This window comes from Hirundo rustica, chromosome 27 (genome assembly GCF_015227805.2).
Source record: "Hirundo rustica isolate bHirRus1 chromosome 27, bHirRus1.pri.v3, whole genome shotgun sequence".
NCBI lineage: Eukaryota > Metazoa > Chordata > Aves > Passeriformes > Hirundinidae > Hirundo > Hirundo rustica.
In genome coordinates, this window is record NC_053476.1 from 859,317 (window position 1) to 917,390 (window position 58,074).

General features: G+C 55.3%; 1 protein-coding gene across 3 annotated transcripts; it reads left to right on the top strand.

Moving 5' to 3' along the window:
* Positions 1-36,704: 36,704 nt before the first annotated feature.
* On the top strand, positions 36,705-57,645 carry PLEKHM1 (pleckstrin homology and RUN domain containing M1). Of its 3 annotated transcripts, none has more exons than XM_040087197.2 (13): positions 36,705-36,739; positions 37,395-37,826; positions 40,967-41,048; positions 42,469-42,716; positions 44,055-44,690; positions 45,872-46,223; positions 48,272-48,506; positions 48,954-49,859; positions 51,406-51,551; positions 51,723-51,916; positions 52,356-52,419; positions 52,856-53,013; positions 56,866-57,645. In XM_040087197.2, the coding sequence occupies exons 3-13, from the start codon at positions 41,007-41,009 to the stop codon at positions 56,987-56,989; spliced, it is 3,105 nt and encodes a 1,034-aa protein (XP_039943131.1). In that variant the 5' UTR covers positions 36,705-36,739; positions 37,395-37,826; positions 40,967-41,006; the 3' UTR covers positions 56,990-57,645. The 3 variants fall into 3 exon arrangements, with proteins under 3 accessions (XP_039943131.1, XP_039943133.1, XP_039943132.1); XM_040087199.2 differs by having other exon boundaries at positions 48,275-48,506; XM_040087198.2 differs by lacking the exons at positions 36,705-36,739; positions 37,395-37,826 and adding an exon at positions 38,375-38,490.
* Positions 57,646-58,074: the final 429 nt, after the last annotated feature.

Here is a 58,074-nt window from a genome sequence, read left to right on the forward strand (position 1 = left end):
ACGGGGGGGCTCCTGCCTGCCCCTCCCTGGGGCCCTGCTGCTCAGCCCAGCCTCCTGCCTGGGATCCAGGCTGCAGAGGCAAGTAAAAGCCACAGGGCAAATGGAAGTGACCTTTGGTGCTCTGACTGGAACAGGGATTTGTCCTGCAACGGGATCCTGTCCATTGAGGAACAGGCTTTTGAGCCACTGCCTTTCCTGAAGTTTCTGTGAGTGATCAAGTTTCTTTCTGGTGTTTTTAGCGCAGTCTTTGCATTGGGCACCCTGCCTGGGTGGGAAAATGCTCCTCTTCTTGTCCCAGCAGTCCCTAAATCTGCCCTGCTCAGAGCCCAGCTGAGCTGCAGAGCTCAATGCCGAGGGCTGGACAGCCATGCCAGGGGGACAGAGCCCGGTGGGGTTGTCCACACGCGGACATCAGGGCAGGCAGTTCTTGCAGCCTTGGCTGCATCCTGGAACAGAAGTAGAGCCAGCGCTTGTGCCCTTCACTTCCCCTCCTGGGCAGTTTACAAACACGCAGAAAGGCAGCACTTTCCTCCCTCTTCCACCTTGCATTTGCGCCTTTCCAACAAAGGGATCCCGCTTTGCCCCCGCTTCCTGTAGGACAGGCCCGATTCCTTTGTGTGACCCACTCTTTCCCCAGAAACCTCTCCGGGAATGGCCTCACGCAGATCCGCAGCGGCACTTTCCAGGCCTGGCATGGGATGCAGTTTCTCCAGGAGCTGTAAGTGGCACCAGGGCTAAAGTCAGGGCAGAGTCTCTGCAGGGTCTCTGCAGGGTCAGTGCCTAGAGCAGATCTGCCCCCTGCAAAGTCCTGATTCCACCTGTGGACGTCAGCCAGGGAGCACCAGGAGCGTGCAGCTGGAAAGGCCCTTTGCCCTGCCCTGCTTGTCTCGTGCAAGGCTTCCTGCAAACTGGCCAGGCCATCCCCACGTGCCCGGCACAGCCAGCTCACGCCCTTGCCATCGGCCCTGACAGAGCTCTGTTGTTTCTCAGGATCCTCAGCCATAACCCGCTGGCTGTCATTGCTGACGCTGCCTTCTTCAAGCTGCCCTCAGTGAGCTCTCTGTAAGTATTGGCTCCTGTGGAGCAGGGCAACAGAGATCTGTGTCTCTCTCGAGTGCCCTGTTCTCAGAAAAGCAGCAGAGGTGCAGGAGCAAATCTCCCTCTTGCCCAGCCTGCCTCTGCTGGAGACACAACTACCCCCGGCTCCCGCAGAGCAAGGCAGAGGCCAAGCAGTGCTGGTGTGTCCCCAGCTGCAAAGCAACCCAGGAACTGGGACACAAACCTGCAGGGACAAGAGCCCATCCAGGCCTGGGGCCGTGCAGTGGCTCTGGGAATAAACTGCACTCCTGCTGGAGCACTCCTGCCAGCAGCTCGAGCCTCCTGCCTCCTTCAGGGACTGCAGCTGCCCTTAGGGGAGAGCAGCAGGCCATTGGGAGAGGGGCACTCCTTCCTGGTGGCATCTGTCTGCCACCAGCGCTGCCGGATGGCGCTCCAGATTCCAACGGCCTGGTCTAGAGCAGGGCGAGGCAGAGAGAAGCTGGGCTCCAGCATGGCTTCTCTTTGCTCAGGCAGAAGTGGATGCCTCTGCCAACAGCACCACCATGAGCAGGGCCCTGGGCTTGCTCTCAGAGCAGAATTCTGGCAGTGTCACCAGAGAACGTCATGAGGTCTTTCCAATGCTTGCAGAGACCTGAGTGCCACCCAAGTGACTCCGCAGACGCTGCTGCTGCTCCTGCAGACCACGCTGAGCTTGGAAACCCTGTGAGTGTGTGGGACTGAGCCCCAGGCGCCAGCAGGCCCTGAGGGCTGGGACAAGGGCTCTGCTTGGGAAACAAATCTGTGTGCCACAAAACCAGAGCAAGCCCAGTGAGCTCAAGGGTTGCCCTTTCCTTCTGGGAAGCTGCCAAAGCTCTCCAGCACAGAGGCAGAATTTCACCTTTCAGGTGACTTGCTGCAGGTTTCTCAGAGGGGAGTTTGAACTCCAGGCGGAGGCATTTCTGTGTCAGCCTGTATTTTGAGAGCAGTTCCCCTTTCCACAATAAAATCTCCTTTGGAATGTTTGGCATTGGGAGTGAGGGGACTTTGCCAGAGCTGTGGCACACAGTGAAGCACAACGCCCATGCGGGGGTATCCGTGTGCTCCCTGAGTTGGGCCTGCAGCCATGGCTTGGGTGGCCGGGCGCTCCTCCAATAATGCCCTCTTGTCTCTAGCCGAGTGCCCAAGGAGGTGGCCTGCTGCCTGTGCCAGGAGCGTCCCGGCCCCGAGAGCCCATGCAGGACCATCCAGTTCCTCTGCCAGAAGCTGTGCAGCACCAGCGCCCCGCAGTGCGGTTGGTGTCCCGAGGGGCCGGGGGGGAGCTCAAATCTGCCACTTCTCCTGAGCCTGGGGGGATGCTGCAGCCCTGCCCCATGCTGGGGGATCCTGATCTCCCCTTGGAGTACAGGACTTGGACAAAACACCTTGGGGTGAAAAATTCCTGGGGATTGTACGTGTCTTGTGTGCCCCATACTGTCTGGAGGCAGAACAGCTCCTGCATTCCCCAGGGATGTTTCCCTCCTATCCAAAGGGAGCCCCAGGAGACACCAGGAAAGAACCAGCTCTCTGCTCTGCCCCCAGGGGACAATGGGATGGATCGAAGGGGGCTTCTCCTCTCCGCAACACATCCCGCACTCTGCTCTCGCGCTCCCTGGCCTTGAGACGAGCTCCTGCTGCTCGGGGTAATCTCGGAGCCTGTGTTTGTGTCGAGCCTGTGTTGATCTGCTCTCTTGCTGTTCTCCAGCTCACACAGCTCTGGTACAGACACGGGGAGAAGTAATGGATATGGACCAACTCAGAAGGCGGAACAGCAGCCCAGTGCTGAGCCTCGAGCCCAAGGAGCCTTCCCTGGGAGATCGTGGAACTGTAACGCTTGTGGTTGCCCTGACCCCGAGAACTGAGGGTGATCTCAGCAGCCTGGACAATCCCAGAACAAATTCATATCGCCCTCAGCGCCTCTTGGGGCACAAAGGCAGAACAAGTGTTGAGAACGTGAGGGCGAAGCTCAAGAAGAAGCTGCACAAGTCGAAAAGCGTCAAGACCGCAAAGAGCATGGTCCCACACCAGCCCCAGCCTGCCGGGCTGAAGGATGTGGTGGCAAAGACACCCTCAAGCTGGGATCAAACGGAGATGCACTCACGTTTGAACAGGCAACCGTTGAACCCCTGGGATGTAGATGGTAGATTAAAGCCTTATGATGATGCCTCCATCACTGGACACCAGAGAGAGAAGGCCATTCCAGCTCCCAGGAAGAAACACGTCAGGACACACAAATGGCACAAGAAGGAGGACAGCCAGAACTGGGCTGGACAGAATCAGCTTTTCTACCAGCTTTGGAGACCTAAGAAAGTGAAGCGAAAGCCCAGAGCTGACCAGGGTCTAAACAGGAACCTGGATTTTCTCTCTGACCCACTGGTTCAGAGCCACCCTGCTGTGAGCAGCAGAGGAAGGGCCATGGAGGAAGAGGAGCATTCCTCTCTCGGCTGGCACATCCCTATCGTCCCTTACAAGACAGAGCAGGAAGCCTCCATGCTCCTCACTGAGCCTGGGATCCCCCAAAGTCCAGACCTTGCTCCGCTTCCAAGAGAACTCTTGGAAAGCACGGCTGACCATCACTGGCCCTTGCAGGAGCCAGACAAAGGCCTGCGGGCATTCATGGCCCACGTGGAGCAAGCCCTGACGACGGACTGCAGCCTGCCCCAGCTCAAGCGGGCCTGTGCCAAGCTGGTCTCGAAGACCAGGCTGCTTCTAGAGTTGCTCCGGGAGAGGGGAGAGAACCAGGCAGCCTCTGATCCCATGGACCAGTGTGCCCTGCAAGAGACCATGATCATTCACATGGCCTTGGGGAAGGGCAAGAAACTCCGAGGGAAGGTAGGAGAGCTGCTGCATGTGTCCTTCTGGGCAAATGAGAAGAGAAGGATCGATCCTCTTACCCCCACCCTGTGACCTTCCTTCCTTTTATCACAGCAGAAACTAGAGGCTGTGGTGTACGTGATCACGTTCCTGGTTTTGCTGTCTTTCTTCGTCTTCGTTTTGCTGATACTGAAGTGTATCTTCCACGTAAGCCAACATCTTGTTTGATGCGCTGCCCCACGTGCCACTGCAGAGGCCCTGCGTGTGCCGGGTACCACAGGAGTTTTCCCAAGCCTGGAGCTTGTGGCAGCTTCCACAGCCCCCAGCTCAGCAGGGATCAGCCTGCCTGGGGGAAGCTTGTCCTGCCTTCTGTCCCAGTTCTCCCAGCTTCGCTTTGCTCTCCTGCCTTCAGCCACACAGCAATGAGAGCTTTAGCCCTCTCCTGTTTGGCAGAATATTACAGGAAAACGGAACTTACAAATCTCCCATTTTCCCTCCCCAGAAGCGTTCCCGACCTCGTGAACTTGATTCCCAACCCTGCCATCCCGAGAAATCGTGCCTGCAAAGGTAACTGCTCCCTGCCTGTGCCGCTGCTGGGCCACCCAGAGCCTTTCCTGTGAAGAGAAACTCCTCCCCAATCCCCAAAGCTGTGCAGGTGCCTCTGCCCAGGACTCCCCTTGCTGTGTTTCTAACACGAGGCGTTATGGGAGCCTTGGGAAAAGGGGCTCCCGAGCGACAGCGCTGGGCACGGCCAGGAGCTCCCAGCCCAACCAGCCCTTCCCATGCTGGAGCTGGGATGGATGTCTTGGGCTCCAGTGCGGTCCCAGATTTCTGTGAGCACGAGCAACACTTCTCTGTTCCCAGAACAGTCTCCTCTGCTGATGGCTCTGCCCTATTTTTCCCCGCTCCCTCCCAGAGCAGCTGGTGAAGAACTCACTCCCATCCTCTCCAGTTGCCTTCTGCAGCCAGGGCTCATTCCCAGCTGCTCCAGCCATTGCCATCCCTGCTGGGGCTCCCCATCTTCCCTGGGCTCTGCTGACACAGCCGCCCCAGCAGGGAGAGGTGCTGGCACCTGCTGCAGCTCTCCCTGGCCAAACCTCACTGCTTAGGGACCAGGAGCAGGGACCTCTGGGCATGTGATGCCCACGAGCCGCCTTCTGCCCGTTTATCTTGCACGCTCCATTGGTTTGCAGCACTGGAAATGCCACTTGCTGACTCCTCCAGCAGCTGCTTCCCAGACAGGGCAGAGCACAGGCAGCCCTGCTACCCACAGCCTCCATCACCAGCTGCCTTCTCTTTGTCTCCCTATTTTCCCTTTCTGGTTTTTTTCAGGTTCTTTGCAAAACTGCCACAGAGAGGGAGCAAGGATAATAAGGAGGCACAGGATGTGGAGCAGAAAGGGGCAGGGAGCTCCATCCAGTGTTGCCTCTGTCCCGGCATCATGCACGGTGCTTCCCAGTGCTGTTCCCTGTTCAGAAATTCTGAGTTGCCGTGGCTTCAACGCATCAGGAATGCCTATGAAGCTCCGAGATAAGCATCCCAGGAAGAGACACTGTGCAAAGAACTCAGGTGGAAGACTTTCAAGAAGAAGTTAATGGCATGCCACCAGTTCTTCACCTCCCATTGTAGTAAAGGAACTGCTGAGGCTCTATTTGGAAGCTCTTTCATTGGCTTCAAATGAAGCATTTGTTATTATTTAGTAGAACCGCTTAGTATTTAAATAAACTGTTGTTATTTCCTTGCATGCTTTTTCCTTGAACGTTATTTTCTTTCTGTCACTGCTGAGGGAAGGCTGGAGGGTGCTGCGGGCAGCCACGAGCTTGGGACACCCAGACAAGGCATCAGTACCTCGGCGTTCTCCTCATCCCTTGTGGCAGTGTTTCTCCCTGCCTTCAGTCAGAACCAAGATTGTCCTCGTTCCTCCTGGTGTTGCTGATGTAGTTGTAAAAGCAGATTCTGTTTGCCCTTATGGCGCTGGCCAAATTCAGTTCCTGCTGGGCCTTTGCTATTCTGCCTTTCCCCCTGCACGGCCCAACCACATCTTCACCATCCTCCTGTAGTGCTGCCCTTCTTCAAAATTTGTAAGTTCTGTGTTTTCCCTGAGTCCAGCCAAAGTTTCCAGCTCAAGCACTCTGCTTCCTCCCCAGCTCGTCTTTGGGCACACGGGCATGGCCAAAGACGAGCTGGGGAGGAAGCAGAGTGCCTGAGCTGTGCCTTCAAGGAGTTCTCCCTGCAGAAGGTCCAGCCTCCCTGGACTCCTCTGCCTCCAAGGACAGCGTCCCCAGGGAGCCTCTCAACCAGCGGCGCTGCACTGACTCACCCTGGGCAGCCCCTCCACCCTGCATGGACCTTTGTGCACATTGTGATTGTCCTGGTCCCAGAGGCCCAGAGCCTCCACCGTGCGGTGTAGAGGGAGCCAGGAAGGTGAGATGGGCCAGGAGGGGATTCCCCTGGGGCCCCGAGCAGGGACCTGATTCCATTTCCCCGTTACCTCTGCCAGCCCCGGTGCCCCTGCCTGGCTCTGGCGCTGCCAGCAGCCCAGGAACTGCATGAGCTCCCTCTGGGCCACCACGTGCCATCTTCTGGCTATGGCTCACTCAACAGTGGAAACCACAGCTGGATTCTCGTCTGGGAGACTGATGAGGACAAAGCCAAAGTCTTGAAGGAGGAAACGATCTGCCTTCTTGCCTGTTTCCAGCTTGGATGTTTCTTCCCAATCCACTTCTCTCATGCATCAATTCTTTGGGGTCTTTCTCAGATCCAGAGGTGCATTCCCACAACTGCTGCTGCCCTTGGCATTGTCTGTGCCCTTCTGTCTGCCTGTGCCCAGCAGCTGGCCCTGCACTGGTGCTGCAGGTACAACGAGCATCACCCAGCGCCGTCAGTCACCTCCTTGCTGCTAAGCACTCAGGTTTCCCTTCCAGGCAATGCAGTTTCTCATTTCAAAGAGGCCTTCCTAGTGGTCTCTTTGGATATCTCTGTGGATATCAAAGTAAGAGGCTTTGCAGCAGTGCTTCTAAAATGTCCCAAGGCCCCTGGAGCTTTCCAGGGTCAACACTTTGTCTAATATGGTTCAGACTAGCCTCAAAATAGCGTCAAGAGGTGTGAGACGGGCAACACAGGCATCAGGGAGGAACTTCTTCATGGAAAGGGTGGTCAGCCTTGGCAAGAGGCTGCCCAAGGAGGTGGTGGAGTCCCCATGCCTGGAGGTGTCCAACGAAGGGCTGCAGGTGGCACTGAGGGCTCTGGCGCGGCTGCCGAGGTGGGCATGGGGCACAGGATGGACTCGCTGAAGCCGGAGGTGTTTTCCATGGGCAGTGACCGAGACTCCGTGACTCCGCGCCCACGGCTGGAGCCCGCCCTGCCCCAAGCGCTGCCGGAGCCGCTGCCCGGAGCCGGAGCTGCCTCTGCGGAGGAGCGGCCGCGCTTCCCGCCCGGGCCCGGGCCGCCTCTCTGGGCGCCGCTTGCGGGGCTGTGCCGCGCTTCCCACAGCTGCCCGCGCCTGCCTCTGCACGGGGGTCGCTGCCGGTGCCGCCGCGCTGAGGCCGAGCCGGCCCTCGCTCTCTGCCGGCGCTAATGTGGCGCTCCGGCCGCGTCGGGAGCTCTGCCGTCGCTCTCCCGGCGCTGCCGCCTCCAGAGCCCGGGGGCCGGAGCGCTTCGCCTCAGGCCTCAGGGGCTCGGCTGCAGCGGCGCTTGCAGCGCGCCGGGCCCGGCCGCCGCCGCCGCTGTTCCCGGGCCGCTGAGGCGGAGCTGCCGCCCCTCAGGCTCCCGGCGCTTCCCGCCATCGGCGCTGCGGCTCCCTCACGCTCTCCCGGCGGACGTTCCCAGCTTTGCCCGCCTCTCGGGAAGCTGCCCTCGCTCTCCCAGCGCTAGTGCGGGCGATCGGGCCTGCCTGGATGCCGCCTGCCCGCCAACGGCGCTCTCACCGCCTGCGCAAGCGGAGAGGCGAGGCAAAAGCCAGCCAAAGCCTCACGTCACGAGTTTACAGAAAGAGAGGCAGAGATCCCTCACCCCGATCACCGTCACCGTCCCGATCACCCTCACGGACACAACCGATGCAACTCGGGCAGATTCATTACCTTTCTTGCCAACAAAATCGCAGCAGGATTGGGAGAAGTAAAAGAAATTTCAACAGCACTTGTTGAAATTTCAACAGCCCCAGACCAATACCAAAACCTGGCCACACAAATCCAACACAAATGAATGGGAATGGCTTCACAGTGACAGACAGCAGCGTGAGATCGTGTGTTTGCGAAGAGATTCGTCCCTGTGAGGGTGGGGAAGGCCCTGGCACAAGATGCCCAGAGCAGCTGTGGCTGCCCCTGGATCCCTGGCAGTGTCCCAGCCAGGTTGGACAGGGCTTGGAGCAGCCTGGGACAGTGGAAGGTGTCCCTGCCATGGCAGGGGGCTGCAACTGGCTCATCCTTCCAAGCCAGTGCATTCCGTGATTGGGCACATTGATGGCTCTGAGACAGAGACATTTGGTGACGGCATCACCTGAACTCTGGTTTGCTGCGAGCCCTGATGTCAGTCACGAACCACGGTGACATCAGCACTGCTACAGTGAGTGACACGAGAAGGAGCACTGTGACATTGGCAGCACCACTGTGACACAGGAACTGCATCAGCCACAGCTCAGGTCTGCGTCCCAGGTGACCGCAGCCAGTCCTGCCTCGCCATGGACCTGGTGCCACGTCTCGTGCGCGCTCTGCTCCTGCTGGCCCTGCTGCTGGCGGTGGCCCCCTGGCCAGGAGTGGCCAAGGAGCTCTGCCCACAGCCCTGTCGCTGCCCAAGGCGTGGGCGGCTGGACTGCCGCCACGCCGGCCTGGCCACCGTGCCCCCGGCCAGCCGCCGCTCGGCCCTCGCCGTCCTGTGAGTCCCACTGCCCCACAGAGCCCTGCAGCTCCCCCTCCTCGGCTCCCTGTTGCTGCAAACCCCAGGTGGAAAACCTGGCGGACTCCCTGGCCGGAGACAGGGGCGGTTTGGGGGCCAGAGCTCAGCACCAGGGGGAAGCCAGGCTGCGCACGCTGGGCCTTCTCCGGGCAAAGCCCGCTTCCAGCTCAGCAGCCGAGTGGCAGGGAAATGGGTTTTTCCTGAGAGGGGACGGGGTCTTTTGTTTCTTTGCAGAGATTTCACTGGCAACTCCATTGCTGCTGTTGGAAAACAGGCCTGGAAGGACTACCCATGGACTGAGACCTTGTAAGTGCCCTGCAGCAGCTCAAAAGCCAGGAGTTTGGGGATTTTCCATCCTTTGGTCCTGGGCTTGGAGCAGCAGCCCCCACACCACCCGTTTGCACTGGAATTCAAAGCTGGGTTGCTCTGCAAGGAGGGGTGTGAATCACCACGGCTTCCCAGCAAGAAATGGCAAGAAATGCCGTGAGCCGCGCCTCTTGCAGCCCAGGCCACCGTCCCTGGGTCTGCTTGCCCAGGGATCAAGCTGTGGCCCGCTTCAGCCGGCCAGGAGCGAGTGTGTGCTCTGGGCAGGATTGGGGACGATGCCTGCAGTGAGCCAAAGAGATGCTCCGGTCAAGCTGCTGCAGGAGATTTTCCCATGACAATCCCATTTGCTGCTGGCCAGCGGCCTGCTGTCACAATGTCCCCGTGTCCCCTTGCAGAGTGCTCAGGGACAATGAGCTGCAGGCAGTGAAGAGCCATTCCCTGGAGGGGCTGTTCCTGCTCAAGCACCTGTAAGCACCGTGCCCTGCCCACACTGGGGGGCTCCTGCCTGCCCCTCCCTGGGGCCCTGCTGCTCAGCCCAGCCTCCTGCCTGGGATCCAGGCTGCAGAGGCAAGTAAAAGCCACAGGGCAAATGGAAGTGACCTTTGGTGCTCTGACTGGAACAGGGATTTGTCCTGCAACGGGATCCTGTCCATTGAGGAACAGGCTTTTGAGCCACTGCCTTTCCTGAAGTTTCTGTGAGTGATCAAGTTTCTTTCTGGTGTTTTTAGCGCAGTCTTTGCATTGGGCACCCTGCCTGGGTGGGAAAATGCTCCTCTTCTTGTCCCAGCAGTCCCTAAATCTGCCCTGCTCAGAGCCCAGCTGAGCTGCAGAGCTCAATGCCGAGGGCTGGACAGCCATGCCAGGGGGACAGAGCCCGGTGGGGTTGTCCACACGCAGACATCAGGGCAGGCAGTTCTTGCAGCCTTGGCTGCATCCTGGAACAGAAGTAGAGCCAGCGCTTGTGCCCTTCACTTCCCCTCCTGGGCAGTTTACAAACACGCAGAAAGGCAGCACTTTCCTCCCTCTTCCACCTTGCATTTGCGCCTTTCCAACAAAGGGATCCCGCTTTGCCCCCGCTTCCTGTAGGACAGGCCCGATTCCTTTGTGTGACCCACTCTTTCCCCAGAAACCTCTCCGGGAATGGCCTCACGCAGATCCGCAGCGGCGCTTTCCAGGCCTGGCATGGGATGCAGTTTCTCCAGGAGCTGTAAGTGGCACCAGGGCTAAAGTCAGGGCAGGGTCTCTGCAGGGTCTCTGCAGGGTCAGTGCCTAGAGCAGATCTGCCCCCTGCAAAGTCCTGATTCCACCTGTGGACGTCAGCCAGGGAGCACCAGGAGCGTGCAGCTGGAAAGGCCCTTTGCCCTGCCCTGCTTGTCTCGTGCAAGGCTTCCTGCAAACTGGCCAGGCCATCCCCACGTGCCCGGCACAGCCAGCTCACGCCCTTGCCATCGGCCCTGACAGAGCTCTGTTGTTTCTCAGGATCCTCAGCCATAACCCGCTGGCTGTCATTGCTGACGCTGCCTTCTTCAAGCTGCCCTCAGTGAGCTCTCTGTAAGTATTGGCTCCTGTGGAGCAGGGCAACAGAGATCTGTGTCTCTCTCGAGTGCCCTGTTCTCAGGAAAGCAGCAGAGGTGCAGGAGCAAATCTCCCTCTTGCCCAGCCTGCCTCTGCTGGAGACACAACTACCCCCGGCTCCCGCAGAGCAAGGCAGAGGCCAAGCAGTGCTGGTGTGTCCCCAGCTGCAAAGCAACCCAGGAACTGGGACACAAACCTGCAGGGACAAGAGCCCATCCAGGCCTGGGGCCGTGCAGTGGCTCTGGGAATAAACTGCACTCCTGCTGGAGCACTCCTGCCAGCAGCTCGAGCCTCCTGCCTCCTTCAGGGACTGCAGCTGCCCTTAGGGGAGAGCAGCAGGCCATTGGGAGAGGGGCACTCCTTCCTGGTGGCATCTGTCTGCCACCAGCGCTGCCGGATGGCGCTCCAGATTCCAACGGCCTGGTCTAGAGCAGGGCGAGGCAGAGAGAAGCTGGGCTCCGGCATGGCTTCTCTTTGCTCAGGCAGAAGTGGATGCCTCTGCCAACAGCACCACCATGAGCAGGGCCCTGGGCTTGCTCTCAGAGCAGAATTCTGGCAGTGTCACCAGAGAACGTCATGAGGTCTTTCCAATGCTTGCAGAGACCTGAGTGCCACCCAAGTGACTCCGCAGACGCTGCTGCTGCTCCTGCAGACCACGCTGAGCTTGGAAACCCTGTGAGTGTGTGGGACTGAGCCCCAGGTGCCAGCAGGCCCTGAGGGCTGGGACAAGGGCTCTGCTTGGGAAACAAATCTGTGTGCCACAAAACCAGAGCAAGCCCAGTGAGCTCAAGGGTTGCCCTTTCCTTCTGGGAAGCTGCCAAAGCTCTCCAGCACAGAGGCAGAATTTCACCTTTCAGGTGACTTGCTGCAGGTTTCTCAGAGGGGAGTTTGAACTCCAGGCGGAGGCATTTCTGTGTCAGCCTGTATTTTGAGAGCAGTTCCCCTTTCCACAATAAAATCTCCTTTGGAATGTTTGGCATTGGGAGTGAGGGGACTTTGCCAGAGCTGTGGCACACAGTGAAGCACAACGCCCATGCGGGGGTATCCGTGTGCTCCCTGAGTTGGGCCTGCAGCCATGGCTTGGGTGGCCGGGCGCTCCTCCAATAATGCCCTCTTGTCTCTAGCCGAGTGCCCAAGGAGGTGGCCTGCTGCCTGTGCCAGGAGCGTCCCGGCCCCGAGAGCCCATGCAGGACCATCCAGTTCCTCTGCCAGAAGCTGTGCAGCACCAGCGCCCCGCAGTGCGGTTGGTGTCCCGAGGGGCCGGGGGGGAGCTCAAATCTGCCACTTCTCCTGAGCCTGGGGGGATGCTGCAGCCCTGCCCCATGCTGGGGGATCCTGATCTCCCCTTGGAGTACAGGACTTGGACAAAACACCTTGGGGTGAAAAATTCCTGGGGATTGTACGTGTCTTGTGTGCCCCATACTGTCTGGAGGCAGAACAGCTCCTGCATTCCCCAGGGATGTTTCCCTCCTATCCAAAGGGAGCCCCAGGAGACACCAGGAAAGAACCAGCTCTCTGCTCTGCCCCCAGGGGACAATGGGATGGATCGAAGGGGGCTTCTCCTCTCCGCAACACATCCCGCACTCTGCTCTCGCGCTCCCTGGCCTTGAGACGAGCTCCTGCTGCTCGGGGTAATCTCGGAGCCTGTGTTTGTGTCGAGCCTGTGTTGATCTGCTCTCTTGCTGTTCTCCAGCTCACACAGCTCTGGTACAGACACGGGGAGAAGTAATGGATATGGACCAACTCAGAAGGCGGAACAGCAGCCCAGTGCTGAGCCTTGAGCCCAAGGAGCCTTCCCTGGGAGATCGTGGAACTGTAACGCTTGTGGTTGCCCTGACCCCGAGAACTGAGGGTGATCTCAGCAGCCTGGACAATCCCAGAACAAATTCATATCGCCCTCAGCGCCTCTTGGGGCACAAAGGCAGAACAAGTGTTGAGAACGTGAGGGCGAAGCTCAAGAAGAAGCTGCACAAGTCGAAAAGCGTCAAGACCGCAAAGAGCATGGTCCCACACCAGCCCCAGCCTGCCGGGCTGAAGGATGTGGTGGCAAAGACACCCTCAAGCTGGGATCAAACGGAGATGCACTCACGTTTGAACAGGCAACCGTTGAACCCCTGGGATGTAGATGGTAGATTAAAGCCTTATGATGATGCCTCCATCACTGGACACCAGAGAGAGAAGGCCATTCCAGCTCCCAGGAAGAAACACGTCAGGACACACAAATGGCACAAGAAGGAGGACAGCCAGAACTGGGCTGGACAGAATCAGCTTTTCTACCAGCTTTGGAGACCTAAGAAAGTGAAGCGAAAGCCCAGAGCTGACCAGGGTCTAAACAGGAACCTGGATTTTCTCTCTGACCCACTGGTTCAGAGCCACCCTGCTGTGAGCAGCAGAGGAAGGGCCATGGAGGAAGAGGAGCATTCCTCTCTCGGCTGGCACATCCCTATCGTCCCTTACAAGACAGAGCAGGAAGCCTCCATGCTCCTCACTGAGCCTGGGATCCCCCAAAGTCCAGACCTTGCTCCGCTTCCAAGAGAACTCTTGGAAAGCACGGCTGATCATCACTGGCCCTTGCAGGAGCCAGACAAAGGCCTGCGGGCATTCATGGCCCACGTGGAGCAAGCCCTGACGACGGACTGCAGCCTGCCCCAGCTCCAGCAGGGCCTGTGCCAAGCTGGTCTCGAAGACCAGGCTGCTTCTAGGGGTGCTCAGTGAGAGGCAAGAGACCCACAGAGCCTCTGATCGCTTGGGCCAATGTCCTGTGCAAGAGAACATCTCCAGACGCACAGCTTTGCAGGAGGATCAGGAGCCCACAGGGAAGGTAGGAGAGTTCACAGGCACTGCTGCATGTTTCCTTCTTGGCAAGGGAGAATGGAAGGAGCAATCCTCTTACCCCTGTGGTCTTCTTTCCTTTTCTCCCAACCAAAGCCAAAGACCATGGATGATACGATCACGTTCGTTGTATTGCTGTCTCTCATCGCAGTCATTTTACTGATACTGAAGGGTGTCTGCCACGTAAGCCAATATCTTGTTTGACACGCAGCTGTCTGTCTTTTAGCTGGAGTGCTCAGGTGACAAACCCCATGTGCCACTGCAGATGCCCCTGCATGTGCCGGGTAACACAGGAGATGTTTTTCCAAGCCTGGAGCTTGTGGCAGCTTCCACAGCACCCAGCTCAGCAGGGTTCAGCCTATCTGGGGAAAGCTTGTCCTGTTTTCGGTCCCAGTTCTCCTTAGCTTTACTTTCTCTCCTGCCTTTAGCCACAGAGCAATGAGATTGGGAGCTCTGGGAGTTCCTGCAGAGAGGAAGAGGAAATTGGGAAGGAGGGACAGGTTCTTTTTAAAATCATTGCACCTGGCACAGACTTGCATGTGTGTAGAATAGGCTGGGTTGGATGAAGGATCGTTTGGTCTCCCGTGTTCTCTAGAGTATGAGAGTCAAACTCTGGTGTTACAAGTCTCTCTCTTTTCCAAGATGTGTTCCCAATGTGCTGCAGCTGTTTGTCGACAGCTACTCAGCAGGAAATCTTGGCTAAGAAGGTAACTGCTCCCTGCCCATGTCACTGCTGTCCCACCAAGAGTCTTTCCTGTGAAGAGAAACTCCTCCCCAAGCCTCAAAGCCATGCAGGCGCCTCTGCCCAGGACTCCCCTGGCTGTGTTTCTAACACGAGGTGTTTGGGGGAGCCTTGGGAAAAGGGGCTCCCAAGCGACAGTGCTGGGCACGGCCAGGAGCTCCCAGCCCAGCCAGCCCTTTGTGCACCAGTGATGCGCCCCCAGATGGGGTGCATGTTTTGGGCCAGCCAGGGATGTCCTTTTTGGGGCCTCCATCTTCCTTAGGCTCGGCTGAAATGCCCCCAAGCAAGAAGAGGTGCTGCACCTCCTGCAGCCCTCCCTGGCCAAACCTCCCTGCTTATTTGCTTTGGTTTTCAGGTTGTATGTAAAACTGCAACAGAGATGGAGGAAAAACAAGTACAGGGAGGCAGAGGATGCAGAACAGGTAAGGGCGGGGAGCAGATGCCAGTGCTGCTCCTCTACCTGCACCACCTGCTCTTCCTCACCTCTGCAAATCCTTCCCTTCCATGGCATTTTCTAGGACTTGCCTGAGCTCAGTGAAGCTGAATTGCTCATGGTTGAATACATCATGGATGTCCTTGATAAAGAGGAGGAAGAATTGCAGAAGCAAATGAAGAAAGAGAAAACAGATGTCTCACAGGAAGACAGAAAACATGAAGAACTCTAGTGAGGGAGAGAAGATTTTCAAGATGTTGAGAACAAGAAAGTAGGATGCCAGCACTTGTTCTCCAGCTTCTATTCTGATACAAGAACTGCTAAAACTTTCCTTGGATGCTATTTTCTTATCTATTTCCTTGGATCCTAGTTCTTGCCTTGGAGGCTATTTCCTTGGCTGTTTCCTTACTGCTGTTTCTTTGACTCTTTTCTTGCCCTTATTTCCTTATTTCTTGCTGTTATTCCAGATGGAAGAAGCCTAAGGAATTGCTGTTACCCAGAGAAAGATGTTCCTGCCTGTTGAGGGTTAAGTTTACTGTAGAATTTTTTCCCCCTCCCAAGTTGCTAGGAGACTAAATGCTGAGTGCTTAACCTGGACAAAAGAAGCTGATAACTTAGTTTGGGGGAGGGAGAAAAGCTCCCGGAGAGAGCTGAGGGTGGGGGGGTCTCGCGGCTCTCTTCTTCCGCGGGGAGCACTGATCGGGCCACTGCTGGCTGCTGGAGTCCACGGGTAACGGAGGGGTCTGGCCCTGGGAATTCTACCATCTGTTGGAGCACCCAGGAATTCGGAGTTTTCTTCGTTGTCATGCTGGATTTTGGGTCAGTCCAGGTCCAGCCACTGCGGCTTCTCCGGCACTGCCACCTCTGCCTGCCGAGGACACCCCGTGCCTGCGGAGGACAGTCCACCGCGCCCGGCTTCCAGCCATCAGCGCCGGAGCTTCCACCGTTTGCCCTCGGGGTTCTTAGTTCTGTTCTACTATTATTATAATTGCTGTTGGGGTTTTTTTGTCTGTCCTGTTATATTTACTAGTAAAAGACTGTTATTCCTTTTCCCCATAGCTCTGACTGAAAAGTTTTGTGGGTTTTTTTTTTTTAATCTTCCAAAATATAATAACACGGAGAGAAGGATTTGAATTCCTTCTCCAGGCCTCCTGGAGAGGCCTGCCTCTCCTTAGCAGACACCTGTCTTTTCAAACCAAGACAGAATTTGGCGCCCAAATCGTGGGGCATTGAGAGAAAAAGGAATAACAGTTCTTAAGTGCCTACATTGTTGTGCACTGGATATCATGTGGTCTGGCTTGACCTGGTTCGGGTGGCATGTGGTGGTGACCGTATTTCTCCCATTTGCAGGCCCTTTTCTAAACATGGGCCCTGTAACTAAGGTTACTGTGGCTGTCATCCAGTTTGCTATATGGGTTAACAAAGTGAGGAAATCGTGCATTTTTAATTTCCTCTGGAAGGCAGGCACATGGATTCAGGGTTATCATACACTAACGGTGTGTTTCTGGGGTTACTTTAACAACGGTACCTACTGTGAAGAAATGACACCAGGGGAAATTTTTTCACAACCCTTCACCCAGCTCTTTGGGTCTACCCCACCAGTCTTTGAAGGGTTCAAATCTCTGAATGTTAATGACATCATACTTTGGCTGGTGTTGCTGGTATGCCTGTTCTGTTTAGCATTTAGAGATAAGGGGAGACTGACCTGGATAACCACCCTGACATCTACCCTAGAGAATAAGGATACTGCCCCACAGCCTGACCCTGCCCCACAGCCTGACCCCATCCCACAGCCTGAGACCATCCCACAGCCTGACACTGTCCCACAGCCTGACACTGTCCCACAGCCTGCCTCAGGAATAAACCACCCGGATTGGGTGAAGGAGATAGGTGAGATGCTGAGGGAGTACCTTTCCCCTGTAGTAGCCTCATTAGCCCCAGCTGCTGGGAAACCCTCCCCCTGCCCTGACAAAGGAGAGTCTGATGGTGCAGCAGCAGAACCCACAGACGTTACAAGCGTCCAGGTTCCAGCTGAACCACAGGGGCAGCTACAGACAGCAGCAGTGGCCCCTGTGGAAACAAAGAAGTATAAGGTGAAATCAGAGCACCCAGGCAACAAGGATAAGAAAGGAGGGCCCTCACAACCCGGGGGGGAGTCAGAGGTTGAGATCATCACTAAGTCCCTGACATATGAAAGTCTGCGTAATCTGCAAAAAGATCTTGCACGACGGGGACGTGAGGCTTATACAACCTGGTTAGTTCGGGTCTGGGACCTTATAGGTACAGGCGTGCAACTAGATAGTAGTGAGGCAAGGAATTTGGGACCCTTGGCCCAGGACTCAGGTGTGAATCAGGTATCGTAAGGGAGCCAGGGCCCCTTTCCCTTTGGGAGCAGCTTTTAATGAGTGTACGGGAGAGGTTTGTCCACAGAGACAGAATGCAGGAGCACCATCATAGAATGCGCTGGAAGACCCTTGAGGAAGGGATCCAACAGCTGAGAGAAGTGGCAGTATTGGAGGTATTCTTTGGGAGGGGTGGACAGCATGATAATGACCCTGACAAAGTCAAGTGCACAGGGCAAATGCTGTGGAATCTGGCAACTCTGGGACCATCTCAATACGCCACATACATTGCAACAATTCATCCTGATAACAACCGAGAGACAGTGGGTTCTGTAGCCAACAAGCTTAGAAATTATGAGAGTATCATCAGTGGCCCAATGCAGGCTCAGGTCTCTGCCCTGGCTAAGGAGCTCAGAGAGGAGATGATGGAGATGAGGGAGGAGATGAGGAGGAACAGCTCCCATGTGGCACCGGTGCGAGTTACAGGCCCCAGAGTCAGAGCTCAACAGCCCCCAGCTAGAGAGAGAGGGTACACCCCACGAGCTGACCTGTGGTACTTTCTGCGTGACCATGGGGAAGACATGGGAAGGTGGGATGGGAAACCCACTTCTGCCCTGGCAGCACGGGTACGTGAGCTCAAGGAGAGAAACACTAACCGAGGGAGTCCCACTAAGATGAAGGTAGCCTCGACATCGCATGACCAGGCTGCCAGGTATTATGGAAGTGAGGATGATATGTCAGATCCCTGTGAAGGAACCTCTACCATGTATGCCCAGGAGGGGAATAATGACCGGTGCTAGAGGGGCCCTGCCTCTAGCCAGGGAGAGGCACGGGAAAACCGGGTCTATTGGACGGTGTGGATCTGATGGCCTGGCACATCAGAGCCACAGAAATATGAAGCTTTAGTTGATACTGGTTCGCAGAGTACACTAATACCATCGGAATATGCGGGGACAGAACCTATTTCCATTGCCGGGGTGACGGGGGGATCACAGGAATTGACTCTGTTGGAAGCCGAGGTGAGCCTGACCGGGAAGGAGTGGCAGAAACATCCAATTGTGACTGGCCCAGGGGCCCTGTGTATTTTGGGCATAGACTTCCTCCGGAATGGCTATTACAAAGACTCTAAGGGACTCAGGTGGGCTTTTGGAATAGCAGCTGTGGAGGCAGAGGGTATTAAGAAATTGAATAGCTTGCCTGGACTGTCGGAGAACCCATCTGCAGTAGGACATCTAAAGGTAGAAGAGCAACGAGTTCCAGTTGCCACCTCAACGGTGCACCCCCGACAGTATCGGACAAATCGAGATGCCGTGATCCCCATCCACAAGATGATTCGTGAGCTGGAGAGCCAAGGGGTGGTCAGCAAAACCCACTCACCCTTCAACAGCCCCATCTGGCCTGTGCGCAAGCCTGACAGAGAATGGAGATTGACTGTGGACTATCGTGCCTTGAACGAAGTGACTCCACCATTGAGCGCTGCTGTGCCGGACATGCTGGAACTCCAGTACGAGCTGGAGTCCAAGGCAGCAAAGTGGTACGCCACAATTGACATTGCTAATGCCTTTTTCTCCATTCCTCTGGCTGCAGAATGCAGGCCTCAGTTTGCTTTCACCTGGAGGGGCATGCAGTACACCTGGAACCGACTGCCCCAGGGGTGGAAACACAGCCCCACCATCTGCCATGGATTGATCCAGGCTGCACTGGAAAAGGGTGAGGCTCCGGAACATCTACAGTACATCGATGATATCATTGTGTGGAGAAACACAGCAATGGAAGTGTTTGAGAAAGGAGAGAAGATCATCCAAATTCTCCTGAAAGCTGGTTTTGCCATCAAGCAGAGCAAGGTCAAGGGACCTGCCCGAGAGATCCAGTTCCTGGGAGTAAAGTGGCAAGATGGACGGCAGCAGATTCCCACTGAGGTCATCAATAAGATCACTGCAATGTCCCCACCGACCAGCAAAAAGGAGACACAAGCTTTCCTAGGCGCTATAGGATTCTGGAGGATGCACATTCCTGAGTACAGCCAGATTGTGAGCCCTCTCTACCTGGTCACCCGCAAGAAGAACGATTTCCACTGGGGCCCTGAACAGCAACAAGCTTTTTCCCAGATCAAGCAGGAGATCGCTCATGCAGTAGCCCTTGGCCCAGTGAGGATGGGACCAGATGTGAAGAACGTGCTCTACTCAGCAGCCGGGAACAATGGCCTGTCCTGGAGCCTTTGGCAGAAGGTGCCTGGGGAGACTCGGGGCCGACTACTGGGATTCTGGAGCCGAAGCTACAGAGGGTCTGAAACCAACTACACTCCAACAGAGAAGGAAATCTTGGCCGCCTATGAAGGAGTTCAAGCTGCCTCAGAGGTGATTGGCACAGAAGAACAACTCCTGCTGGCACCTCGACTACCAGTGCTGGGGTGGATGTTTAAAGGAAAGGTTCCCTCCACCCATCATGCCACCGATGCCACGTGGAGCAAATGGATTGCCCTCATCACTCAGCGCGCCCGCACTGAAACCCAAATCACCCTGGGATTTTGGAGATAACTACAAACTGGCCGGAAGGTGAGAACTTTGGTCTCACAGATGAAGAGGAGCAGGAACAAGTGACAAGTGCCGAAGAGGGTCCACCATACAACCAACTGCCAGCAGAAGAAACATGCTATGCTCTTTTCACTGACGGTTCCTGCCGCATCATAGGGATAAACCGGAAGTGGAAAGCAGCTGTATGGAGCCCCACACGACAGGTTGCGCAAGCCACTGAAGGAGAAGGTGGGTCAAGCCAACTTGCTGAACTCAAAGCTGTTCAACTGGCCCTGGACATTGCTGAAAGAGAGAAGTGGCCAAAGCTCTACCTCTACACTGATTCGTGGATGGTGGCCAATGCTCTGTGGGGTTGGCTGGACAGGTGGAAAAAGGCCAATTGGCAGCGTAGGGGAAAGCCAATCTGGGCTGCAGATGAGTGGAAAGACATTGCCACTCCGGTAGAGAAGCTACCTGTCAAAGTCCGTCATGTAGATGCCCATGTCCCCAAGAGTCGGGCTAATGAGGAGCACCAAAACAACGAGCAGGTAGATCAAGCTGCAAAGATAGAGGTGTCAAAGATAGACTTAGATTGGCAACACAAGGGAGAGTTGTTCCTAGCTCGATGGGCCCATGATGCCTCAGGTCACCAGGGTAGAGATGCCACCTATAAGTGGGCACGAGACCAAGGGGTGGATCTAACCATGGACAGTATTTCTCAGGTTATCCATGACTGTGAGACGTGTGCTGCCATCAAGCAGGCCAAGCGGGTGAAGCCCCTATGGTATGGCGGGCGATGGTCCAATTATAAGTGCGGGGAAGCCTGGCAGATTGACTACATCACCCTTCCCCAAACCCACCAAGGCAAGCGCTATGTGCTGACCATGGTGGAAGCCACCACTGGATGGCTGGAGACCTACCCTGTGCCCCATGCTACTGCCCAGAGCACCATCCTGGGCCTTAAAAAGCAAATCCTATGGAGACATAGTACCCCGAGAGGATTGAGTCTGACAACGGGACTCATTTCAAGAACAGCCTTATAAACACCTGGGCTAGAGAACATGGCATTGAGTGGGTGTACCATAGTCCTTATCATGCGCCAGCAGCCGGGAAGGTTGAACGATGCAATGGCCTGCTTAAAACCACCTTGAAGGCACTGGGTGGGGGGACTTTCAAGAACTGGGAGAACAATTTAGCAAAGGCCACCTGGTTAGTGAACACTCGAGGTTCTACCAACCGAGCAGGCCCCGCCCAATCTGAGCCCCTGGGAACAAGAGATGGAGATAAGGTTCCAGTGGTACACATGAGAGGAATGCTGGGAAAAACTGTTTGGATTAATTCTGCCTCCAGCAAAGACAATCCCGCTCCTGGAGTTGTTTTTGCTCAGGGACCTGCCTGCACATGGGGGGTGATGCAAAAGGATGGAGAGACCCGCTGCATACCTCAAGGGGACCTTGTTTTTCAGTGAACACTGTGACTGTGTCTGTATTTATATTCACATGTATATATATGTATATTATTTAAAGGTTTAAATTCAATATAATATGTTGGTGTGGGAAAAAATTCGGGGTGGATAATGTTGAGGGTTAAGTTTACTGTAGAATTTTTTCCCCCTCCCAAGTTGCTAGGAGACTAAATGCTGAGTGCTTAACCTGGACAAAAGAAGCTGATAACTTAGTTTGGGGGAGGGAGAAAAGCTCCCGGAGAGAGCTGAGGGGGGGGGGGGGTCTCGCGGCTCTCTTCTTCCGCGGGGAGCACCGATCGGGCCACTGCTGGCTGCTGGAGTCCACGGGTAACGGAGGGGTCTGGCCCTGGGAATTCTACCATCTGTTGGAGCACCCAGGAATTCGGAGTTTCTTCGCTGTCATGCTGGATTTTGGGTCAGCCCGGGTCCCGCCGCTGCGGCTTCTCCGGCACTGCCACCTCTGCCTGCCGAGGACACCCCGTGCCTGCGGAGGACAGTCCACCGCGCCCGGCTTCCAGCCATCAGTGCCGGAGCTTCCACCGTTTGCCCTCGGGGTTCTTAGTTCTGTTCTACTATTATTATAATTGCTGTTGGGGTTTTTTTGTCTGTCCTGTTATATTTACTAGTAAAAGACTGTTATTCCTTTTCCCCATAGCTCTGACTGAAAAGTTTTGTGGTTTTTTTTTTTTAATGTTCCAAAATATAATAACACGGAGAGAAGGATTTGAATTCCTCATTTCCTGGAGAGGCCTGCCTCTCCTTAGCAGACACCTGTCTTTTCAAACCAAGACAGAATTTGGTGCCCAAATCGTGGGGCATTGAGAGAAAAAGGAATAACAGTTCTTAAGTGCCTACATGGTTGTGTACTGGATATCATGTGGTCTGGCTTAACCTGGTTCGGGTGGCATGTGGTGGTGACCGTATTTCTCCCATTTGCAGGCCCTTTTCTAAACATGGGCCCTGTAACTAAGGTTACTGTGGCTGTCATCCATTTTGCTATATGGGTTAACGAAGTGAGGAAATCGTGGATTTTTAATTTCCTCTGGAAGGCAGGCACATGGATTCAGGGTTATCATACACTAACTGTGTGGTTTTGGGGTTACTTTAACAATGGTACCTACTGTGAAGAAATGACACCGGGGGAAATTTTTTCACAACCCTTCACCCAGCTCTTTGGGCCTACCCCACCAGTCTTTGAAGGGTTCAAATCTCTGAATGTTAATGGCATCATACAGTGGCTGGTGTTGCTGGTATGCCTGTTCTGTTTAGCATTTAGAGATAAGGGGAGACTGACCTGGATAACCACCCTAGAGAATAAGGATACTGCCCCACAGCCTGACCCTGCCCCACAGCCTGAGCCCGTCCCAAAGCCTGAGCCCGTCCCACAGCCTGACACTGCCCCACAGCCTGACCCTGCCCCACAGCCTGAGCCCGTCCCACAGCCTGACACTGTCCCACAGCCTGACCCTGCCCCACAGCCCGAGCCCGTCCCACAGCCTGAGCCCATCCCACAGCCTGACCCTGCCCCACAGCCTGCCTCAGGAATAAACCACCCAGATTGGGTGAAGGAGATCCATGAGATGGGCCAGATGCTGAGGGAGTACCTTTCCCCTGTAGTAGCCTCATTAGCCCCAGCTGCTGGGAAACCCTCCCTCTGCCCCAACAAAGGAGAGTCTGATGGTGCAGCAGCAGAACCCACAGACGTTACAACCGTCCAGGTTCCAGCTGAACCACAGGGGCAGCCACAGCCAGCAGCAGTGGCCCCTGTGGAAACAAAGAAGTATAAGGTGAAATCAGAGCACCCAGGCAACAAGGATAAGAAAGGAGGGCCCTCACAACCCGGGGGGGAGTCAGAGGTTGAGATCATCACTGAGTCCCTGACATATGAAAGTCTGCGTAATCTGCAAAAAGATCTTGCACGACGGGGACGTGAGGCTTATACAACCTGGTTAGTTCGGGTCTGGGACCTTATAGGTACAGGCGTGCAGCTAGATAGTAGTGAGGCAAGGAATTTGGGACCCTTGACCCAGGACTCAGGGGTGAATCAGGTATTTGTAAGGGAGCCAGGGCCCCTTTCCCTCTGGGAGCGGCTTTTAATGAGTGTACGGGAGAGGTTTGTCCACAGAGACAGAATGCAGGAGCACCATCATAGAATGCGCTGAAAGACCCTTGAAGAAAGGATCCAACAGCTAAGAGAAGTGGCGGTATTGGAAGTACTCTGTGGGAGGGGTGGACAGCATGATAATGACCCTGACAGAGTCAGGTGCACAGGGCAAATGCCGTGGAATCTGGCAACTCTGGGACCATCTCAATACGCCACATACATTGCAACAATTCATCCTGATAACAACCGAGAGACAGTGGGTTCTGTAGCCAACAAGAAAATTCTGTAGCCATTAGAAATTATGAGAGTATCATCAGTGGCCCAATGCAGGCTCAGGTCTCTGTCCTGGCTAAGGAGCTCAGAGAGGAGATGATGGAGATGAGGGAGGAGATGAGGAGGAACAGTTCCCATGTGGCACCGGTGCGAGTTACAGGCCCCAGAGTCAGAGCTCAAGAGGCCCCAGCTAGAGAGAGAGGGTACACCCCACAAGCTGACCTGTGGTGCTTTTTGAGTGACCATGGGGAAGACATGGGAAGGTGGGATGGGAAACCCACTTCTGCCCTGGCAGCACGGGTGCGTGAGCTCAAGGAGAGAAACACTAACCGAGGGAGTCCCACTAAGATGAAGGTAGCCTCGACATCGCATGACCAGGCTGCCAGGTATTATAGAAGTGAGGATGATATGTCAGATCCCTGTGAAGGAACCTCTACCATGTATGCCCAGGAGGGGAATAATGACCGGTGCTAGAGGGGCCCTGCCTCTAGCCAGGGAGAGGCATGGGAAAACCGGGTCTATTGGACGGTGTGGATCCAATGGCCTGGCACATCAGAGCCACAGAAATATGAAGCTTTAGTTGATACTGGTTCTCAGTGTACCCTGATACCATCGGAATATGTGGGGACAGAACCTATTTCCATTGCCGGGGTGACGGGGGGATCACAGGAATGGACTCTGTTGGAAGCTGAGGTGAGCCTGACCGGGAAGGAGTGGCAGAAACATCCAATTGTGACTGGCTCAGGGGCCCCGTGTATTTTGGGCATAGACTTCCTCCGGAATGGTTATTACAAAGACTCTAAGGGACTCAGGTGGGCTTTTGGAATAGCAGCTGTGGATGCAGAGGGCATTAAGAAATTGAATAGCTTGCCTGGACTGTCAGAGAACCCATCTGCAGTAGGACATCTAAAGGTAGAAGAGCAACGAGTTCCAGTTGCCACCTCGACAGTCCGCCGCCGACAGTATCGGACAAATCGAGATGCCGTGATCCCCATCCACAAGATGATTCGTGAGCTGGAGAGCCAAGGGGTGGTCAGCAAAACCCACTCACCCTTCAACAGCCCCATCTGGCCTGTGCGCAAGCCTGACAGAGAATGGAGATTGACTGTGGACTATCGTGCCTTGAACGAAGTGACTCCACCATTGAGCGCTGCTGTGCCGGACATGCTGGAACTCCAGTACGAGCTGGAGTCCAAGGCAGCAAAGTGGTACGCCACAATTGACATTGCTAATGCCTTTTTCTCCATTCCTCTGGCTGCAGAATGCAGGCCTCAGTTTGCTTTCACCTGGAGGGGCGTGCAGTACACCTGGAACCGACTGCCCCAGGGGTGGAAACACAGCCCCACCATCTGCCATGGACTGATCCAGGCTGCACTGGAAAAGGGTGAGGCTCCGGAACATCTACAGTACATCGATGATATCATTGTGTGGGGGAACACGGCAATGGAAGTGTTTGAGAAAGGAGAGAAGATCATCCAAATTCTCCTGAAAGCTGGTTTTGCCATCAAGCAGAGCAAGGTCAAGGGACCTGCCCGAGAGATCCAGTTCCTGGGAGTAAAGTGGCAAGATGGACGGCAGCAGATTCCCACTGAGGTCATCAATAAGATCACTGCAATGTCCCCACCGACCAGCAAAAAGGAGACACAAGCTTTCCTAGGCGCTATAGGATTCTGGAGGATGCACATTCCTGAGTACAGCCAGATTGTGAGCCCTCTCTACCTGGTCACCCGCAAGAAGAACGATTTCCACTGGGGCCCTGAACAGCAACAAGCTTTTTCCCAGATCAAGCAGGAGATCGCTCATGCAGTAGCCCTTGGCCCAGTGAGGATGGGACCAGATGTGAAGAACGTGCTCTACTCAGCAGCCGGGAACAATGGCCTGTCCTGGAGCCTTTGGCAGAAGGTGCCTGGGGAGACTCGGGGCCGACTACTGGGATTCTGGAGCCGAAGCTACAGAGGGTCTGAAACCAACTACACTCCAACAGAGAAGGAAATCTTGGCCGCCTATAAAGGAGTTCAAGCTGCCTCAGAGGTGATTGGCACAGAAGAACAACTCCTGCTGGCACCTCGACTACCAGTGCTGGGGTGGATGTTTAAAGGAAAGGTTCCCTCCACCCATCATGCCACCGATGCCACGTGGAGCAAATGGATTGCCCTCATCACTCAGCGCGCCCGCACTGAAACCCAAATCACCCTGGGATTTTGGAGATAACTACAAACTGGCCGGAAGGTGAGAACTTTGGTCTCACAGATGAAGAGGAGCAGGAACAAGTGACAAGTGCCGAAGAGGGTCCACCATACAACCAACTGCCAGCAGAAGAAACATGCTATGCTCTTTTCACTGACGGTTCCTGCCGCATCATAGGGATAAACCGGAAGTGGAAAGCAGCTGTATGGAGCCCCACACGACAGGTTGCGCAAGCCACTGAAGGAGAAGGTGGGTCAAGCCAACTTGCTGAACTCAAAGCTGTTCAACTGGCCCTGGACATTGCTGAAAGAGAGAAGTGGCCAAAGCTCTACCTCTACACTGATTCGTGGATGGTGGCCAATGCTCTGTGGGGTTGGCTGGACAGGTGGAAAAAGGCCAATTGGCAGCGTAGGGGAAAGCCAATCTGGGCTGCAGATGAGTGGAAAGACATTGCCACTCCGGTAGAGAAGCTACCTGTCAAAGTCCGTCATGTAGATGCCCATGTCCCCAAGAGTCGGGCTAATGAGGAGCACCAAAACAACGAGCAGGTAGATCAAGCTGCAAAGATAGAGGTGTCAAAGATAGACTTAGATTGGCAACACAAGGGAGAGTTGTTCCTAGCTCGATGGGCCCATGATGCCTCAGGTCACCAGGGTAGAGATGCCACCTATAAGTGGGCACGAGACCAAGGGGTGGATCTAACCATGGACAGTATTTCTCAGGTTATCCATGACTGTGAGACGTGTGCTGCCATCAAGCAGGCCAAGCGGGTGAAGCCCCTATGGTATGGCGGGCGATGGTCCAATTATAAGTGCGGGGAAGCCTGGCAGATTGACTACATCACCCTTCCCCAAACCCACCAAGGCAAGCGCTATGTGCTGACCATGGTGGAAGCCACCACTGGATGGCTGGAGACCTACCCTGTGCCCCATGCTACTGCCCAGAGCACCATCCTGGGCCTTAAAAAGCAAATCCTATGGAGACATAGTACCCCGAGAGGATTGAGTCTGACAACGGGACTCATTTCAAGAACAGCCTTATAAACACCTGGGCTAGAGAACATGGCATTGAGTGGGTGTACCATAGTCCTTATCATGCGCCAGCAGCCGGGAAGGTTGAACGATGCAATGGCCTGCTTAAAACCACTTTGAAGGCACTGGGTGGGGGGACTTTTAAGAACTGGGAGAATAATTTAGCAAAGGCCACCTGGTTAGTGAACACTCGAGGTTCTACCAACCGAGCAGGCCCCGCCCAATCTGAGCCCCTGGGAACAAGAGATGGAGATAAGGTTCCAGTGGTACACATGAGAGGAATGCTGGGAAAAACTGTTTGGATTAATTCTGCCTCCAGCAAAGACAATCCCGCTCCTGGAGTTGTTTTTGCTCAGGGACCTGCCTGCACATGGGGGGTGATGCAAAAGGATGGAGAGACCCGCTGCATACCTCAAGGGGACCTTGTTTTTCAGTGAACACTGTGACTGTGTCTGTATTTATATTCACATGTATATATATGTATATTATTTAAAGGTTTAAATTCAATATAATATGTTGGTGTGGGAAAAAATTCGGGGTGGATAATGTTGAGGGTTAAGTTTACTGTAGAATTTTTTCCCCCTCCCAAGTTGCTAGGAGACTAAATGCTGAGTGCTTAACCTGGACAAAAGAAGCTGATAACTTAGTTTGGGGGAGGGAGAAAAGCTCCCGGAGAGAGCTGAGGGGGGGGGGGGGTCTCGCGGCTCTCTTCTTCCGCGGGGAGCACCGATCGGGCCACTGCTGGCTGCTGGAGTCCACGGGTAACGGAGGGGTCTGGCCCTGGGAATTCTACCATCTGTTGGAGCACCCAGGAATTCGGAGTTTCTTCGCTGTCATGCTGGATTTTGGGTCAGCCCGGGTCCCGCCGCTGCGGCTTCTCCGGCACTGCCACCTCTGCCTGCCGAGGACACCCCGTGCCTGCGGAGGACAGTCCACCGCGCCCGGCTTCCAGCCATCAGTGCCGGAGCTTCCACCGTTTGCCCTCGGGGTTCTTAGTTCTGTTCTACTATTATTATAATTGCTGTTGGGGTTTTTTTGTCTGTCCTGTTATATTTACTAGTAAAAGACTGTTATTCCTTTTCCCCATAGCTCTGACTGAAAAGTTTTGTGGTTTTTTTTTTTTAATGTTCCAAAATATAATAACACGGAGAGAAGGATTTGAATTCCTCATTTCCTGGAGAGGCCTGCCTCTCCTTAGCAGACACCTGTCTTTTCAAACCAAGACAGAATTTGGTGCCCAAATCGTGGGGCATTGAGAGAAAAAGGAATAACAGTTCTTAAGTGCCTACATGGTTGTGTACTGGATATCATGTGGTCTGGCTTAACCTGGTTCGGGTGGCATGTGGTGGTGACCGTATTTCTCCCATTTGCAGGCCCTTTTCTAAACATGGGCCCTGTAACTAAGGTTACTGTGGCTGTCATCCATTTTGCTATATGGGTTAACGAAGTGAGGAAATCGTGGATTTTTAATTTCCTCTGGAAGGCAGGCACATGGATTCAGGGTTATCATACACTAACTGTGTGGTTTTGGGGTTACTTTAACAATGGTACCTACTGTGAAGAAATGACACCGGGGGAAATTTTTTCACAACCCTTCACCCAGCTCTTTGGGCCTACCCCACCAGTCTTTGAAGGGTTCAAATCTCTGAATGTTAATGGCATCATACAGTGGCTGGTGTTGCTGGTATGCCTGTTCTGTTTAGCATTTAGAGATAAGGGGAGACTGACCTGGATAACCACCCTAGAGAATAAGGATACTGCCCCACAGCCTGACCCTGCCCCACAGCCTGAGCCCGTCCCAAAGCCTGAGCCCGTCCCACAGCCTGACACTGCCCCACAGCCTGACCCTGCCCCACAGCCTGAGCCCGTCCCACAGCCTGACACTGTCCCACAGCCTGACCCTGCCCCACAGCCCGAGCCCGTCCCACAGCCTGAGCCCATCCCACAGCCTGACCCTGCCCCACAGCCTGCCTCAGGAATAAACCACCCAGATTGGGTGAAGGAGATCCATGAGATGGGCCAGATGCTGAGGGAGTACCTTTCCCCTGTAGTAGCCTCATTAGCCCCAGCTGCTGGGAAACCCTCCCTCTGCCCCAACAAAGGAGAGTCTGATGGTGCAGCAGCAGAACCCACAGACGTTACAACCGTCCAGGTTCCAGCTGAACCACAGGGGCAGCCACAGCCAGCAGCAGTGGCCCCTGTGGAAACAAAGAAGTATAAGGTGAAATCAGAGCACCCAGGCAACAAGGATAAGAAAGGAGGGCCCTCACAACCCGGGGGGGAGTCAGAGGTTGAGATCATCACTGAGTCCCTGACATATGAAAGTCTGCGTAATCTGCAAAAAGATCTTGCACGACGGGGACGTGAGGCTTATACAACCTGGTTAGTTCGGGTCTGGGACCTTATAGGTACAGGCGTGCAGCTAGATAGTAGTGAGGCAAGGAATTTGGGACCCTTGACCCAGGACTCAGGGGTGAATCAGGTATTTGTAAGGGAGCCAGGGCCCCTTTCCCTCTGGGAGCGGCTTTTAATGAGTGTACGGGAGAGGTTTGTCCACAGAGACAGAATGCAGGAGCACCATCATAGAATGCGCTGAAAGACCCTTGAAGAAAGGATCCAACAGCTAAGAGAAGTGGCGGTATTGGAAGTACTCTGTGGGAGGGGTGGACAGCATGATAATGACCCTGACAGAGTCAGGTGCACAGGGCAAATGCCGTGGAATCTGGCAACTCTGGGACCATCTCAATACGCCACATACATTGCAACAATTCATCCTGATAACAACCGAGAGACAGTGGGTTCTGTAGCCAACAAGAAAATTCTGTAGCCATTAGAAATTATGAGAGTATCATCAGTGGCCCAATGCAGGCTCAGGTCTCTGTCCTGGCTAAGGAGCTCAGAGAGGAGATGATGGAGATGAGGGAGGAGATGAGGAGGAACAGTTCCCATGTGGCACCGGTGCGAGTTACAGGCCCCAGAGTCAGAGCTCAAGAGGCCCCAGCTAGAGAGAGAGGGTACACCCCACAAGCTGACCTGTGGTGCTTTTTGAGTGACCATGGGGAAGACATGGGAAGGTGGGATGGGAAACCCACTTCTGCCCTGGCAGCACGGGTGCGTGAGCTCAAGGAGAGAAACACTAACCGAGGGAGTCCCACTAAGATGAAGGTAGCCTCGACATCGCATGACCAGGCTGCCAGGTATTATAGAAGTGAGGATGATATGTCAGATCCCTGTGAAGGAACCTCTACCATGTATGCCCAGGAAGGGAATAATGACCGGTGCTAGAGGGGCCCTGCCTCTAGCCAGGGAGAGGCATGGGAAAACTGGGTCTATTGGACGGTGTGGATCCAATGGCCTGGCACATCAGAGCCACAGAAATATGAAGCTTTAGTTGATACTGGTTCGCAGTGTACCCTGATACCATCGGAATATGTGGGGACAGAACCTATTTCCATTGCCGGGGTGACGGGGGGATCACAGGAATGGACTCTGTTGGAAGCTGAGGTGAGCCTGACCGGGAAGGAGTGGCAGAAACATCCAATTGTGACTGGCTCAGGGGCCCCGTGTATTTTGGGCATAGACTTCCTCCGGAATGGTTATTACAAAGACTCTAAGGGACTCAGGTGGGCTTTTGGAATAGCAGCTGTGGATGCAGAGGGCATTAAGAAATTGAATAGCTTGCCTGGACTGTCAGAGAACCCATCTGCAGTAGGACATCTAAAGGTAGAAGAGCAACGAGTTCCAGTTGCCACCTCGACAGTCCGCCGCCGACAGTATCGGACAAATCGAGATGCCGTGATCCCCATCCACAAGATGATTCGTGAGCTGGAGAGCCAAGGGGTGGTCAGCAAAACCCACTCACCCTTCAACAGCCCCATCTGGCCTGTGCGCAAGCCTGACAGAGAATGGAGATTGACTGTGGACTATCGTGCCTTGAACGAAGTGACTCCACCATTGAGCGCTGCTGTGCCGGACATGCTGGAACTCCAGTACGAGCTGGAGTCCAAGGCAGCAAAATGGTACGCCACAATTGACATTGCTAATGCCTTTTTCTCCATTCCTCTGGCTGCAGAATGCAGGCCTCAGTTTGCTTTCACCTGGAGGGGTGTGCAGTACACCTGGAACCGACTGCCCCAGGGGTGGAAACACAGCCCCACCATCTGCCATGGACTGATCCAGGCTGCACTGGAAAAGGGTGAGGCTCCGGAGCACCTACAGTATATCGATGATATCATTGTGTGGGGGAACACGGCAATGGAAGTGTTTGAGAAAGGAGAGAAGATCATCCAAATTCTCCTGAAAGCTGGTTTTGCCATCAAGCAGAGCAAGGTCAAGGGACCTGCCCGAGAGATCCAGTTCCTGGGAGTAAAGTGGCAAGATGGACGGCGGCAGATTCCCACTGAGGTCATCAATAAGATCACTTCAATGTCCCCACCAACCAGCAAAAAGGAGACACAAGCTTTCCTAGGCGCTATAGGTTTCTGGAGAATGCACATTCCTGAGTACAGCCAGATTGTGAGCCCTCTCTACCTGGTCACCCGCAAGAAGAACGATTTCCACTGGGGCCCTGAACAGCAACAAGCCTTTGCCCAGATCAAGCAGGAGATCGCTCATGCAGTAGCCCTTGGCCCAGTGAGGACAGGACCAGAGGTGAAGAACATGTTCTACTCAGCAGCGGGGAACAATGGCCTGTCCTGGAGCCTTTGGCAGAAAGTGCCTGGGGAGACTCGGGGCCGACTACTGGGATTCTGGAGCCGAAGCTACAGAGGGTCCAAAGCCAACTACACTCCAACAGAGAAGGAAATCTTGGCCGCCTATAAAGGAGTTCAAGCTGCCTCAGAGGTGATGGCACAGAAGCACAACTCCTGCTGGCACCCCGACTACCAGTGCTGGGGTGGATGTTTAAAGGAAAGGTTCCCTCCACCCATCATGCCACCGATGCCACGTGGAGCAAATGGATTGCCCTCATCACTCAGCGTGCCCGCATTGGAAACCCAAATCGCCCTGGGATTTTGGAGATAACTACAAACTGGCCGGAAGGTGAGAACTTTGGTCTCACAGATGAAGAGGAGCAGGAACAAGTGACACGTGTCGAAGAAGCTCCACCATACAACCAACTGCCAGCAGAAGAAACATGCTATGCTCTTTTCACTGACGGTTCCTGCCGCATCATAGGGATAAACCGGAAGTGGAAAGCAGCTTTATGGAGCCCCACACAACAGGTTGCGCAAGCCACTGAAGGAGAAGGTGGGTCAAGCCAACTTGCTGAACTCAAAGCTGTTCAACTGGCCCTGGACATTGCTGAAAGAGAGAAGTGGCCAAAGCTCTACCTCTACACTGATTCGTGGATGGTGGCCAATGCTCTGTGGGGTTGGCTGGACAGGTGGAAAAAGGCCAATTGGCAGCATAGGGGAAAGCCAATCTGGGCTGCAGATGAGTGGAAGGACATTGCCACTCGGGTAGAGAAGATACCTGTCAAAGTCCGTCATGTAGATGCCCATGTCCCCAAGAGTCGGGCTAATGAGGAGCACCAAAACAACGAGCAGGTAGATCAAGCTGCAAAGATAGAGGTGTCAAAGATAGACTTAGATTGGCAACACAAGGGAAAGTTGTTCCTAGTTCGATGGGCCCATGATGCCTCAAGTCACCAGGGCAGAGATGCCACCTATAAGTGGGCACGAGACCAAGGGGTGGATCTAACTATGGACAGTATTTCTCAGGTTATCCATGACTGTGAGACGTGTGCTGCCATCAAGCAGGCCAAGCGGGTGAAGCCCCTATGGTATGGCGGGCGATGGTCCAAGTATAAGTATGGAGAAGCCTGGCAGGTTGACTACATCACCCTTCCCCAAACCCGCCAAGGCAAGCGCTATGTGCTGACCATGGTGGAAGCCACCACTGGATGGCTGGAGACCTACCCTGTGCCCCATGCTACTGCCCAGAGCACCATCCTGGGCCTTAAAAAGCAAATCCTATGGAGACATAGTACCCCGAGAGGATTGAGTCTGACAACGGGTCTCATTTCAAGAACAGCCTTATAAACACCTGGGCTAGAGAACATGGCATTGAGTGGGTGTACCATAGTCCTTATCATGCGCCAGCAGCCGGGAAGGTTGAACAATGCAATGGCCTGCTTAAAACCACTTTGAAGGCACTGGGTGGGGGGACTTTTAAGAACTGGGAGAATAATTTAGCAAAGGCCACCTGGTTAGTGAACACTCGAGGTTCTACCAACCGAGCAGGCCCCGCCCAATCTGAGCCCCTGGGAACAAGAGATGGAGATAAAGTTCCGGTAGTACACATGAGAGGAATGCTGGGAAAAACTGTTTGGATTAATTCTGCCTCCAGCAAAGACAATCCCGCTCCTGGAGTTGTTTTTGCTCAGGGACCTGCCTGCACATGGGGGGTGATGCAAAAGGATGGAGAGACCCGCTGCATACCTCAAGGGGACCTTGTTTTTCAGTGAACACTGTAACTGTGTCTGTATTTATATTCACATGTATATATATGTATATTATTTAAAGGTTTAAATTCAATATAATATGTTGGTGTGGGAAAAAATTCGGGGTGGATAATGTTGAGGGTTAAGTTTACTGTAGAATTTTTCCCCCCTCCCAAGTTGCTAGGAGACTAAATGCTGAGTGCTTAACCTGGACAAAAGAAGCTGATAACTTAGTTTGGGGGAGGGAGAAAAGCTCCCGGAGAGAGCTGAGGGTGGGGGGGTCTCGTGGCTCTCTTCTTCCGCGGGGAGCACCGATCGGGCCACTGCTGGCTGCTGGAGTCCACGGGTAACGGAGGGGTCTGGCCCTGGGAATTCTACCATCTGTTGGAGCACCCAGGAATTCGGAGTTTCTTCACTGTCCTGCTGGATTTTGGGTCAGCCCAGGTCCCGCCGCTGCGGCTTCTCCGGCACTGCCACCTCTGCCTGCCGAGGACACCCCGTGCCTGCGGAGGACAGTCCACCGCGCCCGGCTTCCAGCCATCAGTGCCGGAGCTTCCACCGTTTGCCCTCGGGGTTCTTAGTTCTGTTCTACTATTGTTATAATTGCTGTTGGGTTTTTTTTGTCTGTCCTGTTATATTTACTAGTAAAAGACTGTTATTCCTTTTCCCCATAGCTCTGACTGAAAAGTTTTGGGTTTTTTTTTTTTTTAATCTTCCAAAATATAATAACACGGAGAGAAAGATTTGAATTCCTCATTTCCTGGAGAGGCCTGCCTCTCCTTAGCAGACACCTGTCTTTTCAAACCAAGACACTGCCTGGACCCTGTCATGCATCCAGCACCCCAGGATCTGGACTGCTGACTATCTGAGCCCTCACTGCAGAGGAGGACGCTGGTGGGTGCCATGCTTAGGACACCCCAAAGTCCCTGGGTGTCCCAAGCAGTCACCACAGCCCAGCCTCCAAAGCCGCAGCCTTCCCATGGCCGTGACATCCTGGGGGCACCCTGCACGTGTGACGGGTGTCCCTCTACACAGCCCCGTGTGTGAGGCTGTTGTGTCCATTCCCAGCTGGGAATGCTCTCCCAATAAATGCCAGTTTTGTACAGCCAGAGTGTCCTAGAAGTGTCCACGTATTTGCTGAGCTGTCCCAATTTCTGTGGGGCAGCATGCCCCAACGACATCTTCACCATCCTCCTGCAGTGCTGCCCTTCTTCAAAATTTGTAAATTCTGTGTTTTCCCTGAGTCCAGCCAAAGTTTCCAACTCAGGCACTCTGCTTCCTCCCCAGCTCGTCTTTGGGCACACGGGCATGGCCTGTTCCAGCCTGTGCCTTCAAGGAGTTCTCCCTGCAGAAGGTCCAGCCTCCCTGGACTCCTCTGCCTCCAAGGACAGCGTCCCCAGGGAGCCTCTCAGCCAGCGGCGCTGCACTGACTCACCCTGGGCAGCCCCTCCACCCTGCATGGACCTTTGTGCACATCGTGATTGTCCTGGTCCCAGAGGCCCAGAGCCTCCACCGTGCGGTGTAGAGGGAGCCAGGAAGGTGAGATGGGCCAGGAGGGGATTCCCCTGGGGCCCCGAGCAGGGACTTGGTTCCATTCTCCCTGTCTTTTGGATCCCCTCCTTCTGCCTGCTGGCAACAGCCTTGGGGATCCTCAGCTTCCTGAGATGTTTCTGTCTGGCACATTTGTCAAATGGCTGCTTCTGACTGGCTCCACCAGTCCCTCTCTCTCACACACTCCCTGACACTCCTCTTTCCACTTCCTCTTTCAGCTCTGCCGTTGGCCTGAGCAGAGCATCCACCTGGTCATACCGCACACAGGTGTCATTTCTGTCAGTCCAAGTGCCAGTGCCTGCCTCCAGCACCCCCTGAACAAAAAGTGTTCAATTTCTGAGATATCTGATTTCCAACAAGGCCTTCCTGGATATCTCTTGGGATATCTCTTTGGATATCAAAGTAAGAGGCTTTGCAGCCGTGCTTCTATAATGTCCCAAGGCCCCTGTCACTTTCCAGGGTCAACACTTCTGTGTTACCAAATGTCTGCTGTGAGCACAAGAGCTCTGGGTGCTGGGTGGAAGGTGAATGGCCAATGTCCTCTTGCAGAGGCCATGGCACCGGTGTCCCCATGGTGCTGGCGTGGAGCTGCACAAGCAGCATTGTCCCCTCTGCACCTCTGAGGTTTTCCCCTCCTCCTCTTTCCCTTTGCCCTCCCTCACACCCGCCTGTCTGTCAGGCTGATGACTGCATTATTTCTGTTCCTCATGGCCCCATGCACCCTTGGGAGCTGAACCGAGTTGGTGGCAGAGAGGGAGCTCTTGGTGACCCTGGGAACCCCTGGGACACGAGCAAAGTGTTCTGGGGTTTTCTGAAAATCTGTGATGGAGAGGAAGAAGTACGAGGCAGAGGATGTAGATAGAGCAGGTGAGGTCAGGTACCGTGTGCTTCCCACTCTTCCTCTCAAAATTCTTCCCTTCCACTGTGCTTTCCAGGCTTGGCCTGTTTTCAGCCACTTAATTCAAGCCCAGTACCTTCCCAACAAGTTGAAGGGTGTAGGAAAATCTCTTCCTCCACATTCCAGTACCCTGCATTGCACAGCCAGGGATTAATTTTCCTGGGAATCGAGGGCCTGGCTGATACTTCTAGTACAGGCAATTCCTGCACTTTTTCGTCAGTTCTTGTTCTGATGTAGGAACTGTTGAGGCTTTCCTTGGATTCTGCTTCTTTGGTGGCTATATCCCAGGATACTTCTTTGGATCTCAGTTCTTAGGCTGTTGTTTCCTTGTCATTTTCTTGCTCTTATTTCCGTGACTATTACTTCCTTGGAGGCAATATTCCTGGCTTTTTCCTTACTATGGTTTCCTTTACAATTTCCTTTAATTTCCTTCACAGTTATTTTCTCAGATGTTGTTTCCTTGCTGTTATTCCAGATGGAAGAAGCCTAAGGAATTGCTGTTACCCAGAGAAAGATGTTCCTGCCTGGGCCCTGTCCTGCATCCAGCACCCCAAGATCTGGACCGCTGACTACCTGAGCCCTCTCTGCAGAGGACGCTGCTGGTGGGTGCCATGCCTAGGACACCCCAAAGTCCCAGGGGTTTCAGGAAGCCCTGGGTGTCCCAAGCAGTCACCACAGCCCAGCCTCCGAAGCTGCAGCCTTCCCATGGCTGTGACATCCTGGGGGCACCCTGCACGTGTGACAGGGTCCATGTGTGTCCATGTGTGTCCAGCTGTGTGTCCATGCATGTGTCCATGCGTGTGTCCAGCTGTGTGTCCATGCATGTGTCCATGCGTGTGTCCAGCTGTGTGTCCAGCTGTGTGTCCATGCGTGTCCATGCGTGTCCATGCGTGTCCATGTGTGTCCAGATGTGTGTCCAGCTGTGTGTCCATGCGTGTCCATGCGTGTCCAGCTGTGTGTCCACATGTGTGTCCAGCTGTGTGTCCATGTGTGTCCAGCTGTGTGTCCAGCTGTGTCCAGCTGTGTGTCCATGTGTGTCCAGCTGTGTGTCCAGCTGTGTCCAGGTGTGTGTCCATGTGTGTCCAGCTGTGTGTCCAGCTGTGTCCGCGCGTCTCCGCGTTCCGGCGCACGCGGGGCGTGCCTTGGAGCTATCGGCCCCGCCCCTCCGCGCGGTGACGTCACGATGGGCGGGGCGTGCGCGCTCCCGGCACTTCCGGGTTTCCCGTCCGGAGGCGCGGAGCCGGTGAGCGGGGGCGCGCGGCGCCGGGGGTGATGGGGCCTGGCAGGAGGTGCGGGCTGAGGGTCCCGTGGGGTGCAGGGGGCGAGCGGGGAGGGGGCCGCGGGGTGCGGGGTGATGGGCGCCCCTGGGGCGCGGGGTGCTGGCCTCAGCCGGGCTGCGGGCGATGGGGTCTGGCAGCGGGTGCAGGGCGTTGCGAGCGCTGCTCCCCCAGCTCCCCGCGGCCGGACAGGCCCTGATCGCTCCCCCGCCGCCCGGATGCCCCCAGAGCCAGGCCGGCAGCCCCCGGCCCGCCCGTGCCAGGCCCCGCACGCTGCGCTGCCCAGCCGGCAGCCTTGGCCTCTCATTCCTCCTCTCCGTGGCCCCCATGGCGGGACAGCGGGTCAGACGTGCCTTTGCAAGGGGCCCCACTGGGGGGTTGGTGTCTGGTCCTCAATTCACTCCCACCAGCGCTGACACCCCAAATTTCTTGGCCTCTTCTTCCCACCAGCCAGGGATCCCAGCACCTGTGGGATCCTTACAGCTTTCCCTGATTTATCATGTGTTACATTCTCAATAAATCACGTTTTCTCACATAAAATGAGCAGTTGCAAACAAGCCCTGGGTAATTCATGTGTAAAATGAAGATTAAAAAGCCCTTTCCTCCCTGCCTCCCTCGCAGCGACCGCCATCCCCCTGCTGAGGGATGCGAGCCGCCCACCTAGCCGGATGGCACCAGGAGCATCCACGGGGAATCTCCAGCTCTGGGAATCCAAAGCAACACAAAAACTGGCAATAGAAACCTGGGAACATCTTGCCTCAACACGCTGGGGCTTTCACAACCTGCTTGGCCTGTGCATGGTGGCTCCAGCGGCTGCAGCACCACGGAAAATCAACCCCAGCTCTTCCCCGAGGCTCCAGCAAATTGTAGCCTGGTGCAGGAGTAGGTAATAGGCTGAAGAAAATTCCAGGTTTGGAGTATTTGGGAAGCACAGTCTCACCACCCAGGCTGGGAGCTCAGTGGCTGCTCTTCCTCCCCTCACTGCTCCTGGACCCCCACAGGGCAGAAGCTGGACGGGCTCATCTGCGGTGACACTTCTCCAGCCACCACCAGGTTTGTCAGCTGTGACAAATAGGGACGAGGGTGGTGTGATGGTGCCATCCCTCACTCCATGCCTATGTTCCTGCTGTGGCAATCACAGCATCCTCAGGCTGGGCACAGGCAAGGAGACAAAGTCAGACCACGAGGGTCTTGCTGGGGCGATGTCCTGTCCTAACCCTCGCCGAGCTGTTCCCAGGGGTTTTGTCCTCCAACCAGGCAATCCCCATGCCATGCCACTGGCTTTCCTGCTCCTGGGCTGTCTCTGGGCCCGGCTTGCACTCGGCTCTGGGTGGGAAGCAGGAGCTGTGTAGGAGGAGAGGGCTGTCCCCACAGCAGCCCTTGGCCCCACCATGTCACCAGAGCTGCCATGACCCCAGGGCAGAGGGTGACTGGCACAGCACTCGTGCTTGGAAAATGACTTGCTCTGTGTCCAGGCCTTGAGTCACCGCTCACGCTGCCGTCGTTGTTTTCCATCCCAGAGCACAGGCAGTGACCTGCTGTTTATTTATAACTCGCAGAGCGTCGCTTCTTGGGAGACCAAGGAGCCAAGCTCTGGGACAGGGGCTCTGCTCTGCTGGCATGAGCCTTGATTCCAGCTGTTTCCAAAGAATCTGGCTGGTTTGTAGCAGTTTGGGAAATCAGCAGCTCTGCCCTCACACCGTGACTCTTCTCCTGGGTAGGTCAGACTCCTTGCCTGGGGTTGTTCCTCACCTGTTTGCCTTTCCCTGTTTCACCCAGGGAGCCATCAGGATGGTGACTCCTGGGAAACCTGGTGGGTTTTCTCTGCTGTAGCTGTGCTTGTCTCTGTGTTTGCTCGTGCATCCCATCTCTTTCTCTTCCAAGATCACAAGGAACAGCTGTGGCTTTCCAGGATCTGCCTGGAAGTGCTCCAGAGCCCTCTAGGTCTTTCTAGACCCAGTGCCAGGGCTGCTGTTCCAATTTCCCTGTGTTTCACCTAAGACTCTGTTTGGTGAAATCCTCTTCAGAGGTGCTTTCTTGCACTCATTGTTCAGGAAAATGCTGTCCCATAGAAGTGGTGCCGTGTGGATTCGTGGCACTGGTACGAACTGGTTGGACTGGTCGTGGTGGGAGTGGAGAGTCCCGTGGTGAAGGTGGCGAGTCGTCGTCCTCTGCTCTTGCCTTCTGCAGGCACTGGGATGGGTGATGCTGGCAAAGGGGAGTGTTTTGGGGGAATAACTCTCACTTTGTAAAACTTAGACCATATCTTTGAAAAACTTAGATGAAGTCTTTTCTTCTCTCTGTCACCTCTGCTGTCACCCCTTTCCCTGTTTGCAGCTCAGGACTCCAGTGGTCCTGGAGCTGGAACACCTGTGCCGCCTCCCTGGGCATGAGAAATGCCACCCTGTGCCCCTCCTTGAGTCTCCCACCCTCGAGTCTCCCACCCTCGGGTCTCACCCTCCGATCTCCCTCAGGACTCACCCTTGAGTCTTCTCCCACACCTGGGTCTCCTCTCACTCCTGGATTTCCCACCCTTGACTCTCCCATCCTTGAGTTTCCCACATTCATTGTCTCAGGGAGGATGTGCCTCTTGTCCTCAGGGTGTAGCAGGAGGTGGTGGGGAAAGGGGCAGAGGCTGCCCAGCCCTGAGGAGCTGGAACCTCCCAGATGGAAAGCAGGGATGGGGGTGGCTCCCTGCAGTCCTTGTCAACCACTGCTGCCACTCCCCCAACCCCCCCAGCAGCTCCTGAGCCAAAAGTTAACTTTCCTGTGCTCCCCCATTTCTGTGTTGCAACACAGGGAGAGGAAATCTTATGACAAGCCACAGCAAAAACAGTTTCATTTTTGCTGTAATCATCTGTGAACCCTGGAAACATTGAGGATCTGTCCTGGGTTTGGCTCCAAGGAGTTCTTGTCCTATTGCTCTCAGCAGAGCCAGCTGCTCTGGTACCTGCACAGGATGCTCGTGTTCTGGGGTGTTTCAGGTCTTGGATATCTGGATTTGGGCTGCTCCAGACTTGAGCTACTCTGTTTTTGGGCCACTGCAGATTTGGGCCGCTCTGGGTTTAAACTGCTCCTGATTTGGACAGTGCTGCCTTCAGGACTGGCTGTGGCCATGTAGAAGCTGCTCAGCAAACCATGTTTCTGCCCAGACTTGGCAGGAGAGGGGCAGGTTGATGCTGTCAGCTCTACTCAGAGAAAGCTCTGGGGATTTTGTGTTGGCTTGGAAATAAAATCTGAGACATCAATGTCATTCCAAGCTTGTTGTCTGCTGGAGGCAGATCCAACCCTGGGGCCAACAGCGGGGCTCTCCTCCATTTGGATGGCAAGTGATTCCAGCTTAAGGGAATAGTTTGATAGGACAAGGTGGAATGGTTTCACGCTGACAGAGGAGAGGATTAGATTGGATATTAAGAAGAAATTCTTCCCTGTGAGGGCAGTGAAGCCCTGGCACAGAGTGCCCAGAGCAGCTGTGGCTGCTCCTGGATCCCTGGAAGTGCCCAAGGCCAGGCTGGACAGGGCTTGGAGCAGCCTGGGACAGTGGAAGGTGTCCCTTGCCCATGGCAGGGGGTGGAACTGGATGGGATTTAAGGTCCTTTCCAACCCAAACCGTCCTGGCATTCCATGATTCTTTCCCATCTCTCCAGACAGCTCTCTGCTGATAGGCTCTGTCCCTGCTGGGTTTGGAGCAGCATCATTCCTCTGGCATGTGACACAGAGCTGAACTGCTGTCACCTCTCCCCAGATTCTGCTGGGGGGTGACACCCCTTGTCCAGGCCACCTAATGCCACTCCCATTTGGTTTTCCAGGCTTAGGCATTCCAGGTGACACAGGGACAAGGGGAGCAGTCCCTGGCCATGCCTGTGGTGCTGCTGGCCAGACCTGCCCAGCAGCTCCCCCAGCCTGGGGCTGCCTGAGGGCCCCTCACAGGGGTTCTTTACTCCCTCCTGGGCTCTTGGCCGTGCTCTATTTTGCCTGAAACTCTCCTGGTCCCTGGGAAGTGTCCCTGGGAATCACGGTACCTTTCCATGTCACTCACTCCAGCTCAGATCCCACAGTGTCCTGGCCATGAGCACCTGCAGAATGCCTCAGGGCAGGATCCATCCCTTCTGGGTGGCACCAGGAGCCCTTCCCCTGGCAGGGGAGTGGGGTGGAACCCCTGGGTGCTGAACCATGCCCTCCTTGTCCCACAGGTGACATGTGAAGGCAGCGTGGGGAGCGGCAGCAGCAGAGATGCATTCCAGCCACCCCGAGGATCCCAAGGAAGCCATCCAGGTGAGCCAGATCCCCCAGTGCTCCCCAGACAGCTCCCAGTGCAACTCCAGGCACTGCTGGGGACAGGCAGGACCTGTGGGTGCTGCCAGCTGGGATTAGGATGGTTTATATTTGGATTGGAAATCAGGGTTTAAATCACACCTTGGCCTTTGCAAGACCTCATGTGGGGCAGGGAGGGTGCTCAGCTCTGATACCTGGATGAAGAAATGTTGTTCCCCCCAATCTGGGGTCTCTTCACTCACCTTTGGGAGTGTAAATGCATTCAACAAGCAAAGTTCAACATCAGCAGTTAAACTCAAGTGTTTTATTCATCCCAGGGATGAACCCGTGCGTGACTGATAAATTCATCTGCACTCTTTATTCTTCTCAGCACACAGTGCTCCTTCCATGGAGCAGCAGACCTGGGAGGCAGCTGAAAAAGCTGGAAAAAGCTGGAAAACAGCACCCCAAATAAGGAACACACTCCCCTGGCTGTTGTCCTTAAGCTACAGCTGCTGGGAATCTTATTTAGATGCTGAAAAAAAAATCCCAGGCTGGAAATTTAATATGGGTTTGTGCAGCCAACTCAGGCTGGAGTTAAAATCTGCAGAGCCCTGCTCAGGGAACATTCAGCATTTGCTAGGAACGCTGCATGGTGCTGAAACATCGATTGTTTTGGTTGGAATTTAAGGAGGAATTTGTGGTGTTTTCCAAGTGCCTACTGAGAAACACAACCTTGATTTAAAATAAGATTGGTCGAGATATCCAGGCTCAGCTGCTTTAGGAAAAATCTTCTCCACCAGCATGAAATTGTTAAATTCACCAAACTTGCTGCTTTCGACTGGTGGAAGAGAAAGTAAAGCTGCTGGAAGGCAGAATTCCCACATCCCAGCTTCAGAACCCTTTGAGTCTGTCTGAGGGCAGCAGCTGAGCACCAGTGTCCTTCCAAACCCCGCTCTTTTGGGGCCCGGCCCCTCAGTGTTTACCCAGCACAGCCAGTGAGGTCGATGACTTTGATTTCTGCTGGCGGCCCCGTGTCACATGTCACATGCTGCTTGGGCTGACCTGCACGAGCTCAGGGGATCTGTTCCCTCCTCTGAGTTTCTCCTTTCTCACCCACACTTAATCCTCGTGTTTCCCCTGAGAGAGCGCCTGGAAAGAACCGATTCCTTTTTCCCCCATCTCCTTAATCCATTTCCTTTTTGCAAAGGAAGCAACACCAGCTAAAATTGCATAAATTATTATTTTTATGACAAAATAAGCTGGATGCCAGGAGTGTGAGTCCCCAGCTTGACCGGTTCAGCCGCTCCAAAGGGTGAGGATGAGGCAGGAGTCGCATGGTGCTTCACTATGGATAAACCTTACTGTTTTTTGAGCTCTTTTACATTAAATCCTCATATTTTCACTTTTATAATCCAAACCTGCACCTCCTGTCTTGCAGCTGATCAAGAAGCAACTGGTGAATGCCATCAAGGCTCTGCAGAAGCAGTACGTGAGCTCGGACGCCGTGGTCACCAGTGATGACGGCAACGCCAACACGCTCTGCAGCGCCCTGGAGGCGGTGTTTGTGCACGGGCTGAAGGCAAAGCACATCAAGGCAGAGAGTGGGGGGAAAGGGAAGAAATCAGGGGGTCGGGCCCCCCTTCCCCAGCCAGTCTTTTGGGGCCTGCTGAAGAGCATCACACATCGGTGAGTGGCTCTTGCTGCTGACAGGGATTCACATCCTCAGGTTTATCCCTTCTTTTGGTGCCGTCAGCTTCGGGGAATGAGGAGGATGGCTCGATGGACACATGTGTCTCTGCCCCATCTGTGTGCTCAGTCCCCTCAGCTGCAGGGAAGGATGCAGCTGCAGGGAAGGGTGCTCACAGGGTTTGAGGGGCTGCCCTGGCAGATGGAGGTAGCAGAGCGAAGCCCCTGTGGTGCCGAGAGGGGCTGAACCCCCACATCCCTGCTCAGCGTGTGCTGGGGGTGAGCTGCTGTCCCCAAAAAGTTGAGGATTGAAACTGAAGGCATACCCCTTTCTTATTTATTTCTGGGTGCCAGGCTGGATTTCTGGGCCCAGTGGAACCCCAGTGACCTCACTGGTTTCCAGCAGTGGCTGCTTATGCACAGCACAGGATCTGGGTTCTCTCCTGGCCTGGATCTGCTGGGACTGGTTGGCCCTGTTTCTCTCTGTCCCAGCCAGCCTTTGAGGAGGTCTCTCCTGAGTGATCACTGTTTACTGGGGTTTTCTAAGCCACTCCCTAAGTCAAATTCACACAGTAAATAACAGCCCACACACAAATTGTTCTGAAAGCCTCATCCAGCTCCATCACCAACTCCTGAATTATGAAAGAGCAGATGAAAATAACTCTTTTGCATGCTATGGGGGATATTTTTGTGCCCTTTGAAGGTTTTTTCTTCTGTCTTGAGAGACAGAAAAGAAGTCTTACAAAATCTTTGCTCTGGTTTTTGAGGTGTGTGCAGTGAGCTGGGATGATCAGGGAGCATGGTGTCGCTGTTGGATTTTAGGGAACAACTGAATGCAGGAGTTTGGGATTACTTGAGCTCAACTTCAGCCAGGTTATTTTTTTGGGGCTGCCACAGTTTTCACTGTGTTTTGACTGCTTTTCAATTTGAAGTGAAAATTTAGACACGTGGTTATCACCAAGGAGAATCCAGCCAGCACAAACCCTGCAAATACACAAGGACAGCAGGAATTCTCCCCTCTCCATCCTCGCCCAGTGCAAGCAATGGGTGGGAGATGCCTCCAGTCAGAGAGAGGAGGGTCAGCCAGAGGCACCGCCGAACTGCCTGGGGTCCTTACCAACATATTTAGTTTGGGCCATTCAGGAGCCATCTCCCTCCATGGAAAACCACGCCTTCCATGAAGGACAGAGATTTTCCACAGCTGGTTTTATCCCAGCTCCTGAACTCCCTGCAGCAGAGTTGGGCAGTGTCTGGTGAAGGTTCTGGCCCTCCTGCACCCCGCAATGGACCAAAACAGAGCCGCTCACTCCTGTTCTGTTCCTTTTCCTCCTCTCCCAGCAATATTGTCTCGGAGCTGGAGCAGCTGATGTTTATCAACACGGACGTGGGGCGCTGCCGGGCCTGGCTGCGGCTGGCACTGAACGATGGCCTCATGGAGTGTTACCTGAAGCTGCTGCTGCAGGACCGCGCCCGGCTGCACGAGTACTACCAGGCCCCAGCTCTGCTGCTGGACACTGAAGAGTGTGAGTTTCTGCTCTGCTACTTGCAGGGTTTGTCGTCCTTAACCTTCGAGCTCTCCTACAAGTCAGCAGTTCTGAATGAGTGGACCGTCACCCCGCTGTCCCTGTCGGGTCTGTGTCCCGTGTCCGAGCTGCTGGAGCCCCTCACGTCCTCGGCCTCCGAGCCCCACAGGAAAGCATCGCTGGGCTCCATCTCCCAGTCCTCGGGGTCGGATGAGATCGAGATCCAAGCCCCCGTCCTGCCCATCGGCAAAGCCGGCAGCAAGATCAAGCTCACGTCGTCCTCGCTGAGCTTGAACACCACGAGCTCTTCTCAGCTCTCGTCCAGCCTGGGCTCTGACAGCCTCCCCCCGGTGCCCTGTGCCCGCAGCCCCGAGCGCGGCGAGGAGCCGCTGTCCTGCGACTCCGACCTGGGCACGGCCACCGCCGAGGACCTGGACAGGTCCCTGCAGGAGTGAGTCTCTCCCCTCCTCTCCAAAGGGATTTTTGACCCTCTCTGGGCTCTTGTTATTTTCTTTCTGTAGGCAGGAAGTTTTTCTCCCTGTTTGCTTTTAACAAGCTCTTTTTTCCCTTCTGGAAGGAGCTTTTGTTCTTTTCATGAACCGTTCAGCTCGGCTCGTTGAGACTCTGCTGCCACTGCAAATGAGCTCATGGCCACTGAAGTGTGTGTGTGTCCTCCTTACCAGGGCAGGAATGTCACAAAAATGCTGCTCCCTGGTTTCAGGAATGTCACATCTTCCTGGCGTACGCTGGGGGATGCTCCAGGGCTTTCCACGGGAGGAAAGAAATGAGTTTGGTCGCAGGGCAGGGTTGTAATTTGCAGCTTCGGCAGATCGTTCAGAGGGGGAGGTTGTTGTTTTGTCATCCTTGTGATTTATTCCTGCCAAGCATCCAGCACAAAGATTTCCAGGGTTATATAAACTCTGAGTAATCTGTAAATATTTTGCTTGTCACCTTTGGAGTGTGACTCTGAGGGAACCGAGCCTTTGAGGTGATGCCTCTTCCCAGTCTTCAGGAAGAGTTGGAGCTGCAGGCTGTGCTTCTCCATCTGTAACAGCATCATTCCCTTCTTCCAGGATTTTGCATCTTTCAATGATCCTGGAAGAACCTGCCTTGATTGGATTAAACTCGTGATGGAGATGTTCCTTTGAGTTTTAATCTTGGGCTGGTTTAATTCTGGGACTGGCAGTGGAGTGGGACCTCGGGAACAGCTGATCCTCTGGCCAGGCTCCCCTGTTAATTGCTCATTAATGAAAACAGTTGGAATTTGGCACATGGTCCAAGGCTAGAGATTCTTGTCCAGGAGCTGTGTGTGGGACTGGGGCTGTGGGGAGCACCCAGTGCTGTCCCTCCATCCACCAAATTAAACCCCATTCATGGGTGAAATTGGGAAATGCTCCCTTCACAGGCAGGGTCCTGCTCCGTGCCGTGGGGCTGGCGCTGCTCTGTGGGGCTCAAATCCCGCATTTTCCTGTTGGCATCACTGGGATTTTCCAGCCACACTGCTGCCATCCCACAGAGGCCAGCAGTGACGCTGAACCCTTTTTGCATGGTTACAGTTTGCAGAAATGGGGAGGGGGGGGTTAGGTTTTGGTTATCGAGCTGCCTTCAAACCAATCACTTTTCTGTTTCAAGGGTGTTGTCTGAGTTCAGCAAGGCCAGGCCGAGCTCGGACGCCCCGGAGGGACAGCTGCTCCCCAGCGTGCTGGGCTGCTCCCCCTGGCCTCCCCCGGGCCCCCCGGTGTTGCCCACCTGCCCGGCCCCGACCCACGGCACGCACCAGGAGCCTCCCCCCAGCAGGGACATCTCTGCTCCGGCGGGACACCCCGCGCCCCCCGGCCCTGGGGATGGAGATGCCGGCAGCACGTCGGGAATTGCGGCCCCTCGGGATGGTGCGGGCGGAGCAGAGCGCGCTGGCAGCGAGGGGAGCCAGGCCGTCCGCAGCCCCACGGCCCAGCACCTGCTCTCTCCCCTGCCGGGGTGTCCGGTAGGTGCTACAGCTCCCTCCCTGCCCATCTCCTTGGGTTTGTACCCGGTGGTGAAGGGAAGTAAAACTGGGGACAGCTCCAATAGGCACTGCTTTTCTAGAATCAGGGAATCTCAGAATGGTTTGGGTTGGAAGGGGCCTTGAAGTTCATGCAGTTCCACCCCCTGCCACGGCAGGGTCACCTCCTGCTCGACCAGGTTGCTCCAAGCCCCATCTAACCTGGCCTTGGACACTTCCATGGGTAAATTTCTCCAAACTCCCATTTTCCTTGCTGCTCTCACTTGGTTATCAGTGATGATTCCCACCCCACAGAGCTGTGGCCGTGACGCTGCTTCAGGAGAAACTGGATCAAAGTCTGTATTCCGTGGTGAAAGAGGCACCAAAGCTTTTGAAGCCCTGCCTGGCCTGTCAGTCATCCCTCTCCAGGAGTAGCTGCAGCAGGAAGTTTTGGGTTTGTTAGGGATATCTGGAGAGGGGTGAGCTCCCACACAAATCTGGCCGTGCGTTGTGTGCAAGTGATAAAACAGCCCGAGAGTCGAGGTTCTCATGGGGACTTTTCTTCATTTATGCTCCATGTAAGAGGAGGGAAAAGGGTTGACTGGACAGGAAACAAACTGCTTTCCCAGTAGGAAAATCCTCCTGCAGCACATCTGTTCCCAGAGTGGGATGGCATTCCTGGGTGTTGGTCTTGAGCAGCAGCGGATTTCCCCTGCTGCAGCCAGAAGCAGATCCACATCCACTGGCTTCTGCTTTTAGGAAGCTCTTTGAACAGCCCTGTCCTCTGTCTAATTTGTTACTGACTGTTCTGTCCTGGCTCCCATTGTTCCCGTGCCGGTTCCCATCCTTTCCACGCTGGTGAGGGTAGGATATACCCCACACCCCCCAGACCATTTCTCCTTTTGCTCTCTGCTCCTCTCGGTTCCCTCCCGCTTATCCCATTTCCGCTGCTTCCTCCTGGCCCAGAGCCAGTTTGACCTAATCTATGTATAACATACTGTGTCAACAGGAAATTCCCCCTGCTCTCCATGACTCATGGAGCAACCTGCATTCCTGCCCCAGGAGTAATCCAGGAGCGGCCACCCGTGATCCTCCCCACAGGGTGGTGACAGCTCTTCTGCTGTCACTTCGGTTGTTATTCAAAATAAAAGGCTCTTGGAAGTCCTCGAAGGGGAGTTGAAAGGACATTCCTGTTGGGATGCAGCCCTAGAAGGGTCTAGGAATGCTGGTCTCGTGTGCCAGGGCACTGAGCTGGGTTGTTTTTTCCCTGCTGGTGTTTGCTGCAGGACCTTGTCCCAGAACCTTGTTCCTTTCAGGAGGAATTTCTTCCCTGAAAGAGTGGTCAGGCATTGGAAGAGGGTGACCAGGGGAGGGGTTGGAGCTTCTCCTGGAGAAGCTACAACCAATTTTTTTTCAGCTTATGGATCTCATCCCCTCCTGGCAGATGCAGACAGAGGCTTCTTTTGCTTTCTCTGCCTTATTTTTCCCCTGCACAGCCCAGGCCCCTGTAGCATCCTCTTGTGAGCCCCAGGTCTCTGTTTCACCCTGGACATCTCTGTGCCTCTCCCCATCTCTGTTCTTCCTGGAGCTGCTGCTCCAGCTCTTGCTCTTCCGTGGCAGGGCTGGAATTTCACCCCCATCGGTAAAACTCCACGGACCTGTGGTCATTGCAGGGAATGTGCTCTCCTTCCATGGTGATTTTAGGGGAGAGAACAGGTTGATTTTTACTTTATTTTATTATCCTACCAGAATACAGTCCCAGTATTTTCCAGCTGTTGACAGAGTTCCATGGATCATTCTCTGGAGGGAGCAGGGGAGCCATTCCATCTGGGAATGGCCAGCAGTCATGGAATGCTTTGGGGAAGAAGGGACCTTAAGACTCATCTCATTCCCAACCTCCTGCCATGAGCAGGGACACCATCCATTAAATCCACTGGGATTTGGGCTGCACAGGAGCAGCCCCCAAGGAGGCGTTGCAGTGGATGTGTGTGTTTGAGGAGCGCAGGGTGTTTGATAAGCCTAACAATTCATAATATTTCTCTTCTTAACAGAAGAGCTGGATCTCAGAAGATGATTTCTACAGACCTTCCCCGGGAGAGAGCAGCAGGAGCACGGCTGACACCAATGGCTTTGGGCCAGAGGGGGACAGCGAGGGGCCAGCCCCAGGCCTCATCAGTGCTCTGGACTTGGAGAGGCTCTCAGTGCCATCCTCGGACACTGGGAAGCACAAAATGTCCCCGGAGCGGGAGCAGAAGGGCTTCAGCGTGGTGCACCGCAGGCAGATGGGTACGTGCCACCTCCTGCTGCCCTCGTGCTTGGGGGCTGCTCCAGTGGGGATGGGCAGTCTGGGGAGAGCTGTGGGCCGTGTGAGCTGGTGGCAGCACTGGGAGCTACAGAAGGCATTGGAGCAGCTTCCCAAGGCATTGCTGAGCCCAGGGAAGCTCTTGCAGGAAGCATTTTAGTGGGAGAGGGTCTCTCCACCCTGTGGGACACCTTTCCTTTATCCCACTTGTTCCCAGCCTCAAAACCCAAATGCAGCGGGACAGAAACCCAAATGCAGGTGGTGGATAGTGATGGAGACCAAGGTCCTGTCAGCTCCTGCCCCAGCCCACCATGTACCAGCGCTGGCTCTCACCCCTGCCATGCCTCTGGGCGCTTGCTTTGAGCCCCTCTCGGCTTTCCCCTCCCCACTAGCTTCTCCTCTCACTTCAACTGAGCCATCTCTTGCCCCAGGCCTTTCCAACCCTTTCCGTGGGCTGCTGAAGCTGGGCAGCCTGGAACGGCGAGGAGCCATGGGCATTTGGAAGGAGTTTTCCTGCGAGCTGTCCCCGCTGGAGCTGCGGCTCTTCCTGGACCACGAGGAGCGGATCTGCGTGGAGACCTACTCCCTGCTGCGCTGCGAGTCCCTGGCGCTGACCCACTCCGACGGCCGCTTCGAGCTGGTTTTCTTGGGGAAAAAGCTCTTCCTCCGAGCCCCTTCCCAGGACGAGGCCGAGGACTGGCTGGACAGGATCCGCGAGGCGCTGCGCAAGTGCCGGCCGCAGCTGGAGGAGGAGGACTGGGAGACTCTGGAGTATTCCGAGGATGGAGGCGAAGCCCAGCCCGTCAAGGGCGATTCCGGTGCTCTCCAGTACAGTGACCTGCCCAGGAACAGCTTGGACTGGACTCCAGCTCCAGAAGCAGAGCTGGATGCCATCAAAGAGGCTGTTCTGTACATGGACGTGGACAAAACCTGGGTCCCGTTTATTTTTTCCCTTTCTCTAGAAACTCTGAAGTGCTTTAAAATCAGAAACAGTGACAAAATTTTAAGCAACAGTTACGGCATAGAGACCATCCAGGACATCCTTCCAGACACGAGCTTGGGAGGACCCTCCTTCTTCAAGGTGATCACCTCCAAGGCTGTGCTGAAGCTGCAGGCTGAGAACGCCGAGGAGGCGGCCTCGTGGCGGGAGCTGGTCCGAGAGGTGCTCATGTCCTACCTGGAGGGCGCCGAGGAGGCGCTGACCCTGGGGGGCAGCTTGGACGGGCACTCCCAGGTCGTCCTGAAGAACATCGTGAAGGAAAACAGCTTCTTGTTGCAGTACCTGGTGGCCATCCCCACGGAGAAGGGCCTGGACTCACAGAGCTTCATCTGTGCAGGTACAGAACCGTGGAATGGTTTGGGTTGGAAGGACCCTAAAGCCCATCCAGTCCCACCCCCTGCCATGGACAGAGACACCTTCCACTGTCCCAGGGTGCTCCAAGTTCTGTCCAAGCTGGTCTTGGACACCCCCAGGGATGGGCAGCCGCAGCTTCTCTGTTTTCCCAGGGATCCCAGCAGAAGATCCCCTTGGTGGGGCTTCATGTCCCCAGTCAGGGCACCTTTGGTGTCCTGTGGGCACAGGGTGAGGCTCCCATGCCGAGTCCCCATTCCACCCCAGGCCTGTCCAACTGGGATGTTACTGGGCTCCCATTTAAGATGCTTTTGGTACAGACAGTGGGAAACTGGGGTTGAAGCAACCTTAGGTGGATCAGGAAGCTCAGGACTCTCTTCCTGGGCATTTTGAGGCCCCAGCCTGTGGGGAAAGTGCAATCTGGAGCAGTTTTTCCAGTAAGGCAGCACAGGAGCAGGGATTGCCATGGGTGTGACGGGCTGATTTTGCAAAACAATCGTTTATCCTTCCCCTGACGCCTCTCGGCACGCGGGGAGATTCTGGTGGCACCTTCACTGACCTCCATGGGAGCTGTAATTTGCACTTTAACTTGCTAAGTTAATTAAATTTCAGATTTCTCTCCTACTTCAATTATGTTTCTTGTACCCTCCAGCAGATTGGGGTTTTTTTCTTTTAATCTCTCTCCTTTTTTTATATAATTTTTTTTTCTGGTCTGTTTGGTCTCTGCCTTCCCTTCCAGGCTCTGTCCTGCATCTTCCACGTCCCCACAGCTGGAGGCCACAAGCCAAAAAGACAAATTCACAGTTTTTCTGTGTAGGTTTTCTGCCTGCCCTGCTCTCACCCCCCTCCCAGCCTGACACCCAATGTGTTCCCTTCCATCTCAGAGTAATGAGCAATAGAGGCTGGTTTTTCTTATTAAATCAGAAAGTAACATGTGATCTCCATGAATATTTTGGGGAGATGAGCTCCAGCTATTCCAGAGTGCAATGGATGAGGTTGTGGGCTCCCCACTGGTATAATAAAGGTGTTTTGGGCTTCATCCATCCTGATCTCATCCCTTGCAGATGAGGTTTTGGTACCCTGTGACAGCAGCAGAAAAGAAAAGGGCTGAGCGAAGGCAGAATAGTGCAAAGTTACTGGTGGAGGTGATGGGACAGCAAGTGAGATTTATGTTCTTCCCTAGACCATTGGGATGTTGCCAGAATTCACTTCTCCTAAAAAAAAAAAAAAAAACACCAAAAAAACCCAATTGAACCACTTGATGGATAAAAGAAGTGGGTTCACAGATAGTTCAGCCTCCTTTTTACGCAGAAAAAGTGAAGCAGCAACTGTTGAACCATCGTAGGCTTAAATCCGTGAGAAGGGGGCTGGAGGCCTCACGGTGAACGTCCTGCAGGTGCTTTAGGTGGCCTCTACCCTTTCCCAAAACTTTATTGTTCGATTCCATGCTGCCAAAAGTTTCTCCCACGTCCCAGCAGTGGTGGGCAGAGGCTGTGGGCAGCACAGTCCCCTCTCACCCCCTGCTCCCGCAGGCTGCTCCCGGCAGATCGGCTTCTCCTTCGCCAGGCCCAAGCTCTGCGCCTTCTCCGGGCTCTACTACTGCGACAGCTGCCACCGGGACGAGGAGACCGTGATCCCCTCCCGCCTCATCCACAACTGGGATCTCACCAAACGAGGGGTGAGTCCTGGGCTGGGTCCATGCAGGGAGCAGGGAAACGCTCCAGCATCTGCCTCCTGAAGGTCCAGCTGGGCATTCCCTGGGCAGGAAATGCCCATTCCCAACCTCCTTCCGAGCTCTAGGGCTGCTCTGTGGTCTGTGTCCACCTGCCCCCCTCTCTCTGTGCCCCAGGTGTGCAAGCAAGCCCTGAAGTTCCTCAGGCAGATCCGAAACCAGCCGCTGATTGACCTGAAGCTGGTCAACGAGAGCCTCTACGAGCACGTGGAGAGGATGGGGCGGATCCTGCGCAGCCGGGAGCAGCTGAAGCTGCTGGGGGATTATCTCATCATGTGCCGCAGCGGCGCCCTGAAGGAGCTCAGCAAGCGGTAAGGTCCTTCCCGGGGTGACATTCCCCTCTCTTGGCGCTCTGGTGGTCTCCTGGTGCCCCTCCTCACTCACCATGGGAGCAGGGAGCAGTGCTGCCAAGGCTCAGGCTGGTTTTTCCTTCCATATCATCTGCTCTAAGGAGTTACCCATCTGTTGGCTGGGTCAGCACAATGAGCTGTGACTCAGGAAACACCTTCCTGGCTGAGGAGCTTCTGGCTGGACAGGAAACACCTGGCAAAATAGATGAGATATTTATTTTCTTTTTTCCCCTCCTTTGAAATGCTCTCATGATTTACAGTGGCAGGATTTGGGATGTGAAAATGGGCTCTGCAGTGATTCACTTCAAGAGGCTGCTTCATCCAGGCTCCTCCTTGCCCCAAAGCTGTTGAAAGTGTGATAGAGACCATCTACCCTCTTCCTTTCTGTGCTTCTTTGCAGGCTTGATCACAGGCATTATCTGCTGGAGTGTCCCCACAAATACAGCGTGGCTGATCTGAGCCAGGTGAGAGCTGTGCATGGTCACAGAATCACAGAATGATTTGGGTTGGAAGGGACCTTAAAGACCACCCAGTCACTCCCCCTGCCATCCACTTCCACCTCCCACTAGACCAGGTTGCTCCAAGCCCCCTGGCCCAGCTGTTGGTGTTTTCCAGGTGAAAACACCCCGGTGTCTGTGGGGATGCCACGTGCTGCTCCTTCAGCGGGAGCTTCCCAACAGTTGGGTTTTTCGGTGATTCCCAAGCTGGGAGCCCCATCCTGGCAGGTTGTGGGTGCTGCTCTCAGCAATCCGGGGTCCCACTGCACCCCAGGTATGCGGGGTGGGGTGGGGGTCGTTCTGGAGAACAGCCCTGCCTTCAGGTGGAGCCCAAGGAATGGGTGTGACACAGCAAACCCCGCCGGGGCCGGGCTCCAGGAGCGCTGACCCCTGCGTCCCCCAGATCGCCGACAGCGTCTTCGAGACCTTCCTGCAGTCGCTGCTGCAGTTTGCATCCCACCACGTCTACAGCTGCGACCTGTGCACCCAGAGGGGCTTCATCTGCCAGATCTGCAACAGCAGCGACATCATCTTCCCCTTCGAGTTCGACACTACCACCAGGTGAGTTTGACACCACCACCAGGTGAGTTTGACACCACCACCAGGTGAGTGAGCCGCCTCTGCCCCGTCACACTGCAGCCACAACACCCAGGGGCACAGCCTGGCTTACGCCAGGAGCCCCAAGCAACCCCTGAGATCTGCTCTTCCAAGCACTTCCAAGGCACGTGGGGAATTGGAAATGGCTCTGAGGTGGTCGTGCATCCTCGTGGGAGCCACGTCCTTTGGTTCCCTCATCCTTGTGGGACTCATCCTCACGGTTCCCACATCCTTAGGCCCATGTCCTCATGGAACCCATCAGCTCCAGGATGCTCCAAACCAAATCTGGGCTGTTTTGGGCAGGAGCAGGCCGTCCTCACAGAGCCAAGATGTCACCAGGAGAGGTGGCTTTGCAGACTGAAGATGCAGAACCAGCAGCACCTTGGTGTCAGCCTGCAAAGGCCTTGCTGGATGCTGGGTGACAGGGCAGCCAAGGGGCTGGAGGGAGGAGGAGCAGGAGGAAGGTTCTGTATGTCCCTGTCTTGTTTCCCTGGCCAGTGCCTCTCCACTCAGGGTCGGTGTGACCCCTTGCAGGGGCTGAAGGAGGGATGGAGAAGCAGCAGTGGGACTGTTCTACATCCCTCTACAGCCGTGGAAGGAAGGACAGACACACGGACACAGATTTCAGAGAATGCTAAAATGGTTTGGGTTGGAGGGGCCTTAAAGCCCATCCAGTGCCACCCTCTGCCATGGGCAGGGACACCTTCCAAGTCCTCTCCAAGCTGGCCTTGGACACTTCCGGGGATGGGGCAGCCACAGCTTCTCTGGGAGCAGAGATGGATGGGGAGCGGCACTGGGATGTGCTGGGAGAGGCTGGGGACGTTCCCAGCAGGAGAGAGGTGACACTGGCTCTCCCTGGGTGTTTCCCCTGCCCACAGAGCTTCCATTCCTTATAGACAGAGGGACCTGTCCTGCAGTGGGGTTGGCTGTGGGTCAGGGTGCAGCAGCTGGACAGAAGTTGGAATTGGGATGGGGATGGTGTTAGAGGGGATCTCTTATCCCCTCCACCATCAGGGTTTGCTGAAGAAGTTAAATCCTTCCAGCCAAGGAGCCTGCTCCATTGTAGGTGGAGAGATCCACATCTCCGTGGTTTATGGCATAGAATCATTCAGGTTGGAATCATTCAGGCTGGAAAAGCCCTGTAAGATCATCAAGTCCAGTTCCCCCAGCACTGCCAAGGTCACCACTGACCCATGTCCCCAGGTGCCACATCCACAGGGCTTTTAAATCCCTGCAGGGATGGGGACTCCACCACTTGCCTGGGCAGCCTCTGCCAGAGTTGGACAACTCTTTCAGTGAAGAAATTTTCCATAATACCCAACCTAAACCTCCCCTGAGGCAACTTGAGGCCATTTCCTCTTGTGCTGTCTTAGCCGATTTGGCATTGAGCACAATCCTGGCAGAGAGATTTCACAGGCTCATGAGCCGCGTGGCTTCACTTTGCTGGCAATCCCTAAAAGTGAGCAGCAACACCCAGAACCTGCAGAAAATACCGAGGATACTGGGATCCGTGGGTGCTCCATGTGTTCCAGGGCTGCCAGTATTTCCGTGGAGGAGGAGCAGCGCTGCTCGCTCGCTTCCCTGCCACAGGGACAGCACTGAGCTCATTATCGAGGACAACAACATCCCCAGGGGACCGATTTTCCCTGGAAAAAGAGCAGCCGGGCTCTGCAAAGTGCTGGCGCGCAGGGCTGAGCTGGCTGGCGGCCGGCCGGAGGTCTCGTGTCCCGTGGAGCCGAGCTCTGAAGTTTGTTGACGTCTTTCTTTCTCACCCTGACGGAGGAGGCTGTGCAGCAGGAAAGCGGCTCAGCCGACATCCTCGCGGAGCTGAACGCGGTTTCCTGCCCCTCTGCCCGCCCCGGGGCCGCCGGGTCACACCGGCACTGGCTGCAGGATGTGTCTGCAACGCCTCAAACAATGACCCCGCCAGCGCAGGACCCCCTCCTGCTCCGGCAGCTCGGGGGGAGGTGGAGACAGGAGATGCCACTTCCCACTCGGAACCTCAGCGAGTAAAACCCGGCTTCCCAAATCCCCCCACACCTGGGGAGCAGCCGCCACCGCTGCTGATCCGGAGAGGCCACATGGAAGTGTGTTCACCAGGGAAATGCGTATTTGCCATCCCAAATCCTGCCTGTCCATGCACGAGCCTTTCCCTGTCGCAGCTCCTCTCTGGAGCAGGATTTGGCCCCAGCTGTGATGATGTGGTCCCTTTCCAGGCACTGACAGGTGTTTCTCTGCCTCTGACCCACACATCCTTTGGGGGATTAAGGTGTTTCACACTGTTCACACATGAATTGTGCACCAGGTATTTGCACAGTGAAGGTAAATCTGGCTGCCCCGCTGGCATGTGGCTGAGCCACATTTTACTGTCACTGAGGAGCTGGGGATCACAACCCAAAAATTGACCTCAGGCCTCAGAGCAGGGACGTTTCTGCTGGTGACTGAGCAGTGAAACCCCTGCCCGAGCTGGGGTCCTTTGCAGGGTGTCACATTCCTGCTGCTGCTGAGCCAAATCAGGGAGCTCCTACACCTCCACAGAGCCACCTGCTCGAGGGCAGCTCCCTCCTGTTCCTTCCCTGCAGCTTCACTGTCCCCACAGCCTCCCTGCCACATGCAGGTCCTGCTGTCAGGGTGGGGTGTGCCCCCCATGGCAAGCAGAGGGTCGCCAAGAGCGATGCTGTCACAGGGCTTGGTGCCACGAGATTGGTGTCAGGGGATCAGTGTCACAAGGGTGGATGGCCAGGGCTTGGTGTCACAGGGTTCGTTGTTGCAGAGGGTGTTCACACACCCTCCAAGCTGCACTCGGTGCTGGGAGAGCAGGGCACAAACCTCAGCTCAAACCTCACTCTCATCTCTCACACATCAGCAGCTGCTGGCAGCGCCCACCACGCTCCTTCCGGCCTGGCTGCTGCTCAGAGCTGCTGGGCTGGATGAGGAGCTGCTGGGCTGGATGAGGAGCTGCTGAGGTGGATGAGGAGCTGCTGAGGTGGATGAGGAGCTGCTGAGGTGGATGAGGAGCTGCTGGGCTGGATGAGGAGCTGCTGAGGTGGATGAGGAGCTGCTGAGGTGGATGAGGAGCTGCCGAGGTGGATGAGGAGCTGCCGGGGTGGATGAGGAGCTGCCGAGGTGGATGAGGAGCTGCCGAGGTGGATGAGGAGCTGCTGAGGTGGATGAGGAGCTGCCGAGGTGGATGAGGAGCTGCTGGGGTGGATGAGGAGCTGCCGAGGTGGATGAGGAGCTGCTGGGGTGGATGAGGAGCTGCTGGGGTGGATGAGGAGCTCCTGGGGTGGATGAGGAGCTGCTGGGGTGGATGAGGAGCTGCTGAGGTGGATGAGGAGCTGCCGGGGTGGATGAGGAGCTGCTGAGGTGGATGAGGAGCTGCTGGGGTGGATGAGGAGCTGCTGAGGTGGATGAGGAGCTGTTTGGGTGGATGAGGAGCTGTTTGGGTGGATGAGGAGCTGCTGAGGTGGATGAGGGGCTGCTGAGGTGGATGAGGAGCTGTTTGGGTGGATGAGGGGCTGCTGGGGTGGATGAGGAGCTGCCGAGGTGGATGAGGAGCTGCCGGGGTGGATGAGGAGCTGCTGAGGTGGATGAGGAGCTGCCGGGGTGGATGAGGAGCTGCTGAGGTGGATGTTCCACTCGAGCAGCTGCTGCTCCTGCGCTCAAGGCTCCTCCTGAGCCGGGGCTGGGGCTCTGCTCAGGGAGTGTTCAAAACACACCAGGACAGGGAACTGTCCCCTGGTTCAATGGGGGAAGTTTAGTCTTTGCTCTGACATTAGCAACACAGTGGGTTTGTTTTTCTTCTTCTTTTCCCAGGTGCAGTGAATGCAAAACCGTCTTCCACCGGGACTGCCACGCCCGGGTCCCGTCGTGCCCGCGCTGCGAGCGGCGGCAGCGGTACCAGCGGCAGCTGGAGGCCGGCACAGAGCCCAGCCCGTAGCCTGGCACTGACCCCGACACTGCCCTCGGCATGAGGATGGCAGGAGGGACAGAGCAACCCCCCCTGCCTGAGCCCATCCTGCGCCTGCCCCGCCCTGGGGACAGGGACAGTGTGGGGTGGGTGCTCCTGCCCCACCGAGGGACCTTCTGCCCACCCAGGGCTAAAGAAGGAGGCTGGAAAAATCCATCCCCCTTCACACTAACCGGGTGCTGTTCCATGCCACCCTCCTGGTGCCAGTGTCCCCTCCCAGTGGAACCCAGCGGCTCTTCTGGGTGTCATCCCAGGATTCCAGTCGAGGGTGTGGAGAACTGACATTGATCAAAGCTCTAGTTTTTTAGGATACTGAAAACCGGTATTTTTTTACATGGGGGTTTTGCACAACTGGGCTGCTCTGGGTGGTGGACCCATGCAGGGAGGGGACAAAGTGACACTTGTGCCTTTAGGGACCTGCGTGCCCCAGGGGGACTATGGGTGCCCCGAGCATCTCCTGCTCAGAGAGCCCAGCCAGGGCCCTGGCCTCTGGGAAGAGCCAGGGAGAGCCGGGCCGCTCCTCCCCACCTGCTGCTGCTCAGCCTCGGGAGAAGTTTTATTTTCCTTTAACCCCTCCCCACGCAAAGATAATTAAAGTCTATTTAACAAGTGAAGCGATTTTTGAGTTTGCTTCTCTGCAGTGGGACCTCAGCAGAGTTTGAACCTGACAGTGTCTGTGGGAAGAGGGTTGGGAATGGGGATGCTGCCTGGCCCTTGTCCTCTGTCCTTCATCCTCCCTGTCTATCCCTCATCCTTCTCGCCCATCCTCCATCGTTTCACTTGGGCAAGTCCTTGGGGGTCCCTTCCCCATTTTCCTTCCTGGCTGCTCCCCACTGGTGTCAGCGTCTCCCCTTGTTGTTTTCCCCACCACTCACGTGCTGGGAGGACTTGGGACGTGCCAACCAACACAGCAGAACTCCCTGGGATGCGTGGGGACAAAACCCAGGGCAGGGCAGCTCCCGTGGGCCCCCCCTAATGAGGTCCCCATCCCACTGCCCAGGGAGGCCGTGCCAGATCCGGCAGCAGCGCAGATCCCGGCCGAGCCGTGGGGCTGG

Bases quoted from the DNA above. Each gene is read 5' to 3' on its own strand.
- PLEKHM1 (XM_040087197.2), top strand. From the start codon at position 41,007: ATGCATTCCAGCCACCCCGAGGATCCCAAGGAAGCCATCCAG. The intron at 44,691-45,871 runs GTGAGTCTCTCC...TTCTGTTTCAAG, and splicing joins CTGGACAGGTCCCTGCAGGA to GGTGTTGTCTGAGTTCAGCA. The intron at 49,860-51,405 runs GTACAGAACCGT...CTGCTCCCGCAG, and splicing joins ACAGAGCTTCATCTGTGCAG to GCTGCTCCCGGCAGATCGGC.